Here is a 58,570-nt window from a genome sequence, read left to right as displayed (position 1 = left end):
TTACATGTGAGGTAGGATTTTCTTTGTCGCAGTAACCAGTGGAGGTAGTTCCTAGGCAAGAAGGAGGAAGAGGAGGCGGTTTCTTAAAAAAATGAAAAAACAGGCACACAGTTATGAAACATTGAGGTTAAACCAGCTTTAAAGTAATTTACTACCAATCAAGTGAGGTGAGTGTAGGTAAAGAGAATATTTTGGGGAAAGACTCAAAATGTGTAGCTGTAGAGTCTTTAATTTTTATCATAGGTACTTTTTTGTTCAACAAAACAAAATAAAATGCAATAAAATGCAAATTATTTACTTGAAAGTATATCAAATACTTATTCTCCCCACTGTAATTAAGCCTTTTTCCAAACCTCCCAAATACATGTTCAGTACTTTTAAGGGAAACAAAACATATGTTGCTGTAAAACACACCTTAACACTTGTATTTGAATTCTGTGTACCGCCTGCTGCTGTTGAATTTACGCCCTTGGTCTCTGTCGGCATAGGTGGAAGGAGAGATTGGCGAGCAGGGCGAAGTGTCATGTAGTCGGTTGAGTTCTTCCTACTTTGGTAAATCTGTTCGCGAAATGACATGCGAAGTACTTATTTGCTTCTGCAAAACCAAGACACACATCAAAAAGAGTCAAACAGACTAAACTTACTGTGCCATTCTTTGTATTGCCTGTTCTGTTTGGAGAGTTAGCTTTGTTGGTCTTGCAAGTTCTGTTGGCATTGTAGGTTGAGTTGACTGTGCTAGCATTGGCTGTGGTGGTCATTGCAGTCTTGCAGCTTGTGCTGGGCTTGTAAGTTGCGTTGGTGCTGTAGGTTGTGCTGCTGGTATTGGTGGTTTTGGCTGTATTGGTTGTCTGTGTTGTAATGGCATTGTCAGTTGTGTTTGTCGTGTTCCTGTTGTAGGTTGCACTGGTTGCACTATTGGTGTGTCCTGAGCTGGTCATGCTGACGTAGTTTGCTTCGATTGTGTTGTTGGTTTCATAGAGTTTGGGATTTAGTTTGGCTTTAGTCCTTGGCCGAGGTATAGGCTTGGGTTTAGCCTCTGACTGACTCACATCTGGAATCGAATTCTACAAAATATAGCACACTAGGTTAATAGCAACGTCACAAAAGTGTTTACTATTCTTATCATTGTAAAAATGTTAAAGAATGATGTTCCATCAAAATAAAAACATAAAAACATTTTTTTACCAATAATGCATCTGGGTCTTCATAGATATTCTCATCGCTTTCATCTGAGATGCTCACAGATGGCTTTGTCATATTTTTCCTTGGGGGTTTTATTGGCTTCAAAGTGTAAATAATAAAAAAGGTTAAAGAAAATAAAGATCAATAAATTCAATGTTGTCAGGTGGTTGTCATCAGTTTTACCTTATCATAAACTCACAGGGTCACAGAAAAACATGTGACTAGAAATGTACAGTAGCTTTGTCATACCAAAAAAGCTTTTTTTCTTGTAGCTAACTGTCTGGTTCCTGCAACTCATTTATCTCCAAACATTAATGCAAGTATTTTAATCTCTCAGCTCTGTATGCTTTAGGCACAGGAATTCAGAATCATCATATTTACACATCCCACACCAAATTCAAATGATGGTAATTCTGTCCTAATATAAAGTTGGCAGGAGTTATGAAATTTAGAAGCATAAGAATGCAGCAACTACATGTTAACACAAATAGTACAGTATACATCCAAGAAATATGACTAAAACATGAAAAACTCTACATTTGATTGATGTTTTGCCTTGGTGAAACATGTCACACAGTCTTAATTTTAATTATTTGAAAATTGCTGTTCGAGTTGATTCGAAATTTTATTTTAATTTTTAAATTTGGTTTTAGGTTTGTGTTATAGATAAATAAACCTACAATAAATTTCTCATAATCTGAGTTTGCCACAGAAATACATGTTTTAATCACAACTTGTCAGATTGAAGCAGCATGGCAATGGACTATTTAAGTCTATTATATTATTAATATAAAACTTGTTTAGTTTACCATTATTTATATTTTGAGTTATAAGTTCTAAATAAAGAAACACATCTGTGGAGCTAGACAAATCAAACTGCACCTCTTTTTGTAGTTTTATGCCTTTTCAAGAGTGGTCATCAGCTTTGCAGGAGGAGGTCTTACCTGTAAGCTAGGGATCTCTGAGGTGCTGCGGTTAATTTGAGGTGGCAGTGCAGGTGGGACTGGAGAACTGTTTGTACTGCCTGTGGCCTAAAATGAATTAAGACGCTGTTACTATATCACCGCATTGTATAAAAGTCTATTCAGTCCACAGGTATCTCTTAGATCCATATCCCACCAAATGCTTATGGTTTCAGATGTGTCCAGAGACGTTAATCTCACTGCAATCCTTGGAATTCTTTGTTTAAAACGTTTTAACAAAATATTTTAAATCATCTCTCATGAAGTCTTCGGTCCTCTGATGGCACCATATCATTTCTGTGTTTGCACAATCTGGGAATTGTTTTTTTTATTGCTTATCATAAAAGGCAAGTTAAGTTTATTTCTACAACAACCATTCATGCCATTCAAAGTGCTTTGCAGGAAAATAAAGGCCCAAGTTAAAAGAAAATTATTTCTAAAACAATAAATATATTAATGTCAGCAACAAATAAAAGGATAAAACAAATAAAAAGTATTTGATGGTCATGGCAAATTTGCAGTAATATGTAAAGGAGCCAACAGTTTCTTCATATCTCAGGTTTTCAGAGATGATGAGCATGTAAATTACATGGCTCCTCTTCTTTTTCCGCACTATCCTGGGACAACTGATTGAAAGGTCTGATGACTCGAGACTTACATGGCTCATGTCTGACAAGAAACTTCAAAATGTAATTCGGTCTATGACCCTTTAGTGCCTTGTAGACTAATAACAAAATCTTATAAAATCTTACAAACAGGAAGCCAGAACAGCAATTTAAGGACTAGCCATGCAGTCTACTTTCCTGCTTGTAGTCAGAATTCAAGCAGCTGCATTTAGGATGAGTTGCAGCTCAATAATTAATTTATTTTTACAGACACCAGCAAAAACACAATTATAATAATCTAACCAACCGTAAATAGAAGCTTTCAACAGTTTTCCTACTCCTGTTTTGATAAGAACCCCTATATTCCATCAATATTTCATGGGTGGTAATATGAGTTATTTGTTTAGATTTTGACATTTCCATCTGAGTCCATCAGAACACCTCAGTTTTTGTGTATGCTCTGTAGTTTGTTAGCTTATTCTGTCTGGTTGAGTCCTGCTCCCTAATCCTACATTTTTGGGAATAAGAAACAATGACTTCTGTCTTTTCTCAATTAAACTTGAGGAAACTCTGACCCATCCATGGATATTTTGGACACACTGACTCAGTGACTGTAGTGGACCGGGGTTATGTGGTGACACAGAAACAAAAAGTTGTACGTCCTCACCTGCACAGATATGGTAAGCCAGGTTGTAGATCTGATTTAGAGGGAGCATGTAGATATGAAATTAAAGAGGTCTGAGAATGCACCCCACACGGGGTAATTTCTTCCTCAGATTCATAATTACCAAATGACACAAAGCAGTTTCAGTCTACAAAGTAAGATCAGAACCAGTTCAGCAGAGTACAAGAAATATCACCCTTTTCCTTGTCTATCAATTAAGACATTATGATGTAATGTTAAACGCAGCACTAAGGTTGAGTAATACCAAGATGTTTTTTTTTTTTACTTTTGGGACATATGTCATTTAAAATGTTTTAATAACACAGTGTTATGCCTGTGGTGTGGTCTTTTCAAAGAATGCTAGGTTAGACATAAAATTTATTATCATTCAGGCATCTTTATAAGAGTTTTAATCAGTTATAAAACCTCTTTTTAAAAACCTAACAGAAAGCATGTTATAGCCTGCTTTACAGGACACCTTGAAGGAAAAATGCAACACTTACATAATTCACTGTAGTAATTACATAATTGCATAGTGTTGACACACATGATCAACTTGACACAAATTGACTTTAGGAATAATTGCTGCCTTGGCTTGTTCATTCGTTGCTGTGATAAAGTCAATTATTTTATTTCACATCTTATATTGGACAGATGTTTAAAGATAGATACCATATCATCCCTAATGATTCTCAAACTTGCTTTACCAAAGGACTTGCTATTCTAAGTATACAAGGTTTATAATCTTAAACTTACTGAGCAGCCTGCATGGTTTCAGATGTCTATCCCAACTTCTCCAACACCATTACTGGGTTTTGACAAAGGTATATCCTATTGAACTTAAGGTATAACACATGCATGTGTATGAAAAACAAACTGAGACTGTTGACAAATAAAAATTTACATTTTGTCTTTGTATTTCTCTCAGTTTCAGGTACAAATATAAAGACAGATTAGGTTTTTTTGTTACCGCCATGTTCCAGTTGTGAAGTCTCTGCTGTCCTGTGTTGGTTAGTGAGCATAATCCAGTACAAGTGATGGATTGTCCCAGTATATTCACATTTCTGTACTCCAGCCAAAAATACCAAGTCTCCTCCTCTTTCCATTAACACTCTTGATCCGCAGTCCAAGACTACCTGAAAGGTGTATTTTGTATCTGCAGTGATAGAAAGCACCGAGAAAGATAGTGAAAAGATGTGGGAGGATCATCTTTTGGTCAAACTGCCAGACAGACTTACAGTACACTGAAACTGTCTCTCAGAAATCTACAGCAGCTCCTATTGTTCCAAAATCTCCTATTGTTCCAGATCCAAAATCTGATCGACAGATTGGCTAATAGTGTGTGGTTGTGTTTGTATGTCAGTCATCCTTTTGTTCGAACGTCATTTTCTGTATCTCAGGACTGTGGCTTTGTTAACAGGAAACGTTATCTTAAACTGGCTCAGCAGGCCTGACTGGTGCTCTTTCTGGAATCACTGTGATGCTTAAGCACAAAGTCTTTATTGTGAAAATATTTTCAGTGCCCATAAATGGTGAGCTAAAAAATGGTTTTCGGGTAATTAGTGTTTTCTACACCATAGTTACTTGTATGTAGCTAAGGTTATTGTCAGGTTATCTATTTTCAGAAAAAAATGCTAGTTCCCCAAAACCAGTGATAGGAACTGTCCTCTTTGATATACATCATCAACAAGGTCAAGATGTTTCAAAGTTACATCTTCATCTAGTAGACTTATTTTTCCAGAGCAGACGTTCTATTGGATCTGGGTGCTGAGGACAGCCAAACACTTCTGAACAAAGACCATCTTGTCTTCATCAAACCATAGCATCTAAGGTCTTTAACAGTGCCTTATTGGCAGTATCAACGTGGCAACTTTATGACTGCCAGTAGTAGATGTTGGCCAGTTACCAGGATGAAGGTATACCAAGAAGTACCAAAAAGTTATGGTCTCAAAGCCTTTTAAAAAGATTTTGTACTACAATTCCTAGATTTTAAAAGTGAGATAGCAGAGCAAGTGCCAAAGTAGCTGGAGCCATGATTTGCAAAGCAAAGATCTTCCACCCATCATCATGATTGCTATGGCTGATAAGCAGCCGACTGCAGGCTAGCTACCCGAGCAATTAGTCCTAACCATTGACCAGCTAATTTTTGTTTATTGCACTTCTGGTGCTCCTTTTTAAAGAACAGAATGGCAATAAGGGGTAATAGAAGCACGAGCATTGCAAAATGCCTTTGACTGATTACTCTAGCTATAGAGTAATCAGTGAGTGAGTTAGATTCTAGATCATTGTTTCTGTTTCGGTTGAGAATTTTGGGGTCTATCTTGTTTTTGTTTATTTATTTAGTAAAATTTTTATTTAATTTAGATTTCAAAATCTGTAGGCATCTGCATCTGAAAATAAAATTTTAATAAAACCAAAATAAAAAATTAATTAAAGCATGCAACCTTAGTAATAGCCCATTATTAAAGAACTCGAGCCATTTTTGCAAAGTTTTAATTTTTTTCTTGTTTCTAGTATTTCCAGTAGCATCCAATTGGCATTTTTATGTCTATAAAGATTTTACATTTTTTGTGACATGACAGTTTTTTCATTGCTTCACTGTAACTGCAAAAGACTCAATTTGTTTGTTTTTATTTTATTTTTTTTCCTATGTGTGTATTTCCAAGCTGAATTTCTATCTATATTGTCATCTAAAAACAAGTGGTCACTACATTTTCTTTTAAGAATATGCCAAAAATCTAACAGTAAAAATTAAATTATTGTAATACAGGGCTGTCCAAGGTGAGCAAGTTGAGGTCTGAGGAGTCTACATGTTTATTTTGTGGAATAGAGATGGCCGAGACTCTTTTAATACTCATACATTGTCCTTGAATTTGGCAGATAAGTTAAAAGGTACCTATTCCCATTTGGTGGACATGGAAAAAAATACTCCATAGAAAACTTGAGATGTGGGGCAGTGGATAGGCCAGGTACCGTAGGTATGGAGGTTAACATTCCTTGACCCAGCTGTTCTAGGTTAGATTTACTGCATGTTTCCCCTTTCTCTCTTTGTCTCTTTTCCTGTCTGCTAAACTGTCATGCAAAGGCCACTAGTGTCACAAAATCAGAAGGAAAACATGTTCTGGACACAGCTTACAAAGTTTTTTAATGTTTTTGCCTAGTGGCACCCCACCCGCTCATTCCACCCTGGGCAGAAAGCCTTATTACCCCTAAAACTCCCAATGGACACCAGTGCTATCATCTGTCCACAAAATGAATTAGAACTTTGTTTCTGATTTAATTCAGAATTGAATTAAGTTTATTTAGACCTAAATAATATTATTTATAAGAGTATTTATTTATCCCCTCCCTGGGCTGCCACCTTAAAGTGGCGGAAGGGTTTGAGTGTCCCAATGATCCTAGGAGCTATGTTGTCAGGGGCTTTATGCCCCTGGTAGGGTCACCCAAGGCAAACAGGTCCTAGGTGAGGGATCAGACAAAGCGCAGCCCACAGACCCCTTGTGATGATTGCCACAAATGGACACAGTGTTCCCTCGCCCGGACACGGGTCACCGGGGCCCCCCTCTGGAGCCAGGCCTGGAGGAGGGGCTCGCAGGCGAGCGCCTGGTGGCCAGGCCTTTACCCACGGGGCCTGGCCGGGCACAGCCCGCAGAGGAAACGTGGGTTCCCCTTCCGATGGGCTCACCACCTGTGGGAGGGGCCAAAGGGGTCAGGTGCAATGTGTCATGGGTCGATCCTCAGCTGTAGAAGCTGGCTCTTGGGACGTGGAATGTCACATGAGTGTCTGGGCTCTCCCTTAGAGAAAGGGTGAGAAGCTCGGTCATCCGGGAGGGACTCAGAGTAGAGCCACTGCTTCTCCATGTTGAGAGGAGCCAGTTGAGGTGGCTCGGGCATCTGGTTATGATGCCTCCTGGACGCCTCCCTGGTGAGGTGGTCCGGGCACGTCCCACCGGGAGGAGGCCCAGAGGAAGACCCAGGACACGGTGGAGGGACTATGTTTCTGGGCTTGCCTGGGAACGCCTGGGATTCCCCCGGATGAGCTGGCCCAAGTGGCTGGGGAGAGGGACGTCTGGGTCTCTCTGCTTAGGCTGCTGCCCCCGCGACCCCGGATAAGCGGAAGACAATGGTTGGATGATGGATGGATGGAGTATTTATTTATGAAACAGCTTTTAGAAAAATGTCTAACCGTTTTTTAAGTTAGACCTGCTAATAATTAACCAAATGCATCACAATGTTCTCTATCATTCCTGTTGTATTCACATAACAACTCGTGACCGATCTCTATATTGACATCACGCTCACCCTCTTCGACCAATCAGAGCATCCCGCTGCTTATTTTTATCCAATGACAGAGCTGCGTGACGGGAAGAGCCGATTGGGCATTTCCGAAGCAGATTTTAGCTAAGTGCGTCAGTTTAAAAAGAGGGCTGTGGCTGCGGACCCGCTTGTTTCTGAAGAATCGCTGAAGTGGGAAGTTGGTTTGTTTCTCATGAGGAGCACAGACATGAAACGAGTGGGCATCCTTTATGTTATCTTGGCGCTGGTTATTACTCAATGCGCCGCCATCATAAGGTAAATACTGTCTATCATCTGGTTATCTCACAACTCCGCAGGCTGAGGAATGCGCGTGCGTCTTTTAAAGTTGTTTAAGCGCAAAATTAGACGCACGTGTCTTCAATCCACAACCTTAATGATTTAGCTTAAGAAAGGGAAAACGGCAACTGTAATTTGTCATTTAAAAGTTTGCATAAGAGGTGTGAAGGAGGGAGAACAAGGAAGCGCGTTTTACTCCCGTGATGCTCACACGTTGCTGCGCTTTAATCCAATAAACATGTCGTTCCAGAGTGCCGCTGTACAAAACCAGAAGTGCACGCCGTCTCATGAGCGACAATGGGAAGACTGTTGAAGAACTTCGGGCTCTGGCCCAAAGTGCTGGAGCTCCGGACAGCGCTCTCTCCCCCAACTTACCCGTGGAGAGACTGACCAACTTCATGGATGTAGGTGCACCTGCAGAACGCCTCCATTCAAGTTTAAACAGAGGCTAAATTAAACATATTTCATCACATTATGTTGACAGAAACTCTCTAATATCGACACAATCTATCATTTGGCTACGGTTTTATCAGAGCATGAATACCTTCTACGTTTGTCACATTTTCTAAAATAAATTGGGTCACTCCTGATAGAAATACATTATATAAGCAAATGTTTGACTGTAAAATCTCATACTAAGTTTAAAGGTAACTTGCAGTGAAACAGGAAGTCTGCATTATCCTGCAAGTGTTCCTCTAAGTTTAGTTTTTGCAAAACCAGTAAGTCATTATACCCAAAAATCCATCCTATGGTTATGCTCTTAAAAAAAAAAAGTTCCAGGCTGTCCATATCACAACTACATGCGATCAATTCACTTTAACCTTTTCACATGTTCTTTATGTTACAACCACAAACTTCAGTGTGCTTTACTGGGATTTAATTTGATTGATCTGTGGTGTCCCAATTCAATACCTCAAGAGCCAATCTCCTGCATATTTTAGATGTTTTCCAACCGGTGGCAGTTCTTGCTTGAATAGTGTCCTGGGTAAGTCCCTGTTTCTGGTGCCCCAACACACATTTTGTCTGTTTCTATGATACAAACAACAAAAACAGTTGCAGGTGTAAAGACTTCTTCAAACTTGACCGATGAGCCGCAGCTCAAGGTAGTACCACTCCAAGGGCAAGGAGAAGAGTGGGGGAAACTCTATTGACTGCACAGTCAGTGATAATATGACCTCCCCCCTTTCTAATTCCACCATTTAGCCATGACACCAGTTTCCATGTGTAGTCCCAGGCAGCTCAATTGGACATTCAAAATAAGAAGATAAATTATAAAATACCACAACAGGTGGAGATTTAGACCAATGGCATCTGATTGAGCCAAACAACACAATGATCCAAAACCCAAAGATCTAAACAAAAGAGCTCAGACCAAAACTGAAATTAAGTGCTCAGATCTGGTCTTGCTTCAGGTGGGAGGAGCCTTAAAAATGCAGCAATGAGATTAATCTCATTTAGGGTATCAAAGTAGAGAAGGCTGAATTCAGATGCAATCAGATTTTCATTCGTGAAATGGATCCTGCCATTTTACAGTTATGCACTACTATAAACCCGATGGAACAAACTGAATTTTGTGATCTGTACTGTGAAAAATGTGGAAAGACCGTTCAATGAGAACTTAACAAAACCCTTTATTGGCTAACTTTGTGTTTTGATGGGAAATCTTTGTTCTCTTTGTTGCATAATTGATTTGCCACAGAATCTGCAAACTGCCATGACCTCTGCTGGTGTTTTCTCAGGCCCAATATTATGGTGTTATCACCATTGGGACCCCTCCGCAGAACTTCACTGTCCTGTTTGACACCGGCTCCTCCAACCTCTGGGTCCCGTCCATCCACTGCTCTTTCTTTGATCTGGCCTGTTGTGAGTTCACTTTGCATTATTTGTAGAGATTTTAAATTAAAAATCATTGAAACACTTGTTACTCACGTAAAAACTGTAGTCTTTTGCACCATAACCAATTTCTTTTTTTAAAGTAGCAATAGTCACTTGCATAATAAAGTAATCTCTTTCTTTTCTGTTTAGGGGTTCATCATCGGTACAACTCAAAAAAGTCCAGCACATATGTTAAGAACGGCACAGAGTTTGCCATCCGATACGGCAGAGGCAGCTTGTCTGGCTTCATCAGTGAGGACACCGTCTCAGTGAGTTTAGGAAACCATCACAGAGCCTTTTCTTCAATGATCACTTTCTTTGTTTCAGAATGCACTGATCTTCAACTATGGCTTTCTTTGCTTGCAGGTTGCAGGTCTAGCTGTGCCTGGTCAGCAGTTTGGGGAAGCAGTGAAGCAGCCTGGCATCACCTTTGTTGTTGCGCGGTTCGATGGGGTCTTGGGGATGGGGTATCCCTCAATATCAGTAGCTAATGTCACCCCTGTGTTCGACACAGCCATGGCTGCCAAGCTGCTGCCCCAGAACATTTTCTCTGTCTATATCAGCAGGTGGGTTTAAGACAAATAGGTTTTGGGATTATTGAGCTTGGTCTACACTTTCACTGCAAGGAGGAAACCACTGCAAGGTGTCGGTTTGTTGCATAATTGATTGTAAAACCCTTTGACTTACGAAAATGTTTCTGCTGAAATGGTTGTACTCTCAGGGACCCGAAAGCAGCAGTGGGAGGAGAGTTGGTGCTGGGTGGGACTGACCCACAGTACTACACTGGAGACCTACACTATGTCAACGTGACAAGGAAGGCCTACTGGCAGATCGGTATGAACAGGTGAGGTTTTCTGCTTTGAGGAACTGGAATAAATTGGTGAAAGTGACAACACTTTCAGTTCTTGAAACTTACTTTAGATATACCTACTTTTTTACAGTTGTTAGTATTGTCGTCTCTTTGAATGCATTAAAGTGACAATTTTTGGTGGCGTTTAACAGTAAATGGTACAGTAATTTTTTTTTAAACAGTCCTTTCATTGTACAGTAGCTGACATCAACTAATACTTGATCTGCGGTTCTTCTCATCTTCCAGTGTTGATGTGGGAAACCAATTGACTCTCTGCAAAGCCAGTTGCCAGGCAATTGTCGACACGGGGACGTCTCTAATTGTTGGTCCAGCAGCAGAAATCCGAGCGCTGAACAAAGCTATCGGAGCTTTGCCTCTGCTGATGGGAGAGGTAGGAGTCGCAAATCTTCTTAGTCTTCCATCTTTTGTTCTTGTGTTAAATTGAGCATGCTTATTTTTCCTCTCTAGTACTTGATTGACTGCAAGAAGATTCCAACTCTTCCTGTTGTCTCACTCAACATCGGAGGGAAGACGTTTAACTTGACTGGAGAGGATTATGTCATGAAGGTATGTATTTAGAGAAGGTTTCGCGGTTTGCAAAAAGCAGCAAAATTTCCACAGAAATACAGGATAGGGCTGTTTTTTTTTTTTCCTCAATTTTATCAACCTTAAGTTATTTCTATCTTCTTTGTTAGAGAATCTTTTTCAAAAATCTCAGTTAAAGCACCTAAATGAAGCACAGCCATTTTCTTAAACCTCAGATTTTTGGGTTGCTGTAGAGTGTTTTTCCTAGTAGTTGTTTTGCAAATAAGAAAATCATGTTAGTCATATTTTCAAAGCTCCATCCAGTTGCTGTCCGCATGGGACTTCAGAGCATTGTAGCGTTAGCCGTAATGCTCCACTTGTAAAAATTAATCTGTTGGTCTTCTTCTTTGCACTCAGACATTATCTCTGCCAGAGTAAATGTTATTTATAGAGTGCCTTCAACAAATCGAAATCCCAAAAGGCTTCAAAAATATAGAACCTGTAAATGAAAAACCCAATTGAAAAGACAAAAATCCAGTGAATCTACACTAATCATAAAAAGGCCGTATATTAAAAAATCTGAATCTGAAAAGTAAATTATTCAACTTAATCAATGACCTGTAAGTGCATTCTGTATAGAAAGAACTGAGATTTGTATATTATAAAACATATTCTGAGAATCGCGATCATGACACCTTAAATCAAAGTGAACTGATTACTGGAACTAATCTATAATAAAGTTTTAAATGTTACTATTTGCACTATGGTGTGTTAAAGAACTGAATAAAGGAACAACACAAACTAATTAACGGCAACTTTTTTCAAAATAATCAATTTCCTGTTATCGGAAACTTAGATGTAAGGTTCTGGGCTGAATTTGGAGTTCTGAATACTGGTCTTAAAATTGAAGGAGGACATAACAAGTAGACTTTAAAAAGGAGGAAGGCATTTGAAAGTTATCGGTTCTATGCAGAACTGCCATGATTATAGAACCAGACAAGACCGTAACTATGGGTGGGGTCAGACAGTTGTTTACTGTTATGGAGCCCCTTTGTGTTTCTATTCTGGGTTCTATCAGCTGTTAGTTCTTTACCTGAACAGCATTTCTGTTTGCCTGCACAGAGTGAAAGAGGGATACAATATTATTGTGAATAAAAAAAAAAACGATTTCAAACAACTAGTTTGTTGATCACTGGAACAGTTTGTCATAACTGCTGCATATTCCTAAAACATTGCAGGAGCCACAGTCTGTTGATTAGTGAAGTGTACATTTATGTCCATCTGTGTACGCATAAACTGGTTTTCTTCCTGCTACAAATTTCATGATTGGTAAAAAATATTCCAACTTCATGGGAACAATTTGTATTGATCATTAAATGATGGACATTAAAACAAAAAATGATTTTGCTGTCATTACATGTTTTGACTCTTCCCTTTGCTGCAGGAGTCTCAGTTGGGAATATCCATCTGTCTGTCTGGTTTCATGGGCATGGATATCCCACCACCTGCCGGGCCCCTCTGGATCCTGGGAGATGTATTCATAGGGAAGTACTACACTGTGTTTGACAGAAGTGCAGACCGAGTCGGGTTTGCAGCCGCCAAGTAGAAAACATGAGACGTGTTAGGTTTCAGACTTAAATGTGATTTAAAAGAAACAATAATATCAGAGTGAGAAATGCTAGAATTGAAGTTTATTCCACACGCGAACCCTTTTCTAAAGACGCCGCATCAATGGCAAAGCAGTGTTGATGTGCATTGCTTCCTGTCTTGGGGATGATTTGTTTTTGTCCTATTTGTTGGCACCTCCATGTGAAACTGCTTTATATTGTTTATCTTAAACATTTCATATTTGTCCTGGCAGATTTCTCCCTACGGATTTTATTTGCACTGCTTGAAACCAAAGTTGTTAAATTTTCAGCTTTATCTTATAGTCAATTCGTTATTATTTTTTTCATAAGAGCTCCTAATCAATGGGGCTGGTTTTGTACTCTGGTTAAAGGAAGTTCTGTTCTCCTGTGGGAGCTTGGCAAAGCTGATTGAATAAAAACATAAAATTTGATGGTTTGTGTTGTTTATAAAATTATTAATTTTATCGTTACAAAAACACAAAGACCATGCATGATGTCATTTCAATGTTTATTGAAGTATTCAAAGTGGTCTAATGTTTAACTCCTAAACTCCATTTAAAAAAAAAAAAAGTCACAGGTTTTGGGGTACATGCATCACAGCATATGGCTAGTTTACTGTTCACACAGAAGAAGTGTCCTGTTTTGGGTTTTGTTTTAGGTCATTACAGACACCTCATGTTAGCACAGTAGTAATGTATAGCATAAATTGGTATGCAAAGGAAGACTCATACACAGAAAACTCTACAATCAGACCAAAGCACTTAATAATGCACAAATATGTAACTTTTAAAATTAATCTGCAACTGTGAAAATAAATATTCAGGTCTTTTTGTTTACCAATGTATAATAAATACAAAAATATTCACTTGGTTTCTCTTATGATTAAATTCCTCCATAATGTACACTTTATAAACACTATAGGTGGAGAATGATGGGATGTTTGAACTTTTTGATTCGAAGGCTAAGAGTGAAAATATCTGAAATTATTTAGGTGAATGACTAGAAATGTAAGTAACCTATGGATTCTGTATTTGATTGGGAACTAATCAAGCTCACTGATCTCGGAGTTATACAATCTTTGGCTGAAAAAGCTTCCTTGCAAAAGTATTAATGTTTGTTTTTCTTCTTCTTCAACATGTCCTGTGCACAGCATTTCAGGCATGCCATATAGAGAAACTGGTTGCCGACATGTGCCAGGGCAGATTTGCTCTACAAATAGGATATCTCCAGGAAGAATCCTTATTGCATGACTGGCATTAAATCAAGACTGGATCCAGCATCAAAGTAAGCAGATGTAATAGTGGCCTGTGCTTGTCTGACCTTCAACCATTTGGATTGCGTGTTGGTGAGTGTGTGAGCGTTTGTGTAGAAATAAGTGTATTTGTGTTGAGTGGGTGTATGTGAGGGATTTTTTCATCCGGAAGTGCCCAGTTAGTGGTGAGAATGGTAGAATATTTATGGGTAAGAATGCCCCAGTCAAAGTCCAGACCTAAATCTAGCCGAGTATCTGTGGCAAGCTGATGTTCACAGATGTTCTCCATCCAACCAGACATACCCTAAAAGACTTCCTGCTAGGTTGACTCAGCAGTGCAGAATTAAAATATATGCCAAAATTTTATAGCCTGGAAGTCTGGAAATTAATTTCAATTTTTTCAGTCTAGATAAGTATAGAAAAGAAGAAAATTAGCTATAGAAAAAAGATTTGATTTTCTTGATTCATTGTCTAAAAGATAGCAAATTTTATTTCTGAGGAAGTGGAGCTATAATTGATTTATATCTAGTGGACTTTTATTTGTAACATCAAAACTGAACTCTGTCAATGTCATTGACCAGTAAACAATGATCAGAAACCCTCCTAGAAACTGGTTTCTAAACTTTGTCCAGTTTAGATGCCAAAGAGAGCTCCAACACTCCCTATTTTTTTTTAGAATTCTCACTAATAAAAGGTATAAAAGATCACAAGCTACATGTTATACTATGACTTTGTTATAGTAGTCTGGAAAGTCAAAGGTCCATATTTGATGTAGGACAAGCCAATCCAGATTTTGCAAATCTACATTATTTTGAGCTATTGTAGATTTTGAAACAACTGATGGAAGTTTGACCAGATGCTAAAAAGAAGTCAAATAGCTCTTTAAAACATTCTTGAATCGTGAACAAACTTCATTATTGTGTTGTTTCGAATTTGGGGAGAAATTAAACATGAACTAAGTTGACGTTTTTGTACTCAAATGTTGAGAATGGTATAAAAAATGTAGGAACAATTAGAAATTAAAGTTGTGAAAAGCATGAAATTCTTAAGAGAAAATTTGCAGGAACCCTGTAAAAACCATGCATAGCGTTTCCTTCCAGCTTCCATTTCTGCAGCAGTATTGCAACATTTATTGGAGAAGTGCAAGAAGTAGGAATCCTTTTGCAGGACACTGTAACTGCTGACCTGTGTTAAGATCCTGATCATGACCTAAGATTAGGACCTGGAACCTGTTGATCAGACAGGCAGGAGGAGCTTACAAGTCGTGAGCTCGACTCCAGGTTAATAATGGATCTCTTCTACATCAGACGATCCTGGTCCTTGCAGCCTTGGTGACATGGACTCGCACGTTAATCTAGTCTTTGTCTGGCTACTTAACACGACACTGTCTGGATCCTTTACTTAATCTGCATTTACAAGTAGACCTAAAGGCGTGAGAACATACTGTTTTAACAGCATCCAAGAACTTTACTAAAAACTGAACCTGGAGGATCTTCTGCAGTCTAGCATTTGGATCAATGAGATGCAATAGTTTAAAATGTTAAAATTCTAATTAAAAAAAGAGCATTTGCTACAAAGATTCAGGCCTGCACTGGGGAATGCACAGAATATTCTGTAAACCAAGCAGGAAAGTAAAGCACAAACCCAAGAGCTTACAGTCCTTTCAAAGCATCCTGACCCACCTAGGTTCTACATCTGAAAGAACCAGAAACAGTCTTAAAATATGTTCTAAATGATCTGTGATAATGTGTGTACACATTACTGATGGGTTCATCAATGTTGTCAGACCTGCACATCCAAGCAATGACTTTAAAGAATAGAACTCCTTTTTTATACCAGCAAACAAAGAGCAGCTCTGTATTTAATCAACACATGGACATATTTTCTCCTAACAGCTCAATGATGCGACAACCAGCAATAAACCAGGGATTTCCTGCTTGTCATGTTTCACTTCCTATCAGAATCTTAACTGATTGTTTTGCGGACAGAAATAAACACAAACGCATCTAAACCTTTCCACCTTTCGATCACACAGGTAACCCATGCAGGCTGCAGCCATTCAAAACACCGTTGGCATGCAGTGCCGTGCAAAAATATCCACTGATATCACTAAAACCTTTCCAGATTTTGTCACGTTACAGCAGCAAATGCGGGAATGTGAGATTTTTACATTGTTTTAAAAATGTTTGAACCAATAAAAATCGAAACAACTTGGCAAGAATTTGTGTTCCTCCATTGTTTTGATGCTCCTATATACATAATATCAAATGGACTTATCAGATTAAAGTACAGACAGGTGGAGTCCATTTTACTTATTAGTGCTGAAGGCAATCGATTGCACTGGATTTTATTTAGGGGTTTGAGAGTGAAAAGGACTGAAAACAAATGCATGCCACACTTTCAGATTATGGACTACTTTGCGTTTGTCTAACAAATCTCTATAAAATATTTTGAAGTTTATGGTTGGTTTTGATTGTGACCAATTGTGAAAAAAACCTCATGGGGTATGAATACTTTTGGAAGGTACTGTGAAATATGCAAAGCATCAGCCACTGTATTAATGAAATACAGGTCCTTCTCAAAATATTAGCATATTGTGATGAAGTTCATTATTTTCTATAATGTCATGATGAAAATGTTACATTCATATATTTTAGATTCATTGCACACTAACTGAAATATTTCAGGTCTTTTATTGTCTTAATACGGATGATTTTGGCATACAGCTCATGAAAACCCAAAATTCCTATCTCACAAAATTAGCATATCATTAAAAGGGTCTCTAAACGAGCTATGAACCTAATCATCTGAATCAACGAGTTAACTCTAAACACCTGCAAAAGATTCCTGGGGCCTTTAAAACTCCCAGCCTGGTTCATCACTCAAAACCCCAATCATGGGTAAGACTGCCGACCTGACTGCTGTCCAGAAGGCCACTATTGACACCCTCAAGCAAGAGGGTAAGACACAGAAATAAATTTCTGTACGAATAGGCTGTTCCCAGAGTGCTGTATCAAGGCACCTCAGTGGGAAGTCTGTGGGAAGGAAAAAGTGTGGCAGAAAACGCTGCACAACGAGAAGAGGTGACCGGACCCTGAGGAAGATTGTGGAGAAGGGCCGATTCCAGACCTTGGGGGACCTGCGGAAGCAGTGGACTGAGTCTGGAGTAGAAACATCCAGAGCCACCGTGCACAGGTGTGTGCAGAAAATGGGCTACAGGTGCCGCATTCCCCAGACCTGGGCTACAGAGAAGCAGCACTGGACTGTTGCTCAGTGGTCCAAAGTACTTTTTTCGGATGAAAGCAAATTCTGCATGTCATTCAGAAATCAAGGTGCCAGAGTCTGGAGGAAGACTGGGAAGAAGGAAATGCCAAAATGCCAGAAGTCCAGTGTCAAGTACCCACAGTCAGTGATGGTCTGGGGTACCGTGTCAGCTGCTGGTGTTGGTCCACTGTGTTTTATCAAGGGCAGGGTCAATGCAGCTAGCTATCAGGAGATTTTGGAGCACTTCATGCTTCCGTCTGCTGAAAAGCTTTATGGAGATGAAGATTTCATTTTTCAGCACGACCTGGCACCTGCTCACAGTGCCAAAACCACTGGTAAATGGTTTACTGACCATGGTATCACTGTGCTCAATTGGCCTGCCAACTCTCCTGACCTGAACCCCATAGAGAATCTGTGGGATATTGTGAAGATAACGTTGAGAGACTCAAGAACCAACACTCTGGATGAGCTAAAGGCCGCTATCGAAGCATCCTGGGCCTCCATAAGACCTCAGCAGTGCCACAGGCTGATTGCCTCCATGCCACGCCGCATTGAAGCAGTCATTTCTGCAAAAGGATTCCCGACCAAGTATTGAGTGCATAACTGTACATGATTATTTGAAGGTTGACGTTTTTTGTATTAAAAACACTTTTCTTTTATTGGTCGGATGAAATATGCTAATTTTGTGAGATAGGAATTTTGGGTTTTCATGAGCTGTATGCCAAAATCATCTGTATTAAGACAATAAAAGACCTGAAATATTTCAGTTAGTGTGCAATGAATCTAAAATATATGAATGTTAAATTTTCATCATGACATTATGGAAAATAATGAACTTTATCATAATATGCTAATATTTTGAGAAGGACCTGTATATGACTTTGATTCTTACATCGAGTTAATTTTTTGGACTCATTTTATTAAACAGGTCCAAAAAAAACCAACCCAAAAACACTTATTTTAAGTTGAGAATGCAGAGTCCTTAAGGCTGATCAGGATTTTATTACATTTTGGATTGGCATACATACAATTTAATATTACATTCAGTCCTTTGAAACTAGATTAAAAACACACTGAGCACAGTAGGCGTAGTAACTCTGAACTGCATTAAATACATCTCTATCTCAATGTGGAGGTAAAATCTAGCTGACTTCGTGCCTTCCTCTTTATAATGAAATGATGGTAAAGACGTCAGAGGTCCATCCACCATGATACACTCTAAACTTCATTAATACGATGACTTTAAGGAGACTCGCTCCACTGAGCTGAGAATATTTGGACAACAGAAGACACAGCTATCATATCAACAGCCCTAACACTGGAACTGCTACTGTGTCATGGTTTCTCACTGGTGATTTTAGAGGTAATAAGAACAAAAAGAGGTGATTATTCCATGCAGGATTTTTTGCGACTGAAAAATATTTGACCCAAAAACAAAAATTGAGGTTGGCATTTTATTTGTTGCTTGTTTGGGATGTTTACAGCTGCTCCACTTCAGTTCTCAGCAGCCCCTCAGGATCCGAAAGGGCGCAGTAGAGAGTATACCCCAGCTCATCTACTTCCTGTTCAGTCAGCTCGCAGAATAAGTTAACTTTAGGACTGAGGGCGCACGACAGCCTCCCGGCCTCTAGGTGTCCCACCAGCGATCGCAGCAGCTGGAGGAAGCGATCGGCCAGAGCTTCTTGTGTCCAGTCGCCTTCCTTCTCACTCAGCAGCAGGATGGTGTTGGTGAGCTGGCTGGAGTTAAGCCGGTGGAGGGCGGGGCTGAGCTTGCACACAGCCTTCGCCACCTTAAGGCAGGTGCACCGGCAGCCCCCGTCCTCCTGATCCAGCGCCCTGAGCCGCGCCGTTTCGGCTACACGGAAGCTCTGCCGCCACAGGTTCTCGTTGCGCTCGGCAGAGAGCCGGTGCGGTTTGGCAATCAGTGAGGTTCCGTCCTCCATCACCAACAGTGGCAAGAAGTCCACGTATAGCTTCCGGTCCGTCTCGTACTGGACCTCAAGGGTCAGCGTCTCAGAGGGAACCACAGGATGGATGACGTAGTCGAGCACGCTCCCTATAGCTGGCCAGTTAATGGAACCGGCCACAAGCTTTTCAAAGACCTCAAGGACCGATTTGGGGGAGAGGTAGCCGCCGACCATGCAGCGGTCCCAGTAGCTGCTGCTTCGTGGGAAGTACTCCAAGTTCTCCCTGCGGACAAGCCAGAAACCTGGGACGTTCATGATAGTGTCCTCCCCTGGGATGGATGACCACAGATTCTTTTCCAAGATGAGAGGCACCATCAACTGGGCATGGTCAGCAGTCACCACCTAGAAAATGAAAAAGAGAAAAAAAAAATTTTATTATTGAAAATCCCAGATCAGTAAAAGAAAAAATAAATAAATGAATGTAAATGCTCACCTGAAGGTCATCATACAAACTGCCGCTGAGGTACATCTCTCTGAGCGGCATGTCAGGCAGCTTGGCATGAAGAAAGACTCGGAGCTCTGCACAGATGTCCAGCGCCGCCCTTCGGGCCATGGCCTGCTCCTCAGCAGGGATGTTGACCCTGGTTTGGTAGAACTCCCACAGACGTTCCTGCAGGGAGAGACGCATCCTGGCCCGCATCAGGCTGGACTGGGTGGCACCACATGCAGAGCGACCTGCAGCTCTTCGCAGGCAGTCTGAGGAGATGATGGAGATGCTTTTGTTACAATTGCAGCAGAATTATTTGAGGATTACTTCCTACGTTGACTGGAAGAGGAAAAACTTTAAAAAGCTGAGGGATTATTACAGTGCCTTGCAAAATTAATGAAATGCCTTGAACTTTTTCACAGTTTTTGTTTTAACTTTACAACCACAAATGTCACTGAAAGGTTTTAATAAATAATCTGAAAAATACAGCATGCATTAACTGTCAGGCACCTTTACTCTGACACCCTTAGATAAAATCCACTGCCTTCAAATGTAAACTAGTGAGTAGAGCCCACCTGTGTTCAACTGAATCTCATTATGAATACAACTACTCATACTAATAACAGAGGGCTGTTGGAGAACATTGGTGAACAAACTGCAGTCCAACTAAAATGACCGGCAAAGCAAGGACAGCGTTAATCATACAAGAATTCAAGTGGCCAACTATTAAGTCCTCTGGAGGAGCAACTGTTGACAACTATTAGTTGTGCACTGCTCAAATCTGACTTTTGTGGAAAAGTAGCAAGATAGAAGCTGTTGTTGACATAAAGCCACCCTGTCTGCATCTTGGCACAAGCCATGTCGAAGACAAAGCAAAAATCTGGAACAAAGGTGCTCTAAAGTTGAAAATTTGGGCCTTTGTGCAAAATACTACAAGCCAACACATCACATTAAAACACGGTGGTGGAAGTGTCATGCTTTAGTGCTTTAATTGCTTTCTTATAGGAGGAACTGGGAAGCTAGGTAAAGTTGATGGAAACGGTACTGGAAGATAATCTGCTGGAAGCTGCAAAAGACTTGAGACTGGGGTGGAGGTTCACCCTCCAGCTGGAGAACGACCAGTCAGAGTTCAGACCTAAATCCAACTGAGAAACTGTAAACTTGAAATGTATTATTTTACTTCCATTTCATGGTTATGTGCAAATTTATGTCGGTCTATCACATAAAATCAGTAATGCCTGTTGTAAGGTAAAAGAATGCGAAAAAGTTCAAGGGTTATGAATCGTTTTGCAAAGCTCTATAAAACGGCAATACTAAATCTAAAAGTATAGCTATTCTATAGGTGATCTTGTTACAATAAACCTAAAAACGTCTGAAAATTACTGCTACAGGGAGACAGAAGATCCAAACCCACTGTAAAGAAAGAGTATCAATCCTCCCAGTAAGCTGTCTGTCAACAGATAAAAAAAATAAATTTAAAAAAAGACACTCGCTTGAAAGTCTTATTCACCAACCTAACACTGCATAACAAGGAAAACAAAACAAACATCTGAAAATAGAAAAATGTCATCAGCATAACAGAAGAATGTCTCCCACACCTGGTTCAAAAGAACGTGAGGACGTGGGCAGCGACTGGAGGGACCTGCTAACTGTGGACTTCATGTCATGGTTGAGTACTCGTGGTGACGAGCCCATCCACGCAGGCTCTTCCCAGCTTCTCTTTCCAGTCTGCTGCATCTTGGTGGGGCTGGTAGGGGCACTTATGGTCCGATCATACATCTGCACAAACAATACGAAGTAGGTCGTGCTTCAAGAAGGAAGGTTTTCTGCAACATCATACGTGGGTGAGATGCACAGAACAATGACAGACCGAGATCATCTCACTTACTCTTTTGACAGCTAGTGTTGCAATGCCAAGCATGGCTGCCCCGCCCACCCCCAGCACGAGCTTGGCATTGGAAAGCATGAAATCTATAGCAGTTCCGATCCCGTTGTCATCCTTTTTCCCTTTTCGGTCCCCATTCATCCCAGCCATCCTGCCTCTGAAAACAGACAAAGCCTGATAAAAACAAAAGAACAAAAGGCAGAAGAATAAGCTAGTTATTGTTCTGTTGACAAGAGGTTACATCAAACAATAGCTTTGGATAATCCCATTCCAACATAAAAACAACCATGCTTTGTAGACACTACCTGAGAGTTGCAGCTCCCGATGACCTCTATAACCCACCTCCAGAAGTTCCCTTACCCGACCCTACATGAGCCCACCTAGCCTGCTGCTGAGAAAGAACTGGCCCCTCTTCAGCGCTTCCTCCTTATCTTCAGGTACAGTCAGGGCCTGGCAGCGCCGAAACTCACGAGCCACAGCCCGGCGATAGTAGTTCCGGTCGCTGTACTGAAGATGACGCCCTGCACGGAGCAGCGCCCTGTAGAGCTCCAGCACGGCACCGCGGGACCAGCTGCCCATCAGGGATTACAACATGGATAGGGTGATGACCCTAGATGCTGGGTGAAAGGACAGTAAAAGTTAGATGATGATCAGACTGATGCAAAGTTTATCCTATTTTTAAAGATGGCCACATAGGCTGTGCTTTTAAAAGGACGATATGGAGTTTTCAGGAGTAGATGACCTAAGCCCTAAGAGGTTCTTGCAAACAAGAGATTCATCGGGGAGGCCAGCTAAGCTCTGGTCCTCAACCTAGTAAGGACAGATACAGCTTTATTGTGGGACATGAGACCTGAACGGTGTCTCTCACTCTATGACTGATCAGATGTCAGTTGCAACCCAAAAAAATCCACACAAACAAAAGACATCATACCAAATTAGTCCATACATTAAGTTTTGTGTAATAAAAATTATTTAGAAAGCAATCCTGCTTCCTACCAGTGCAAATTAATACCAGCCACTTCAGTCCTAAACCAAAAACTTCTGAATGTTCCAGGAAGCTTTGTTAAGACTTTATTCAGAAGGGGAAAAAAAATATTTCACCATAAACCAGAGACGACCAGGAGCTCCTTGCAAGATTTCTCAGAAAAAAAATTATCAGAAGAGCTGTTCATGAATCAAGGAACACTCAAAAAGAGCATTAGTAGGATGTGGAATAAGTAGCTAGAGTTTTTCCAATGAAAACCAATCAAATGTTCTTAACCACAGTGGCCCCCCATGCACACTCACTGCGCAAGACTCACCTGCTGAAGAAAAACATGTTAAAGCTTGTTTAAGGTTTGATGAGTCCAAATTTGAACGCTGAATGTTTGGAGAAGCAATGGAATGGCATAACCCCCAAAAAACAACCATACCAACAGAGAAGGTTGGAGGTGGAAATTAGAGCTGCACAATATATCGCAAAATATAGTGTCATCGTCACAATATCAGTGTGTGCAAGGACAATTTGTTGTCCAGTAATTGTTGGCTGATATATCCCAGGGGTATGAACTTGTCATTTACTTGCTAATGTAATATTTAGCCAGTCTCACAGCAGCAGATTCTCACACTAGACACAAATGAGACAGATGAGAAAGAGAGGAGTGAAGAAAATAGGCATATATCACTACTGATATCCACATCTCAACTTTTACAGTTATTATCACCATTGCAACATTTTCTAATACCATCAGCCCTAGTGGGAATTGCAGTACTGGCAGACTTCTTATAACTGCAGTGAACTGAAAAATGTACAGATACATTCCTGATGTGAATCGGAGGATGAAACGGGTGGATTTTTCAACTAGACCCTGAACACACAGACAACAAAACAAACCTGTTGGAATGACCCACTTAGTCGCCTAATTTTAATCCAATTGAAAATCAGTTTAAGAACTACAGATCAGAGTGCAGAGAAAAGAATTTCAGAACCTTCAACTTTTGAAGCTAGGTTGGGTGTATGAATGGGTCAAAAATAACACCAGAGCCATACGTTTGGCTAGTTTCTCTACACAGGAGATGTCTTTAACCTGTCATCACCAAAACAGGAGACATGGTAATAGCTACATAAGAAATATATTTAGTGGGAAAAATATTAACATGCTCAATAAACACTAATAAAATATTATATTCAGCTACATACCTCATAAAACTCAGACAAATGTGGTCATACTGAACCAATGTATGTATGAACTTCCCTGAATATATAGATTAAAGGTAATCGATTCAACCTGCCTTTTTGTAAGTTAGCATTTACGGATATCTTTATTTAAAAACTTCATTAAATTAAAAGTTATGAAGCTGTCTCTTCCCCATAGAGGCAGACCCACACGCTCCTTCATGGTTGTAAATCTTTAACTAGTTGCAAAACACGCATGCAACTCAGACCATTGGCAACCATCTCATCACAACCCGCTTTTGCTCTTCGTTCCCCCCAGCATGTTTTCAGACCATCTTTTCAGCTGAAATATATATATTCGCCCAGTAAATCTCCCTGAGGTATTAGGAGAGTAGAAAATGGCTGGTCCATCAGAAAGTCACACATCTCCTCACTAGCTTATTAGCTTACCGCGTAAGTAGCCGTGTTGCGCTGACCTTAGTTTAAATCCGGTTTACAGACGAGTCGCCTTCAGTAACGGCATGAAACGACGAGTAACAGCAGCGGAATCGAAATAAACAAATAAAAAGTCAACTTACGTTTCAGAAATTATGAGTCAGGACGCTGTCTTCAGAAGAAGGCTGGTGTCTCTTGTAGCCGGGGGTCACATTCGGCGGTGACAACAGGAAACGCGTCTGTACATAAATACTACATCCGGTTTACATTTGGCTTTTTTTGGTTTACAAAATGCTTATTTGTTTTTGCTGGTTTTATCGTATTTTGATAGCCTTTTGCATGCAAACCTTGAAGTTTAATTTTAATCTCATCTGACTAGACCACATCATCCACATGTTAGCAGTGTCCTCCATATGGTATGTTGCAAGCTGTTTGTAGGAATTCTTTGGGCTTTCTTACAAGAATGGCTTTTTTCTCAACATGCTTCAATGGAGTGTAGCCAGATTAGTAGAGAGTGTGACTATAAGTTATCCTGTTAACATGTTCTCCTACCTCAGGAAGGAGTCTGTGCCGGCTCCTCTTGAGTTACTATAAACCTTTTGGCTGTTTCTCCAATTTATGCTCTCTTGCCAGGTCTGTCAGTTTAGATCAATGGTCCTATTTGGGTCGGTCTGTAGTTGTACTCATTCGGATTTCAAATAATGGATTGAACGGGGCTCTGTGTGATGTCCAATTAGTGCGAATTGGTACATTATTTTATAACCCAACTCTGCTTTTAAACATCCTTGACCTCTGCTGTGTTTCTTGGTCTCCATGATGCTGTTTGTTCACTAATGTTCTCTAACTAATCTCTGAGGCCTTCATAGAGCAGCTGGATTTATGTTGAGATTCTATTACACACATATGGACTATATTTGCCTACCAATGAAGTTACATTTGAAGTCAATTTGTTGCACTGGATTTTATTTCAGGGTATAATATGAAAATGGGCTAAATACAAACTCACATCACATTTTATTTAATTTTTAACTTTTTAAAAAACTACTTTGTTGGTCTGTATCGTGAAAATCCATACATATACGGTTTAATAAACCAATGTTTTAAATTCTATGTTGTCAAATTACTGTGGTGTATGAGCAATTACATCATTTTGTCCCAGTCATTATGACTTGACTTTCAAAAGCTTTAAACAGCCTGCAAAGCAGTTATACAGATCTCACAGCTGACGTGGACAAAAACTGCCTAATTAAAAAAGTATAAAAACTTAAGACTGATTACTATAGAAGGGTTAACTGCAGTAAGCGGTAGTGTTTCAATTTTAGTGATCAGATGAACTGCTCTTAATCACTGAGAAAAAAAGATTATCCACCACAACCAGTTTTTTTACTGTGAGGAAAATTGTAAAATTCATCGTTAGATGTGTGTTTGTATATAAACTGTATGCGTATATTTAATTAACTACAGAATTACTCAATCACTGGTAACATTACAATAGCATTAGCATAAAACATCAAAATGCTCACAATTTTGGTTCACCCAAAACCTTTTTTAAATTAATGTTAAACGACTTTAAAAATTGTGTTAGCTGTTAACATGGGTAATTCAAACTGGCTTTGCAAATCGTTGTTCAGAAAACTGTAGCAAAGGCAGAGAAATATTCCAGCAATAAACAACTTTACTTTACACTGGTAAAAGCTAGTATAAGAGACATTTCAAAACGGAATACAGAGAAAAACTAGATGAAATACAATCATTTCATCTATTTTTTATGGAAAATGTCAAAAAATATCTCTAAGGCCATTTAGATCTTTGGTAAATATTTATTTGCTACAATGATTAATTATTCAGTTGACTTTAAAAGCAATAATTTGTTTGAAAATCAACAAGTAGCATAGGACAAAAACAGGAATATGAAATCCTGCTTACATGAATGATTCCAATGATTTTTAAAAACAGTCGTAAATAAAACTAAAATGTGTTGTTTGTCTTTGATTTGAAAAACATAATTTTGTTTTGTGTGATTTGTCCTAACACAAAGCAATAAAAAGCAGGTTATAAAATAAACTTGTGTTATATTTAACTGACACTTTAACAAAGAAAATGACCACCTAATATAGTATAGTTTTAATATATGTACTTTATAAAAGTGGTATCCAGTGTAATATTCAGTTCTAACTAAATTTTAGGGCTTCAATATTCAGGACAAAAGGCTACAGGACATTGTTAGAAGCTGAGAAACAGAAGGAAAAATAGAAATTTGGATCCAAGTTATAAATTACGTGTCCCTGATGTATTTGTGAGCTCAGAATCCACACTGTATAATCTAGTATGACCCAGTTACCACAAATATATTACATTTATTGGCCTAATTGTCTGCTGTGGTCTTATGATCAGGGCATGTACTTTATTCCTTTCATTCTTGGTATGATATGCAGATCTCTAACGTCATCATGCTGAAGCAGCCAACACAAGTAACGCTCCGTCCCCATGCCCCATCCACTAGTGAGGAGTGGCTTCACTGTGCGCATGCTAATGTACCACTTGTAGGAATCTTCTGGTACTGCATGGTGCCTCAGGGCTTCTTGGACCATCTCAGGGGTAGAGTGGCGTTCACCAAGACCAACGGTCTCACCCAGCCCCAGCAAGAGGTCAGCTGCTTTGGCTTTGCACCGACCTGTGCCCTGCACGTACGCCTGGTAGAAGGGAACTGCCAGGTGGTCCATCTCAGTTAGCCAAAGAGCACCACCAAATTTCTCTATTAAAACGCACTCCCCTTTGCGGGTTAGCTTCCTACCAAAGTGGGGTTGGCCGTCTTGCACCCACTCTAAGCAGTCAGCAGAGGGCATCATGGAAATGGCTTGATCTAGGGGGATTCTTGGCAGAGAAGTTTTTCCTTCCATTTTGCTCAGGATTTCTGTCACGTGAGTTAGGGATCCAGCAGAGTTCTGGATTATGTCAGAGTGATTTTTCAACATAGACTTGGTGAGATGAACCAAGTATCCCTCTGCAATGGAAATGGCATCGTCCATGTCCCCCAAGAGTTCACACTCGACATGGTAGAACTGATTCAAGTGTGTGGCATCTGGATCTTCCCCTCTAAAGCTAGGAGATATGTAGTAGGTTCCGGGGAGGTTCTCCTGAAAGCGAAGGAAGTATTCAAGGACAAATTGCATTGAGTCAGCCAGGTAGACATCTTGCCCAAGCAGACTTACAGACACTGGCTCTGAGTCAGACCCCAGACCCATTGGTGAAGATATGGTGTCTGTGGTGAGAGGGGTCAGAGCATAGGAGTACTGGCAAGAACTGTGGAAATACTCCACTGTGCTGTGGAATAAAGTGTTTTGAATTTGGAACAGGTTGCGATACCACTGGCTTTTCATGGCCAGTGTGGAGTGAACCTGAGGATCTTTCCATGAACAAGGAGGCCTGCACTGGGTGATTTTTAAGTGGATGTTTTTGAGCGATTCAGCATCGGCAGGTGGGCCATCCAAGGATGACACAAATCCAGGGTAGGTTGGAAAGAATTCTGGTTGTAGCTTGACAGCTTTTGCCCCATCTGGTGAAGGTAACAGAGGGAACAGTTTGGCATGGGCATGGTCGATCTCAAACCCCTCAAAGATCAGTGCAACACTTGGAGCCTTGATTCCTTCCTGTAGCAGTTGGGCAACTTTATATGTGGCTAAGATCAGAGCTTTGTAGTCAGGATCATTGAGCCTGAAGATGTCACTGGACAGGGGCCTGCGGGGCACCACAACAGTTAGACCAGGTCTATTTGGGTATGGTGTCAGGAAGGCAACATGCTGACTGTCTTCCCACACTCTCCACTGTTGCTGCTCTCCTTGTACAATCTGGCTAAACAGGTTATCATTGGAAGGGTCACCAAAGTAGTCAAAGCAAGATGGGGCATTTGGTGTAGGCAGTGCATTTCTTATCTTGGCTTGAATTTGGGTCAGTGCCTTGTCATCCCAGCGTGGGCCACTTTTTGAGTTACAGAAGCCTGTGTCATAACTGTGGAACTCCTTTTCTTCTGCCAGATGGGGCTGCCACTTTGGTTCTAATCCACAGAGTGGGAGTAGTCTGATTTGTGCTGGTTTATCAGGGATTGGATTAAAAATCAAAGCACAGCGTTGTACTCCCAGTCGCTCACATAACAGGTTTGATACTGTTTTTGCACCTTGTAGCATAGCAACAAAATCAGGTGTTGGCAACTGAAAGATGCTGTTAGCCCCACTCAGAGTCTTTCTAGTCAGAATTGTTGACCCAGGGGTCCAGGGGTTAGGGTTCAGGTAGGCGACCAGGTCCTCTGTTTCCCAGATCACATTGGTAAAACTCTTCATAGGTTTGAGAACCTCTACCCTTGATATACCACATGTCATTGAGGCCACAAACATCACACCAGCATTTGTTTCAATGACAGCATCACCCTTTTTATCCACGGCTATGATGCCAGCGCACACATTTTTCAAATTTTTGGCCATCACTTCCTTGCAGGCCTGTCTGAGGCTATAGCCTTTGTTGTGGTAAAGACTGGCTATTTTTTCTGCCACACTGCTCCTTAAAAACACATCTCCATCTCCAGAGCAGGTAATTGCTACCTTGTCATCTGCATATATTCCTGCACCTGCTACTGCAGTATCCCCTACTCGTCCTTTCAATTTTCCCACCAACCCACCTGTGGAGGTTGCAGCTGCCAATGTGTTCCGACGATCCAAGGCCACAGCTCCAACTGTCTGAGGGTGGTTGTTTTTTGAGGTATTTCCACCACTGAGTTTTGCAATTAACTCTTTGTGACGTATATCAGTGTAAAAATACTGTGGCCCAACTGGCTGTTCTTTGTCATTCAACCCCTGCAGAAACTCTTCAGCTCCCTCTCCAACAATAAGTGAATGTGAGCTCCTCTCCATCACGCATCTGGCTGCTTTGATGGGATTCTTTACACTTTTCACACAAGCAACAGATCCTGATCTCATTCCATTTCCATCTATAATGGTTGCTTCCATTTCATTTTTGCCATCTTTGTTAAACACTGAACCTCTACCTGCATTAAATAGAAAGCAGTCTTCCAAGGCTTCCACAGATCTCTGAACAGCATCCAGACTACTGCCGCCTTGTTCAAGAATCTGGGCACCAATGGTTAAGGCTGTTTGCAGTGCAAACTCAATCATCTCTGTCACTTTACTGTTCAGCATCATATCCTCTCCAGCACCTCCATGAATCACAAGAATGTAATCAGAGCACATGCCAGATGCAGCGTTAACAGTGCCTTTGTCCTTGTCAAGATTATCTTGGCAATGAAGCATCTGCTCCGTTTGATGCTGTTTTAACAGAGAGTCAAGTGCTCCCATTTGGCTTGCGATGGCATACCTAACAGCTAAAAGCATCAACAACTTCAAATTCATCTCAAGGTTTTCTTGAAGCTTCTTCAGAACAACAGCAAATGTCCCCTTTCCATTGAGCACCAGTTGCACCTTGTCTTTCTTCCCAAGGTAGGTTACAGCAAGTTGGTCTTGGGCATAAACATTTCCTACCCCACACTCTACACCTTCCATCGTATCAGAACCTGTGAGATATACAGATGGACATCCAAAGGGATTCAGGAATTTCCTTAATGGATTGTCAGATGGTAAAGACTGCCGTAGAGCGGCCAGGTGAGGACCAACACCTTGACCGGTTTTGGTGTTTTTGATGAGCCTTTTGTGCTCCAAAAAAGAAACATGGAACAGCTGCAGTAAGTCATTAGTGTACTGCATGGTGTTATCAGGACAAATGCGAGATGCCAAGGTATTAACTAACTTGCGGGAATGCATTGTGAGTGAGTACGTGGGATCACAACGGCCATGTTTGTAGTGCCGCATATGTGTAGGGGTGACAAGCATGTGTTTAGCAGCAGACTCTCCAAGAGTTTGCCAAAGGGAGAGCTGCAAGGAGAAGTTGATCCAAGCATCATACAGGCCCCTCTGCTCTCTGAGCGTTGAAAATACATCAGGATAGGAGGGGAGATCAAAAGTAAGAACTACATTGTCTACTGTCAATACAGGTTGCTGTTGGAGGCTACTTATCCCTTGAAAGGGGAACGTTAGGACTTTTGGACTTGCAGAATGAACAGTGTTTATTGTGTCAGACTTCATTGCTCCTAAGTCATTATTGACAAGGTTTAAGTCAACAGTCTCGGACAGATGGTATACATGTTCTGTCACAAGAGAAGCTACCATTCCATCCACAGCGCTGTGCTCGAACACCATCCCAGCTGTGCTGTCTTTAAACACAACTAGATTCAGCACCTGCAAGAAAAAAAAGAAATAGAAAATATGGTATCAGCTTCTTTTTGAAAATTCAGCTACCACTGAAAATATGAAAACTTTTAAACTTGTAAGTACAAAATTCTGTTTGTAACTTAAAATCTTTGCATAAATTTAGAGATTTCTTCAAAGTATCCATCTCCTAATGACAAAAAGTCTTTTGGTGTTGCTTTGTCCTTTAATGATCCTACTGGTTGGTTTGAAGACTCTTTACTCTTTTCAATTAACCAGGCCAGAGTCAGTTCTTGAACAGTGAGGTCTTACAGAAATTGTAAATTTTAAGATCTAAACATTTTTGCATTAAATTAATATGTTGTTCATCATCTAGTAGATCATAATGTTTGCTTAAACTTTCAAATAAAATTAGCTAATTTGTATATTTAGTTTGATTGTAGGGATTCTCTGCAGATGTGCAACCTGTTTTATGCACATTGAGACTATGGAAATCCTTAATTATATTTCCTAATATTAAATTTATCTTTAGTTTTATAATAGATCATTTAAAAAACATCTTAGATATACCTTGTCATAATATCGCAGACATGGAGTGTCTCCTCCTCCTCCCAGTCTCACTGCATTGAGGATATCAGGCATTTCACAGGGTGCTTCACTGTCTTCCAGACACAGTGTAAGGATGGCACTCTCCATGAGCTCAAGTGATTTTTGCGGATCGCCTCCTTGCTTGAGGATCTCTTCTCTGAGAGCTCCCCAGGTCTTCCGCTCCAAAGTTGAGAGGCTGCAAATGACAGAGGGATCGTTCTGTTTCCCAGCTTTGGGCAGATCCATCACCTGGGCCAGTTGCTTGTAGATGTCCATAAAGGACCGCACAGAAACTGGTCCACCGGTGCTGGGACGACAAAGTATGTCAATGGGGAATGCTCCACCAGCACAGGTGATGATTGCGTGGAGGCTGTCTGGATAGACCTGATGAACAGAGGAGTTTGACAGTATAGTATGTGAACAGGAAACAAATTCATCCTTATCATTTCACACAGACTGTTTTTCAGACAGGTCAAGTATTCGAACCCTTACTACATTAATCTCACCTTAATTTCGTCTTGGCTCTTGCCAGGAATACGGCTGGCACCAAACACTTCAGACTGCTGAGTGTGCTCCATAGGAACATCGCCCTTCAACAAGAGGGGTTCACTGTACAACTTTGCTGCTGCCCAGAGCAGAGCAGCTGCCCTCCCCAGCTGAGAGCATCCCTTTGCTTTTGATGGGAGAAGAACAACCGGCAGAGCTGTTGAAGTAGGCAGGGGGTCAGCACAAGAAAGCAAACCCCTCTTGAACTGGTCAGTCACCCAGTTCTCTTGGCCCGCTGCAATGGCCTCTAATTTCCTCTGGGCTTCTTCAAGGGCATTTCTCTGCTGTTCCAGGGTGCTTTTGAACTCAAGGTAAATATCTGGGCATAGTGTGAGCTGCAGAACACGGCTCACTTCTTGCAGTGTAGCGTCCAAATCTGGAACTGGGTAGTTGAGTAGTGTCATCCTGTTAAAAGTGAGGGGGCTTGACAGATAAAGAAAAAAGTGATACCATTAGTGGAAGAAACATTACTGCTAAGCTAACAATCATTCCAAAACATCTGACTCCAATAACTGCTGGTAATTTTAGGAGAATATATTTTGCCTTCCAAAATTATCGATGTACCAAAACGTTTAAGCATTATAGGTACAGTATTTTATCAGGGTATTATGGAGCAACAAAGAAGTACATAACTTATTATAAAATTGTCTTTTATCATAAAGTTTCCTTTTATTTGTAAGTTGAAACAACATGGCAGGAACTTGATACATGCAAATTAGAATCTGAAAAGTGTGTTGTATATTTGTGTTGTATATTTGTACTCAGAGCCCCCTCACACACACACACACCTAATGCTTAGCATTATTGTCCTGCTGGAAGGTGAACCTTTGCCTCAGTCTCATTTTTTTTATAGTCGCCGATAGGTTTTCATAAAAATTTGCCGTGTATTTAACTTTCATTTTCCATGAGCTCTGATCAGCATCCCTGTCCCTAAAGAAATGCATCCCCACAGCACGATGCTGCCACTACCATGTTTCACCATCTGGACACACAGAGCTTGCTCAACCTCTTTCTCCCTGGTCTATCACCTTAAATCCCAATAGAATATATTGAAGTTTGTGATTAAATGGTTCAAACAGAAAATAAGTCTTTTTCACTAATAAAACAGCCACAAAAATAACATTACAAAGATTTTTAATAACGTTTTACAAAGCAGTTTTAATTGTTAAACTTAAACAGCACATTTCTAGTCACTTCTGCTGAAAAATACCAATGCTTGGTTAAGCATGGACTTAGTGCTATAGAGATGAAGCTATGAAACAAGACACTACAAAGACTGATTATCAGATATCGTCCTTCTTTATAAGGAAAATATCGTAGACTTTCAATATGTCCTTTTAAAGCAGCAGGGCACCTATAGAGTCATGAGAAAAGCACTAGCTTGTTGTGTTGTTTCCCAAAAACAGTTAGCTTTCACTTATAAGCTATTCCTCAGATCTCAGCAACATGTGATAGCACTCATGTTCACGCGCACACATTTTCACGGTGAAAGTACATTACACACAGTGTGACATGTTTCCTTCACATGACGTCCAACCGTTCTCACATTAGTGGAGCCCGTAAGTCGGTTAAGTTGTTAACGCTTAATAAAAGGAAAACACAGATCTCATTGTGTGTGAAATTGGTGGACATGAATGGAATGCATCCAGATTTTTTGTCTGTCTGAGGCAAATCCCCCCCCATTACTGAAGTGAACTGAACATGTCCCTACGTAATGTCCAGTAACACAGCCTGTCTGCTCACACGTGAAAGCAGTTACTCCCTTTCGAAAACTAAAGCTTGCTGGTCGCCAAGGAAACAAGATGGAAATTTGATTTAACTTGATTTGTTCAAATCATCCACACAATGCTGTCTGTCTGTGGTTTGTCCGACTTCAGCAGTCTATCTGAAGGACTCAGGCTTTAGAAGGAAGCTGATTTTTTGATTGCCACTCCTATATATATTGGTTATGTGAATTTTACTACACTGGTGAAACAAACCATTGGAAGCTTTAACAAAGAAAATACAGTAAACCAATAAAACAATCACAGTTTAATTCATTCATTCCACATAAATCATTAATGGAGAACGTTTTTTTAACATGTGTCAACATATTTTAAGACCAGTAAAAAATGTGCATCCTAAAAAGAACCCTTTTTATATTTAGCTTTAGCTGGCTGTCATTTAGTTTCCTCAAAATGTGCTAGCATAATCAGTATCCAATAAAATGCCATAAATGAAACAGAAATATGTAATCATAAGAAATATATATCAGACTAGAGTAGTCCAAATGATTGAGATGTATAAACATTGTGGTGAGTTAATTTATAATTAGCCTTGTCTCTTTTTTTTATTCTTGAATAAAATGATCTTACCTCTCTAAAGGAATTTCTCCAAGATGTGGCCAGCTGCTCCAGTGGGACACCACTCAGTGGGTGAAAAACTTGGTTGGACTGCAAAAACAAGGGATTTTTTTACTATAATGAAGAAACTGTGACTCCAATTAAGAAGCCTCTCTCCACCTCTCACAGCCTCTCTTTTTGAATAAACTTCTACATTTCTCTTTTTAAAGCAAAACTGACTACTGATGTTATAAGTGTGCCTTCCTTAATCAAATCCTTTGATTTTGAGTGTTATAAAACTGAGCCTCAATAATAGTTTTACTTAAAAATGTAAACATTACTATATGAACTGGATTTGCTTAAATACAACCGGTGGGGGGTGGGTATATTTGTCTCACAAATGTCTCTAAAATTAAATAATTTTACCAAAGGGACCAATGGAATATTATCCGGCATCAAAAGCACCTACCTAATAAATCTAAGCTATAAAGCATACCTGGGCATAAAATAATTGTTTTTAACAACATCACTGGTGGCACAATTAATGGCACCCCCAAACAGATTTCGAAACAATTTACTCAAGACTTTTTTTAAATCATCCTTTGGTTGTTTTTCTAATAAGGAACTTCTAATTATTAGTAATTCATGGCTTTCTGTTTTATGGGAATAATTATGATGTGACACAGAGACCTATTCTTTTAGTCGCTGACCACTAGACTGGTCAAGGGCCAATTTTTATCTTGTTACCACAAACAATGAGGAGGACGATAAGGTAAAAACTGCAGAATAGAGTCTCCATGACAGCCAACTGATTGCTTGTGTGTGATGAAAAAGAAAAGCCTAAACATCTTGAGTTTGCTAAAATCTACTGGGATTTTAACTGGACACTTGTTAGGATGCATGGCTTTATAAACTATTTGAACTATCTTTTTTGTCCGGTGGCCTATACCAGAGAAATAAAAATGGGCTGTCATTGGGTCTTTCAGCAAAATAATGATACAAAACAAATGACCAGATCAAGACATAAAGGGTTCACCAGACTCAGAATCAATCTCCCTGGATCATCTCAGTCCTAAATTGTTTAAAAACATGTGGAATGACGTAAAGCTAAGAAAGCAAAAAAGTGGCTCTAGGACTAGTATCTGGAGATAAAAAGAGGAATGGTCAAATATCCCTCTCTCTGTACTTTACGCTCCAACCTTGTGATATGTTTTAGAAGAAAGCTAAGTTCTGGGGATGCCGGTAATTGTGACACCAGCAATTTTGTTAAAACAATTATTTTTCAAGATTTTTTTTCCCCCACTGAATTAAAGTTCTCAAAATAAAAGCTAGATCTTTCTTAATTTTCAGTGAGAGGTCATGCTAATAAAATAAAAGCTTAAAAAAATGTGATTTTTTTAACACATCTTTACGTGAAGTGCCACTGTATGTACCGGGGTGCACTTTCAACTTTCTCTCTGGGAACTTTGTTTTACTAATTTACAGCATACATGCCATAGGTTGGAAAATCAGTAGAACTGAGACAAAACATTATAGCAGACTCTTAAATCTTTGACGTCATCACATTTTGTCATTTGTTTTAGGAAGGGTTAAACATACATGTAGTCTTTGGTTAAAAAATCTGATCTCTCACGTAAAGTGGCAAAATGAGCTTTGCATGAATAAAGAACACATTTGTTTGCTTTCCTGAATTTATGCTGGAGCATTGATCAATTTTCAAAAATTGATAATCATCACTCACTGTTAATCTTTCTTCACTTTCAATGCAGTGCTGGTTATCATTTTTTGGATGTTCTCCTAACCGGTGTCAATTTAGCTTGGACGTTTGCGTTGTGCCATTCTCTTGATCAATGTTCACACAAGAGGATTTGTAATTTTTCATGGTGTTGGACATAAATAAAATTAGTCTCAAGGTAAATCTCTCAAATCTTATTTTAAAAATGTGTCTAGTTTAAAGTAGTAAACAATAACCCAGCTTATAAACGGAGCTGAGTGCAAACTTTGGTCCGGGTTGATCAGATATTTAATCCCACTATGAGAAAGTAATTTTGCTTTGAAACTTGAAAAAATTAAATAAAAAAACTAAAATATATAATAAAATAAAACAATAAAAAATACAATAGTGGTGATAGTTTTTGCTTACATACTGTAGCCGTCAATTTCTAATCTATGATACTACTTTAGATGCTTTCATGTTTCTTTTTATTTTTATTTTACATTGTGTCAGGCACTCTGTGCTCTAAAACAATACATTCTAACCCTTGTACTTGTTTTTTTATTTTTTCTAATTTAGGAACTGGTTGGAAAATGTTTCTAAATGTCACTCCCTATTTCTCCACGTAGCCACCATAGAATAGAAATTTACTGTGAAAAGTAAAATAATGTAATGTCAAATTAAAAGTCTATAATTTTCCTCCCTTCAATCCTTTCTGAAATCTTAAGTTTTTTGCAACTGATCAAGCCATTCATTTAACTTTGAACAGTAAAATTTACATGTTGAAGATATTTGAAAGCATGCATGTAAAATGATGTGACAGAACCTCCGTGTGTCTGCCCACACAGATGATCTGACCCCGCTGTCCAGCCAAGCTTCAGATCCCACACCGCCTCTTCAGGGATGCACTCCAGGTTCTGAACATCAAATCTGTTGAAAAAGTCTCAGGCTTTAATAAATACTTGTAACCCCTCTTTGTGATTTCAGATGATCAGCTTACTCACCTGAGAGTAATTAGCTTGTGCAAGCAGGGCAATCAAGTAAAGGAGAAGTTGTATGATTCAATAAATTCTCACTGAAATGACAATCATTGAGAGGAGATGCTCTAATGAAAGCAGAGAACATCAGCAGTGGAGATTCCTAAATTAGCCAGATTTATACTCACTGGTGCACTTATTTAAGCCATATAAGGTTTGCAGGAACAAATCTTTTGCAAGCTTCCTGGGAAGAAAACAAAAGGTCATGATGTTCTTGTGAATCATATACATTGACATTTTCCAAGAAAACTGAAAACAAGACTTCCCCTTATTGATGTGGTAAGCCCTGAATTTAATTAAGTCCATATGTGATTAGAGATAAATGACAGATGAGCATCCTTATTGTGTAAAAAAGAAACTTTTTTCCAGCATATACTTCCCTTTTGATGAGATTAACACCCAGCATTTGATGTAAATGACTGTGTTTCAGGGTAATCTCAGACTAGACAAGTGAAGAAAATGTGTTTCTTACAGTCCTGGAGATCAGTTTGGCTCACAGAGCCTGACTTACTAAATTGTTGTATTTGTAGTCAGTTTGGGTGTCATTTTCAGCTTTGGCATGTTCTTAATCTTACGGTCCCTTCCAAAAGAATTAAAATCACTTCAACCTTTTCTCCTTTTGCAATGTTAGAACCACAAGGCTCAGTGTGTTTTATTGGGATGGTATGTGATAGCCCAAAAAAATGAACAAATCCAAAAAGTGCGGTTTGCATTTGTACTCAGCCCCCTTTAATCTAACAAAGAATTGTCCCCAGAAGTCCCCTAATTAGGATATAGGGTTTGGTTTTGTGTAATATGATCATAGTTTTTTCTTGGTTTTCAAGAACCATGGTCATTGACTGTGTTTCAATGTGTTTGGTGCCACAGTGTGCTGACGGCTGCCCAGAGGGTTGGGGGATCTGGGGGGCGGAGTATCCCCTACCTGGTTCTAGGCGATCTTTTTCCCGGGGGTTGTTGGGGGCCCAAGCTGCTGGGGGAACTGGGTTCCTGGCTCGCTGGCTTGGCCTGCGTGGTTGGTGGCAGCAGTGGCTGGTGGCCCCGCGCCTCACTCTTTGCCTCTTTGGCCTGGGAGCAGCCGTTCTAATGCTTCTCAGATGTCTACCTTTGTGTGGGATGTATGGATGGCCTGTGTTTGTCTTGCTGGGACTGCTGCGGCAGTCTGGAGCCTAGTCCACCTGTCTTTGCTGCTCTTGGGTACTGAGTGTTGCAGGCCTTCTATCGTTCTTCTCTCGCGTAACCCTAACCCTTACAAAACGCACTTATTTCTACACATGCTCACCACCCACATGCACACCGACACACAGATAATCCAAGTGGCTGATGTTCATACAAACATAGGTCACTACTACATCAATGTGGCCTGCCTACTTTGATGCTGGATCCTACCTTGGCCTTATAAAGTTAATCGTGCAGTTAGGATTCCATTTTGAGACATTTCTGCAGAGGAAATCTGCCCCAATTCATGTAGGCATCCAGCTATTCCACATGGCATGATTGTGCCAAGAAAGGACACAAAATTAAACAAATAAAATCTTTATCTCTAAAATCTTTTGTCAACAATGGTCACCTCCATCTCCAGAATAGCAGAAGGCGAAGTGTTTCTGCACGCACAGTAAAGTGGTGACATTTCCACACTGGCCTGGTCTCAAGAAGGCACATTTTTGCGTTTCTCAAACTTGTTGGCCAAAACTGTACAATAGATTGCCAGGGATGCAATGCTGTCCTCTCATATTGGAATTGTGTATAAGTTGAAGCATTTTTGCAAATTTAAGAATGCTAGTTTTTTACTCTCTGTGTGTTAATCCTTGATGGGTTAGCTGCCTGTTTGCCTTAAGCTGGAACAGATTGTAGAAAACATTAAAAAAAACTTTAGCAGGAATAAATAATGGACAGATTATCTTTTTTTATGCATATGTTGTGGAATTTTCTTATCAAAGTGGAGAGAAGTTGACTCACAACAAGAGAAAATCCGGACTTTGTCTTCATAAGTTTTATTCAAAGGCATTAAGCGTTTGAAGACCCTGACACTGAGTTTAGTCAGTGAAGCAGAGCCCCGATCAACATTTACACACAGTATTTATACCAAACATGACAGTGTTATCTCAACACTTCAAAGAGTCTGTGTTTTATGGCCCTAGACCCTTCTCGGGTTCAGAGGTGACAAAGTTACCTAGGAACAGACCCATCTGCTCTTCCTGAGGCATCACCTTAAATGATGGGTTTTAACCATTAAATTCTGATAATGGCTTTTACAGCTTCCTCCTCTAACACAGATGTTCTGAGGAGTGAGGTAACCTAAAGGTCACACACTTTGGAACACTTAATAAAAGAATTTCCATTACACATATAAAAAATTAATTATTGTTATAATGCTTAATGATATAATAGAGTTCTATTCACTCATTTATTTTATAAATCATAAAGCCTGTTTATGAAAACCAAGTTTGTACCAAACACAAATCTAAGAGATTAGAACTTAACATATTTTTGTCTTTGTTTAAAAACAGCATATCTTTGTTATTTTCTGTTCTTAATAACATGCACAGCTGAGTAAGAATGAAACACAAAAAGAGAAGTGAAGAAATTTCCAGGAAATTTCCAACTTTTGGAAATTGGTCAATAGGAGGTAATAATAATTGTTGGAATAATTTAATATAGATTTATCTTATATTTTCTCCTATCCTTAACTTGACTATTTGATTTTTATAACCTTTCATGATGTTTGTGTGAGTAAAGGATGTGAGTTGTCTGCAGGCAAAGGTCATAAATGGAGCTGAGAAGGAAGCAGTCCGCAGTTGAGGAGGTCATAAAAGATGAAGGCTGATTGCGCTGAACAGATGACGCACTGATCTTAAAAAGATGGAGACTGTGGAAGTGTGTTGTTAAAAGATAATGGTGTTTATGACCTGTTTATGATGCAGCTGTTGTTTCCCATCCTTAGAGAATGACGTTCTTTGTAACTAGGGACCCCCGAAAAGATAATAAAAAGAGAGGGTCGGACAGATGGTTTTCAGAGCGGTAGGAGATTTGTAACTGAAAGCACATCTCTGTCCGTTCTCCTCGCAGCGAGTAAATAACTAATTCTTTTGTAAAACATGTTTAACATGTGCAAAACATAATCCACAAGGGAATTTAAGACCACGAAGGAGACAATTTCCAAAACTAAAATACCCTTTTCAAACAATTCATATGGATTTTATCGAGCTAAACCACAGTGAAGGGAAAAAGTTCTGTTTAGTCATTATAGATGCATTTTCTAAATGGATAGAACTATTTCCAACTAAACATTACAAGCACCTCAGGGCTAACACCCTATGAAACGTTATTTGGAAGACCATACAGATTACCAAAATTCAAAAACAAGTGGGAGTTAGATGAAGAAGCTAACTTAGCTGATTATATGAGGAGTATGTTAGAAGAGCAACAGAAACAAAATCAAACTAATGAGAAATGTTCTATTTCCCAGCAGGAAAACCAACTAGTGGAACCAGGAGACTGGGTGTTAATAAGGAGTGTAAAAAAGAAACATTGGTATTTCACCTAAGTGGGAGGACCCATATTAGGTATTATTAACCACTGCCATGGCAGTAAAATAGCTGAGAGATCAACTTGGATTTAATTTATTTGTATTTGTAAAGCTTTCAACAACTTAAACACTAACATATTAACTTTAGGAACAAAGTTTAAATCAGTTTATTTGCAGGGCATAATAATAATTATTATCATTATTATAATAAATAAACCAAACATTAATATTAGATTTCATCTGACTGAATTATATCTGTTTAACTTCCACCCATTGGGGAAACCCAGCGGGATTTTGAAGACAATGTGCCGGGAGTCAGCTGTTCTCTCGGGGTTTAGCGCACTTCAACCACCCGGTCAGCTGACAGCTGGTGAGGCGAGCGGCTGCTGGGGCAGCGGACAAACACATCGGCGCATTTGTGTAATTAAGCGATATCTTGATAAACTGATCAGATATTTTAGGTTTACACAACTACATTCTCGTCTAAAAACATTGTAAAAGTTCAGCTGTTTCACAGAAATGCAATATATCCAATTTTATTAACAAATGTTCTCTCTCCTCCGGCCTTTGCTACTTCCGTTTGAACAATCTACTTCGACCCGCAATGAATCATGGGATAGGGTGGGACTCGGAGGATACACTGGACGCATCCTTCAAATCTGGGGAAAAGAAGGACGCATTTGTTGGAACCTTGGAGATTGGACAGCATTCGTCGCCTCATCCAGAACGTTATCGGCCTACAAATGCGTCCTTCAAAGGATGCAGTCCTAAATTTGGACACAGCAACAGTGAATGACATCCGTGTATCCGTAAATCTGTGTTTGATTAATCTGGGGCTTCAAGAACCCGGATGTAGGACACAAAAAACTGAATTTTGGAGCTGAAAGTGAAAGTAATCAAACTGAATTTTCAATATAAAGCAAAGCAATTTTCAAAGCAAACAAGTTCAGTTTTAAATCATTATATCCAGTTTCAGGTTAGTGAAATTCATTTTCAAACCAATGCATTTAATTTCTAATTACACAAATACAGATTCAGTCGGAGGAATTCAAATTCAGTTTCTGATGGCACAAGTTTCTTCCCATACTTTTGCAGAAGGGTTTTGTTCTTGGGTTGCCCTGTATTTGGGTCCATCTTTTCATCAACTCTGACCAGCTTCCCTGTCCCTACTGAAAAAGCATAATTAAAGCATAATACCTTTGTGTATCTCCGTTGGGATGTTGTGTGCGGGATGATGTCCATTGTTTTCCTGCACACACTACAAAATGCAATGTGTGAAGGAAATTATGCATTATGCGCCAAATACTTTAACCCCCCATGCAGCTACTATTATCACATTTCTAGGACCTAACTGACCCATCATAAGTTTTACATAACTAACTTTGAAGGCTTGCAACTGTCTTGTTTCCTGTAGTTCAATACCAGTACTAGCAAAGTATTTAGTGCTAGTGAATGGTACACAACAATATGCATGCATTATGCAATTCACTATTAGATGTAAGATTAAAAGCAGACATATAAAATGTGCCAAAGGCCATCTTTGCTATTCTTTATGTATTTTTTATTGTGAAAATTCAAAATGAAAAATTCTCTTAACATTCTTGAAAGACTGGAAAAAAACTCCAAATAAAATTCAATATAAATTTTTAACTGTACAACTTTTATAAATTTATAATTTCTCAAATAAGCCACATGACAGCAATCACTGCGCTTGCTCAGCCTGACTCACCAAGAGCCCAGCGCTGAGCCTTCATGCGAGCAAATTCATTTATCAAGTTGCAAAGTCTAGCATTGTCAGTTGGTCACTGTAGATTCAGGCAGTTTTTTCGTTAGAAACAAAAAACAAACTGCCTGAATGTACACTGACCGTTGTCTTTCACTTTTTCATCTTTCCCTTTTAAAAAAACAATTTTATTATTTTTCTATGCAGTATGGTCATCACTTTAGTTCTTAACTAGCTTTCTCCCTGATCTACATGTGTTCCTTAGTCATCATGATGCTGTTTTTTCACAAACCTCAGGCCTTCACAGAGCATCTGGATTTATATTGAGGTCTCTATTTATTAAATCTGTGACTACAGAAGGCAAATGGTTGCGATGGATTTTATTTATGGATTGTTGTTTTAGATCCGGAGTCTCTGTCATGGTGGTCTGTACTTTTCTCCTCATCTCAGGTTAGTGGCCGTCATAAAACCAGGCTACCAGTTTGATCTTTTTTTTTTGTTTTTAAATAAAGGCTTGTATTTTAAAAATAATAGTAATAAAACAGTCATACTTTGTCAGGTCAATAGTTTTGTGTTTAAAGAATTACACCTTGCAAAGTTAGGATGAGAACCAAAACTCAGAGGACAAAGGGTGTTTTTCAAACAATTCTGACTCTCAATTAATTTAAGAAGCTTCTTTTTTTTTCTAATTTAGAGAGACCAATTAACCTAAAAGGCATGTCTTTGGACTGTGGGAGGAAGTTGGGGTACCTGGTGAGAACTCTCGCATGCACGGGGAGAACATGCAAACTCAATGCAGAAAGACCCCTGGCCAGGAATCAAACCCAGGACCTTCTTGCTGCAAGGCAACAGTGCTACCAAGTGCACCACCATGCAGCCCACATCAGATAGTATGGGTCAGATTTTGAATTGGTCTTAACTGTTAACTCTGACAACCTCTTTGCTTGTTAGGACTTAAAAGTAAGCCACAGTTGCTGCTGAGAGTCCCTTTAACTCATATTAACTAATAATTTTATGTTTCGTGCAACAGTTTATGTTTCAAAATGTTTCAAATACTAATGGATTTCAAGAATTTACTCTTTCCTATCCTCAGCCTCTTCAAAAATCTTCTCATTATAGGATTATACAGTAAATCATTACATAGAAGCAGGATTATTATAAAATTTGATTATTTATAAGAATATTGTTATACAAAGTTCTTTAGAAAGCCTTTCTTCTTTCCTTTTCCTAAAATTCAGTTTGTATTTTTCCAAGTTTCCAAATATACTGTGCTTGTATATAAAAATACTGTATATGTATCAAACACTGCCATCAACTGGCCGACAACAGATCACTCAAAACTCATCATGACTCAAAAAAATCAGGCGTTACATCTAATAATTTAGGTAGATCATTTGTGTTTGCCGAGAACCATTCATTGAGGATGATGAGAATTATCCGTATGTGTGGTAGCATTTTAGGCGTATAAAGTTGACATGTGTTCCAAAAGGCTCTTTTTATTGCGCACATTGGAAGTGTAAGCGCCAGAAATGGAAAAAGAAGCATAAATGACAAGATGACAGCCTGAGTAACAACTGGCCCCACTACCTGCAATGTGTGACACATAATAAACATTTTGAATGTAAATTTAAGCAAGGGCTGTTTATTAACATTGCATGCTTGCACATAAGTTCACATAAGCAGTATTTGGATGTGCTAAATAACAGCAGCAACTCTGAATGTAACTTAGTTTACTTTATTCCAAGCAGATGTGGTGCATCACGAAGAAATGTCTACATGTTTACTTGCACATCTACGTTTTGTAGTTACGTTTCATACTTTGTTCACATGCAAATGGTATTTAATTTTCTTTGAGTGAGATTGACAGCATTTCATGTTTGTTCTGACTTACAAATTAATTATACTGAACCCATTTAAAGGCTTTTTACTGAACTACATCAAGTTATATCCTCATCGCTTGATCCTGCTTTATTTAAGTATTATTCAGATAAAACACAGCAGAATGTAACAAATGTAAGTCTTTATTTTCTAATCCCCAACAGTTTGACAAGCTATATTAAATGTACATATTAGTTGTAGACTGATATGACACAAATTGGCATGTACAACAGCATTGTTAGTAACTTTGTGGTATTGCTCCTAATAAACAGTTGCATGGTGGGTCAAGCACAATATATCATCAGTTGAATTCAATAAAATGTAAGAAAAAGATGGATCAAGACACAGGTACTGCACTACTGAAAACATACAGTGTGCTGAATTGTTTCTATTTACTATTTGATGTGATGTGTTTCGTGCACTTTTCCTATTTTTACACTTGAATTAGTACAAATAATTACACACTGTATATGTAGCAGCCACGTTAGTATCAAACACTGCCATCAACTGGCTAAAACGTGTAAGTGCACAACAGATCGCTTAAAACTCATCATGACTCAACAAAAAGTTACATCTAATAATTTAGGTAGGTTTAAAATCATTGATATTATTGTGGGAATCATGTCCCATCTGTCATTTGAAGGACATCAGTTTATATATTTCACATATATTGCAGCAAAAGCTCAAGCTACTGTCGATGTTTGTTTGGATCTATTTGTAAAAAATGTGATGTGTTAAACTGCATACAATAGAAATCTGTATGAACTGCAAATCCCAGTTGTATATAAGATATTATGCTGAAAAAGTATTTATATTTAACATTTATATAAAATATGTATATTTAAAGTATTTAGATTTCTTCTATTTTTGATTTTTGGTCACACATCTGGCAACAAGCATTTGCCAAAACTGGCACTGAGTTGTGGAGTAATTTTGGCCCTTTTTTCTTTGCATAATTGTTGTAATTCAGTGACATTGGAGGGTTTTTGATTGAAGTAATTTATTCATTATACAGCTCTGGCAGTAATCAGTGAGGTTTGGAAACCTGTCTTCAGTTTTCCAAAAATTGAGTCTTATCATAGTCATTACATCATTACATAAGGGTGGCGATTACTTTTGAACAGTCAAAAGTAATCGCCAGTGCCACTAATGAGTCACTCATATTCGTAAGTGAGCACGACACAATGGCAATCTTATCAATAACAGGGACACCATCATCATTTGTGAGGAAGTTCACAGGCAATTTGCCTGTCAAAATTGTGTACTTATTCCGCACCAAACCTACAATCAATTCTCTTAACGCGTGTTCATTCATGGGAAATGTTTAGTTTTGTCTCTACGTCAACGGCAGACAGCTGGGCTTTTCCATTTGTGAATGAAGCTGTGTTAACCTGGGTACAACACATACCAACACTCAACAATATTAAAACCTCTATCTGCCAAAACCAGATCTCCAGGCATCAACTCTTCTAGTATGCCACAATTTTCTGCTATGTTTGTCATTAGCTCTTCCATCCCATGCTTCTGAAAGATATGAAATTGACCCCTGTGGCATAATACCGATCAGAAATTTGACAATGTTACCATGTTTGTAGGAAGACCCGGTCTGGGTTCTAGCCAGAAGATTATTTGGTCTTTGGATGAACACTTCAAAGCAATCAATAATCACAGTCGTTTTCAAAGCAAAGTTTCCTGAACTCCAAAGGCATAGTCTTTTGTAATTCATCCCTTTCTGGCCAGTACAACAGATGCTTCAGTTTCATGTACAAAACATGAGTAACCACCAAAAATGTTCTTGACACAGTCCAAGATGATGTGCGAAATCTGCATGCAAGGTCCTGTACAGGGAGATTCAGTTTCAGTCGCATTAAGGTCATGAGCAAAGGTTCAAATTGGCCCAAGTCAGAAAAACTAGACCGGCACAATATCTCACTTTCTCATCATTGTTTTGAAATGACTGTTCGTTTAGCTTAAGAGCTCTGACTTTACACAAACATCATCAGAAGCTTTGACTTGCTCATGCAGCATGACTGCACAAGCTGTATCAAACTGTAAAACTGAAGGACTGCGAAGTTCTGAACTTGGACCAGGAAGAGGTGTTGCAATGCTTTCTGGTCCATGCATATCGTTAACAAGGCTCTGGCTGTGTTGTACTCTGTGATGCCGGTACTTTACTCTTTCATATCGGTTGTAATAAGAAGGGACAGTGCATAGTGCTATTATCAGTAGAGAAACAGGAATTATTCAGATATTAAAGCACAATAACAATAAATGGATGAAATATGTCAAATAATGCATTACACCATCATGACTCTGATCAGCGTTTATTTTTTTGTATTTTAATAATTATAATACAATATAGCTTATTAATTCAGTATCAATCATAATTATCCATACAATTACATTTTGCAATATATTGTTCCATCAAATTACCGTTACTACATAATCTGTACCTTTTCAAATTAGTTTCAGAGAGTCTCCTTTTGCGGTCAGTTTCTGAGGGAGTTGCTGTGTCGGTCAGCCTCAAGGTAGGGGCCCAATCTGGGTTGGTTCTGTCATACAAGTCTGCAGGTTTGCCTACAACCAAGGGTGTAGGAATGAACTAAACATGGGGGGGGAGATTTGTCTTACATTTGTTGAGGCTTTTCTTATAAAGATTTTTAACAACTGATTTGGTTTTTAAATATAAATGTGAACTAACAACAAGACGTTATAAGCCAGCCATATTCATGACAACATTCCCTACAGACAGTTTTAGCTCATCCAGAGGTCTGATCAGACTGCAGGTGATGACGTAGCCTCCCCCGTCCGTCCCGCTCAGAGCAGCTGAGGGAGGGGCGAGGCAGTGACATCACGCTGCGTTGCGCTTTCACAATAAAAGCACAGGAGCTAAAGATTTCAAAATCAAGTATTTTTCTCCTCCGTGGTATAATTTTTGGGGGAGACAAATGCAAAGTTTGTTCATCTTCACTTCTTCCGATTCTCAGTATGCAATGAAAGTCTTTAGAAAAAACGTTTCGTGTCAAATGATTTAATAGAAGATAAACCTTCTTTGTTCATTGTTGCATTAAAATGTTGTTATTTCAATGCTTTTTACCCTTCCTGGCAACTTAAGTACATCTTCATCACGTCTCTGAAGGAGGTTTGTCAATAACTTGATGAAAGGTGCCCAATTCATCGGTTAGTATTATCTGTCAAAACTTTAACAATCAAATAATTAATAACATCTCATAACAGTTCATGGGAACTAACAAATGTTTCACAGTTTTTAATAATGAAAGAGTTAACTGAGCTCTCTGTCTAGATACAGATCAAGGCGGGGCAACAACAAGCTAAATGCCAACAGTTTTTTCCGGTCTCAAGGTTGTTTGCTCCCCGATCTTCTCCCCCTCCTTCCCCGTCATGGCTGCTCCGTTTCGCGCTGTGGTCTCCGCTCAGTGGCTGTCAGAAGCGGTCAAAACCAAACTCGTAGGTCCAAAACTCCGTATTCTGGACGGGTCCTGGTACCTGCCGAAAAGCAAGCGGAACACCAGAGAGGAGTTCGCTCAGAAGCACATACCGGGAGCCTCGTTTTTCGACATAGATGAATGCTGCGATAAGAGCTCCCATTATGACCACATGCTGCCGACTTCCAGCGACTTCTCCCGGTACGTTGGAGACCTCGGCATCGGGAACGACACCCACGTCGTCGTCTACGACACCAGCGACTTCGGCTCGTTCAGCGCGCCTAGAGTGTGGTGGATGTTCCGGGTGTTCGGACACAGTTTGGTGTCGGTTCTGGACGGAGGCTCCAAGAACTGGCTGGCTGACGGTCACCCGGTGACCTCCGACTACAGCAAGCCGGAGCGGAGAGACTTCCAGGCGAGCCTGAACCAGTCCTGGGTGAAGAGCTTTGAAAATGTGCTGGAGAACATCAAGACCAAGCAGGTCCAGGTGGTGGACGCCAGGTCTGCTGGCAGGTTTCGGGGTACTGACCCAGAACCCAGAGAAGGTTGGCAAAATAACAAAACTTTAAATAAACACCAGTGAACAGGGTCGACATGTAAGACATGAAGCTGACCTCCTTTACAGTTTAGACAGAGAAAAAGATAATTATACATATAAAATAGTGTTTAAAACACAATCCATAAGATGAAATTACTTAAACCAAGAAACCATTAGTAGATATTTGATTGCTGTAAGTATACTGTTGATGGGATTATTGCTGCACAATATGGAAAATAATGCACATAATGTAGTATTACCATGGTTAATGTGATTATAAATCACTTGCATAAACAAATATATTTAACACCGCAAACATGGGCCCCAGATCGTGATAATACATCCACTTACTGGAGCAAAAATATATTAATTGGTTTTATTCAGAAAGTTGCATCTGGCTTGCAGGGTGCTTATATAATTGGCAAATATTTATTATATTGTAAGCAGATGTGGTATATTGACACTATGTTCATATACATTACAATAACGATACATTACGCAGCCCAAGCTGGAACGGTAAGTTATTTTCAGTAGCAGTTACCTTACCTGTAGTAGAATGTTGTCATACCACGGTGAGTTTGTACAGGTGACTAACTCTTGTGGTGGAAGGCTTGCTAGATTTAACACCTTTTTAAAACAACTCAAACGTTTAACGCAACACTACAGGTCCTTCTCAAAATATTAGCATATTGTGATGAAGTTAATTATTTTCCATAATGTAATGATGAAAATGTAACATTCATATATTTTAGATTCATTGCACACTAACTGAAATATTTCAGGTCTTTTATTGTCTTAATACGGATGATTGTGGCATACAGCTCATGAAAACCCAAAATTCCTATCTCACAAAATTAGCATATTTCATCCAACCAATAAAAGAAAAGTGTTTTTAATACAAAAAACGTCAACCTTCAAATAATTATGTACAGTTATGCACTCAATACTTGGTCGGGAATCCTTTGGCAGAAATGACTGCTTCAATGCGGCGTGGCATGGAGGCAATCAGCCTGTGGCACTGCTGAGGTCTTATGGAGGCCCAGGATGCTTCGATAGCGGCCTTTAGCTCATCCAGAGTGTTGGGTCTTGAGTCTCTCAACGTTCTCTTCACAATATCCCACAGATTCTCTATGGGGTTCAGGTCAGGAGAGTTGGCAGGCCAATTGAGCACAGTGATACCATGGTCAGTAAACCATTTACCAGTGGTTTTGGCACTGTGAGCAGGTGCCAGGTCGTGCTGAAAAATGAAATCTTCATCTCCATAAAGCTTTTCAGCAGATGGAAGCATGAAGTGCTCCAAAATCTCCTGATAGCTAGCTGCATTGACCCTGCCCTTGATAAAACACAGTGGACCAACACCAGCAGCTGACACGGCACCCCAGACTATCACTGACTGTGGGTACTTGACACTGGACTTCTGGCATTTTGGCATTTCCTTCTCCCCAGTCTTCCTCCAGACTCTGGCACATTGATTTCCGAATGACATGCAGAATTTGCTTTCATCCGAAAAAAGTACTTTGGACCACTGAGCAACAGTCCAGTGCTGCTTCTCTGTAGCCCAGGTCAGGCGCTTCTGCCGCTGTTTCTGGTTCAAAAGTGGCTTGACCTGGGGAATGCGGCACCTGTAGCCCATTTCCTGCACACGCCTGTGCACGGTGGCTCTGGATGTTTCTACTCCAGACTCAGTCCACTGCTTCCGCAGGTCCCCCAAGGTCTGGAATCGGCCCTTCTCCACAATCTTCCTCAGGGTCCGGTCACCTCTTCTCGTTGTGCAGCGTTTTCTGCCACACTTTTTCCTTCCCACTGAGGTGCCTTGATACAGCACTCTGGGAACAGCCTATTCGTTCAGAAATGTATTTCTGTGTCTTACCCTCTTGCTTGAGGGTGTCAATAGTGGCCTTCTGGACAGCAGTCAGGTCGGCAGTCTTACCCATGATTGGGGTTTTGAGTGATGAACCAGGCTGGGAGTTTTAAAGGCCTCAGGAATCTTTTGCAGGTGTTTAGAGTTAACTCGTTGATTCAGATGATTAGGTTCATAGCTCGTTTAGAGACCCTTTTAATGATATGCTAATTTTGTGAGATAGGAATTTTGGGTTTTCATGAGCTGTATGCCAAAATCATCCGTATTAAGACAATAAAAGACCTGAAATATTTCAGTTAGTGTGCAATGAATCTAAAATATATGAATGTTAAATTTTCATCATAACATTATGGAAAATAATGAACTTTATCACAATATGCTAATATTTTGAGAAGGACTTGTATATGATTAAATATCTATGCTGTCCTTAGAGACCATAGTTATGTTTGTCTGGTTTTAGCAAGCTGGTATTCCCAAAAATCTGCTAAAGGAGTGAGATAAAAGTTCCCGTTTGTTAAATCATGACATCTTTCATCAAATATCAGGCTGAGGCCACTGATCCATTTACTGGTCTAGTCTATGGTCTAGTGTTGCTGGAGGTCACTTTTGACTGACGCATTTTACTCCACACATTTAAGCTCTCAGCCCAAAACATGTTGCACACCTAAATAAATATACACATCATACTCTCATAGTATTAAAACAAATGTTTCAAACATATAAGTAGATATGTATTTTTATTAGATTTGGGAGATTCCCTAAAGTTTGCCGCGACAGACTGAGCACCTTGTCGCACTTTAGGGATATTTTAGTGATGAAAAGGAGAAAATACATAATAAATGTTTGTGTGAAATCAAGATTTTTCAAGAATCTGCCTCGCTCTGTACTAGCGCTTAGCAAGGACTGCAGGAGGGTTAAATCTAAGTCTGCCAGGGGTATGTGTATTTTTGGGATTTACTTGGGGCCGGTGCTTTATACATCAGTAGCCAGAACTCTGATTCCTTCAGCATTTCCTCTTGCATTTCTTTAAAAAAAACGTTAACCCGTGGGAATGATATAAAGGATGATTTTAACGCTTGAAACCGTGTTGTACCTTGATCTCGGTAGCTGGCTCATCCATAGATGCTTATGTAACTTATGTAACTTAGTAACTTAGACCAATAGTTTCTAAAGTTTTGGTCTCGACCCCATTGGGGGTTCATGAATAAAAAAGTCTGGTGTCTTGAGATACTCTTCAGAAAGTACCAAAAATAATAATGCTAATAGCATACAGTTAAAAAAAGCAGTACTTTAGACAGGTTAAAACCAAAATATTTGTGGTTTTGTGGTAGTACCCTTGCTTGATTACCATAATTGTAAAGCTTGTCTCATCTGCTTTTGTAAGGCTGTAAAGCTGTAAGCTTTTACACTCAAACAATTAACACAATGACAGTTAAAGGTTTTATGCAAGAACTTGTTAAGTTAGCTCATGTTTACATGTGAAAAAAATCAATACATTTTTCTCAATTCTGTTTTCCCTTCACAGATATTCTCCCAGGACATTTCCCTGGAACCATAAACATGCCCTTCACATCTTTCCTAGATTCCTCTGGAAAGCATCTCGGCACCGAGACCCTGTCCAAACTCTTCAAGGAGGCTGGAGTGAACCTGGAGAAGCCTCTCTGGGCTTCCTGTGGTTCTGGAGTCACAGCTTGTCATGTTATTCTGGCAGCTTACCGACTTGGGTACTCTGGGCTTGGTCTTTATGATGGATCCTGGGGAGAATTTTTCAAAAGAGCCCCTCCAGAGTACATCATTGCAGAGGAGCAGGGAAAGATGGAGTGATAGCCAGCTGCTATCAGGGTTAGGTCACTTTTGAGGATGCACCATGGTTTTTGCTTGCAAAAGATAGTTTAAAATCATATTGTGTGCCTCATATTGTGGTGATATTGCTAAGATTGATGTGACCACTGTGAAAGGCTTTAAACATGAAACTACAAGGAATTATAAAATGCGATGAGTACCTAAACAAGAAAAGACACAAATTTGAAGAGCTGTATAAGAAATAAGTTCAGAGAACTTGATGCTGTCCCATGCAAATATAAGTTTAAACTTAAACTGTGGATCTAATCTACTTTTCATTTTGCAATCTAATATGGAATAAAGCAAATTGATTCATATTACATATAAATATATATACAAAATGAAATTAACATGTACATGAATACTAAAGAAAAAACTTCATAGAGTAGGTCCAATTCAATATTCCAGGCTTCCAGAACGTATAATGCATCATTGCTTAATAATGTAAAAAAGAACCGAACTGCCTTAAATATGTATTATTTGACAATTGTTTGTTAAATGTAATGTTACAATGTGAACTTATTACTTGTAAACAATGTTTATGGTCTCTGCTGCACAAATTTTCATAGGCCAAAGCATCAAAGCTGTTAAAACTCTATTTTCTTATGTAATTGTTATTAATAATAAAATGCAATGCAAGAGTTCAGTTGCAGAACTGCTTTTATGCACTTAGATCATAGCATTAAAGCAATTATAATTTTTTACTCTATGTAATTTTCTTAAATTATTATGCATTTTAAAAAATATACACATTTTAAGACATAAAACTCAAACATGACTGCACAGTGAAAGTTGCACATTCAACAGCCATATCAGCACCAATTAGAATGGAGAGAAACATGAACAAAGAGAGGTAGCTGATTATGAGGAGTTGGCTTTATGCCGTCAACACAAATCTCACAGCGTCATGTGATTTTTGCTGTCCAAATTATACCAGTAAAATTATGCTCACTCCCAAGATCAGCTACGTTTAGAACCGTCACATTCAAACACGGTTTCCTGCCACATTATGTTCCTCTGGGGAGCAGCAGAGTAATTTTTCCCAGAAATAATTATTTTGTACTGACAGAGCAATATATTTAGTTTATCTTATACTTATTAGATTTCTCTAGCAATGGCCGAACTGCTAAAAATGGTTCCGTTGCAAATGTACTTAGCATTTCTTGAGTTTTCAAAACTGTTGCCAGTCTAGTTTAAAAAGTAACATCCAATTTCTTGGGGTGTTCTTTATCTCCAAATATTAGTGGGCTTTCATTTGCTGTATTTACTGTCTTAGGGACTTAACAGAATCACAGATTGATCACTACTTTATATTACTGCTGACCTTTTTTTCCTGACGTTATACCAATATCTTCTGTTGTGAAGATGTTACAATAAGAAACTTCAATGTGTTTTATTTGGATTTTATGTAATACACCCCCACAAAGTATTATTGTGAAATGGAAAGAAAATAATGCCATTCAAATTTTACTTACAAATAAAAATATGAGAAGTGACCTGTGCATCTGTATTCAGCCCCCTTTACTGTGATACTTGTATAGGGTTGTCAGATATCATCTTTCTTGTTGTGTCTGAAAACATTGGCAGCCAGTGCAGCCAGCAGAAATCTGCTTATTATTTGTAAAACGTCAAAGCAAAAGAAGAAAGTCCTAAAACTACAAGTGTTGTACAAAAGAGAAGTGCTGGAAAGGAGGGTTGCTGGAGAGAAAAGAGGAGGGATTTCAGGTTTTTCTTTGGGGGAAAATCTTGAGTTGAAGAAAGTTATTAGAGGACATGTTGCAGGCATACAGGAGAGAAAGTGAACGGTACATCTGTTTTACTAGAATTCAAAGTTAGAATCCTTCCTGATAAAGTTATAATAGGATGTATGAGTTTTGATGTAAGAGTATATGTTCCACCCCCAGATGCTATGTCAAAGGTTTGGACATGTTGCTAACGTTTGCAAAGGCAAACAGAGGTGTGGTAGATGTGGAGGTGAATATCCCTATGGTGAATGTGGGAGGAACTCTATAAGATGTAACTGTGGAGGAAGCCATACTGCAGCATATGGAGGGTGCATAATGAGGAAACAGACAGCTGAAATTCACAAAATCAGAACAGACAAGAGTTACATATGCAGAAGCAGTAAAGATGGTAAACAGTAAAGAAACCATACCAAGTACAAATCATGCAGGCCATAGAGTTACAGATATAGGCCAATCTGCTTTTACTTTGGACAAATTGATTCAATTTCTGCCATACATCAACTGTTCAGAACAAGTAAAGACTAAAACTGAGAAAATAAAGATCACAGTAAAAGCAGCTACACAGATTTTTATTGTGAAACATTTATCTTGGGGGGAAAAAATCCATGATTCTCAAAACAGTAAGTAATGTTAATATTAACATGGGATACCCGCACTCTGGTTGCAAACAGACAGGAATTTAAAGGCTTCATTTCCACAATGAATACAAAACAAGATGTAATATGCATTCAAGAAACATGGCTCAAACTATCATTGTTGGATTTTATCATTCACGGGTACTCTGTTTTACATAAAGATAGGGTGAATGAGAATGAAGGAGGATGTGTCATCTTCATAAAATAAAACTTTAATTATATACCACTGAATACAACACAGGATTTAGGAGCGATTGCTGTAGAAATATGGGCCAATGAGGGAGGTATTAAAATAAACAAATATAATCTGTGTAAACCCCTCCTTGAACCGTCACCTTAACGTGGTGGAGGGGTTTGAGTGCTCAAATGATCCTAGAGGCTATGTTGTCTGGGGCCTAAATGCCCCTGGTAGGGTCTCCCATGGCAAACAGGTTCTAGGTGATGGGTCAGACAAAGAATGGTTCAAGAACCCCTCATGAAGAACACAATATCGAGGCACGTGACGTCGCCCGGTACAGCGGAGCCGGGGTCCCACCCTGGAGCCAGGCCTGGGGTCGGGACTCGTCGGAGAGCGCCTGGTGGCCGGGTTGCTCCTCGCGGGACCCGGCCGGGCCAAGCCCGAACGAGAGACGCGAGGCCATCCCCCAGTGGGCCCACCACCTGCAGGGGGAACCGTGAGGGACCGGTGCAAAGAGGATTGGGTGGCGGACGAAGGTGGAGACCTCAACGGCCCGATCCCCGGATGCTTAGGCTGGCTCTAGGGACGTGGAATGTCACCTCGCTGGGGGGGAAGGAGCCTGAGCTGGTGCGGGAGGTCGAGAGATATCGACTAGAAATAGTCGGGCTCGCCTCCACGCACAGCGTGGGCTCTGGAACCCATCTCCTTGAGAGGGGTTGGACTCTCTTCTACTCTGGAGTGGCCCACGGGGAGAGGCGGCGGGCTGGTGTGGGTTTGCTTGTTGCCCCCCAGCTCAGCCGTCTCGTGTTGGGGTTTACCCCAGTGGATGAGAGGGTTGTATCCCTACGCCTTCGGGTTGGGGAGAGGTCTCTGACTATCATTTCAGCCTACGGGCCGAGTGGTAGTGCAGAGTACCCTGCCTTCTTTGCGTCCCTGTCGGGGGTGCTGGATAGTGCCCCTCCCGGGGACTCCATTATTCTGCTGGGGGACTTCAACGCCCACGTGGGGAACGACAGTGACACCTGGAGAGGCGTGATCGGGAGGAATGGCCTCCCCGATCTGAATCCGAGTGGTGTTTTGTTATTGGACTTCTGTGCTAGTCACGGATTGTCCATAACGAACACCATGTTCAAACATAAGGGTGTCCATCAGTGCACTTTGCACCAGGACACCCTAGGCAGGAGGTCGATGATCGACTTTGTTGTCGTATCATCAGACCTTCGGCCGCATGTTTTGGACACTCGGGTGAAGAGAGGGGCTGAGCTGTCCACTGATCATCACCTGGTGGTGAGTTGGATCCGCTGGAGGAGGAGAAAGCCGGACAGACTCGGCAGGCCCAAGCGCATAGTGAGGGTCTGCTGGGAATGCCTGGCGGAGCCCTCGGCCAGGGATGTATTCAACTCCCACCTCCGGGAGAGCTTCGACCAGATCCCGGGGGATGTTGGAGACATAGAGTCCGAGTGGACCATGTTCTCTGCATCTATTGTCGATGCTGCTGCCCATAGCTGCGGCCGTAAGGTCTGCGGTGCCTGTCGTGGCGGCAATCCCAGAACCCGGTGGTGGACACCGGCAGTAAGGGATGCTGTTAAGTTGAAGAAGGAGTCCTATCGGCTGTGGTTGGCTTGTGGGACTCCTGAGGCGGCTGACGGGTACCGTGAGGCCAAGCGTGCTGCGGCCCGGGCTGTGGCAGAGGCAAAAACTCGGGCCTGGGAAGAGTTCGGTGAGGCCATGGAGAAGAACTACCGGTTGGCCTCGAAGCGATTCTGGCAAACCATCCGGCGCCTCAGGAGGGGGAAGCAGTGCTTTGCCAACACTGTTTATAGTGGGGGCGGGAGACTGCTGACCTCGACTGAGGACATTATCGGGCGGTGGAAGGAGTACTTCGAGGATCTCCTCAATCCTGCCATCACGCATTCCGTGGTGGAAACAGAGGCTGGGGACTCGGGGTTGGATTCTTTCATCACCCAGGCTGAAGTCACCGAGGTGGTTAAAAAGCTCCGCGGTGGCAAGGCTTCGGGGGTGGATGAGATCCGCCCTGAGTACCTCAAGTGTCTGGATGTTGTAGGGCTGTCATGGTTGACACGCCTCTTCAACATTGCGTGGCGGTCGGGGACAGTGCCTCTGGACTGGCAGACTGGGGTGGTGGTCCCCCTTTATAAGAAGGGGGACCGGAGGGTGTGTTCCAACTACAGGGGGATCACACTCCTCAGCCTCCCTGGTAAGGCCTACGCCAGGGTATTGGAGAGGAGAGTCCGACCGATAGTCGAACCTCGGCTTCAGGAGGAACAGTGTGGTTTTCGTCCCAGCCGTGGAACACTGGACCAGCTCTATACCCTCTACAGGGTGCTCGAGGGTTCATGGGAGTTGGCCCAACCGGTTCACATGTGTTTTGTGGACCTGGAGAAGGCATTCGACTGTGTCCCTCATGATGCCCTGTGGGGGGTGCTCCAGGAGTATGGAATCGGGGGCCCTTTATTAGGGGCCATCCGGTCCCTGTACGAGCGGAGCAGGAGTTTGGTCCGCATTGCCGGCACTAAGTCGGACCTGTTCCCAGTGCATGTTGGACTCCGGCAGGGCTGCCCTTTGTCGCCGGTCCTGTTCATAACTTTTATGGACAGGATTTCTAGACGCAGCCAAGGGCCGGAGGGGGTCTGGTTTGGGGACCAGTGGATTTCGTCTCTTCTTTTTGCGGATGACGTGGTCCTGCTGGCCCCCTCTAGCCAAGACCTACAGCATGCGCTGTGGCGGTTCGCAGCCGAGTGTGAAGCGGCTGGGATGAGGATCAGCTCCTCCAAGTCCGAGGCCATGGTACTCGACCGGAAAAGGGTGGCTTGTCCTCTTCAGGTTGGAGGGGAGTTCCTGCCTCAAGTGGAGGAGTTTAAGTATCTCGGGGTCTTGTTCACGAGTGAGGGAAGAATGGAGCGGGAGATCGACAGACGGATCGGTGCAGCTGCCACAGTAATGGGGGCGCTGTGCCGGTCCATTGTGGTGAAGAGAGAGCTGAGCCGAAAAGCAAAGCTCTCAATTTACTGGTCGGTCTACGTTCCTACCCTCACCTATGGCCATGAACTTTGGGTCATGACCGAAAGAACGAGATCACGGATACAAGCGGCTGAAATGAGCTTCCTCCGTAGGGTGGCCGGGCACTCCCTTAGAGATAGGGTGAGGAGCTCGGCCATCCGGGAGGAGCTCGGAGTAGAGCCGCTGCTCCTCCACATTGAGAGGAGCCAGTTGAGGTGGCTCGGGCATCTATACCGGATGCCTCCTGGACGCCTTCCTCGGGAGGTGTTCCAGGCACGTCCCACCGGGAGGAGGCCCAGGGGACGGCCCAGGACACGCTGGAGGGACTATGTCTCTCGGCTGGCCTGGGAACGCCTTGGGCTCCCCCTGGAGGAGCTGGAGGAGGTGTCTGGAGAGAGGGACGTCTGGGCGTCTCTGCTGAGTCTGCTGCCCCCGCGACCCGGTCCTGGATAAGCGGAAGACGACGAACGAACGAATCTGTGTAAAAGGTTAAGAGGTTAAATGTGTTGAAAAATAAAAGAATAACATAAATTTACACGAAAATACAGGAAAACTAATTCTGATGGTGTTAGACTGAGTAGAGGAACTTAGAGTGAAGAAAGTTTTTGTTTGTTCAGACTCAAGTAGCTCATTAATAAGTATTCAATATATGCATTCAGAGTAGAAATAATTAATTCAGTTTGAGCATTAAAAATAGCACAGAGATCAAGTTAGTGTGGTTTTTTGTTCATACTGGCATTCAGGGTAACAAGTTGGCTGAGAAATCTGCTAAAAGTGCAGGAAAGAAAAATGTAGATTTATGAGCAAAAATTAGGTTAATAGTATAGTTAAATTATATGTGAAGATGAAATGGCAAGACCAGTGGGATAGAGAAGTCAAGGCTAGATGTTATAATATTCAAAAGAAAGTGGGTGAATTTAGAAAGCTTTACACAAATAAGAAAGGAGAGGATGTTATATCAAGAATGAGATTTGTTAATACAGGATTAAATAGCACAATAATTAAATTAAATTAAATAATTAACAGAAATGCTACATGATTGTGTGATTATTGTAGACAAATGGAAACAGCTGAACATATATTCTTAGAGAGTAATAAATATTCAAATGATAGAGAAGTATTAGTCTGAAATCTTCATAAGAACAAAAAAATTAAGCATAAGGGAATTACTTCAACAAACATCAGGAGATGTAGTTTTTGTTGATATTTAAAATCTTCTGAAAGAAACATGGATTTTTTTAAAGAATATAATGATACTATTAGTTTCTGATCCATAGACCTATCTATAAGCTGGCAGAAGAAAAAGAACAAGAAGAAGAAGAACACAAACAAGAAGAAATGAGAACTGGAAGAATGATCAGAAAGGAGGAAAGACTGAGCTTTGGACACGCAGGACGTAATTATACACTTTTTTAAAACTGCAACAGTATAATTCAGGGAAATGTGACCAC

General features: G+C 40.3%; 4 protein-coding genes across 9 annotated transcripts; 2 read left to right on the top strand and 2 right to left on the bottom strand.

The window, feature by feature from the left end:
• Positions 1-7,791: 7,791 nt before the first annotated feature.
• LOC124863828 (cathepsin D-like) lies at positions 7,792-13,315 on the top strand. The gene is made up of 9 exons (XM_047358336.1): positions 7,792-7,985; positions 8,257-8,410; positions 9,746-9,869; positions 10,032-10,150; positions 10,248-10,447; positions 10,603-10,725; positions 10,978-11,122; positions 11,200-11,298; positions 12,701-13,315. Exons 1-9 carry the CDS (start codon positions 7,903-7,905, stop codon positions 12,860-12,862), a joined length of 1,209 nt encoding a protein of 402 aa, XP_047214292.1. The 5' UTR covers positions 7,792-7,902; the 3' UTR covers positions 12,863-13,315.
• A 5,149-nt stretch (positions 13,316-18,464) lies between these two features.
• LOC124863827 (mitochondrial dynamics protein MID51) lies at positions 18,465-24,547 on the bottom strand. 5 transcript variants are annotated; one of them, XM_047358332.1, is made up of 6 exons: positions 24,413-24,547; positions 21,985-22,296; positions 21,683-21,836; positions 21,393-21,573; positions 19,801-20,063; positions 18,465-19,709 (listed from the first exon to the last, which is right to left on the bottom strand). In XM_047358332.1, exons 3-6 carry the CDS (start codon positions 21,827-21,829, stop codon positions 18,879-18,881), a joined length of 1,422 nt encoding a protein of 473 aa, XP_047214288.1. In that variant the 5' UTR covers positions 21,830-21,836; positions 21,985-22,296; positions 24,413-24,547; the 3' UTR covers positions 18,465-18,878. The 5 variants fall into 5 exon arrangements, with proteins under 5 accessions (XP_047214288.1, XP_047214290.1, XP_047214291.1 ...); XM_047358334.1 differs by having other exon boundaries at positions 21,683-21,853; positions 22,060-22,296; XM_047358335.1 differs by having other exon boundaries at positions 22,060-22,296.
• Positions 24,548-25,211: 664 nt separating this feature from the next.
• Positions 25,212-38,746, bottom strand: LOC124863825. 2 transcript variants are annotated; one of them, XM_047358329.1, is made up of 7 exons: positions 36,855-38,746; positions 36,694-36,764; positions 36,516-36,619; positions 34,009-34,086; positions 31,615-32,077; positions 31,091-31,492; positions 25,212-30,550 (listed from the first exon to the last, which is right to left on the bottom strand). In XM_047358329.1, exons 5-7 carry the CDS (start codon positions 32,056-32,058, stop codon positions 26,660-26,662), a joined length of 4,737 nt encoding a protein of 1,578 aa, XP_047214285.1. In that variant the 5' UTR covers positions 32,059-32,077; positions 34,009-34,086; positions 36,516-36,619; positions 36,694-36,764; positions 36,855-38,746; the 3' UTR covers positions 25,212-26,659. The 2 variants fall into 2 exon arrangements, with proteins under 2 accessions (XP_047214285.1, XP_047214284.1); XM_047358328.1 differs by having other exon boundaries at positions 36,694-38,746.
• A 7,444-nt stretch (positions 38,747-46,190) lies between these two features.
• On the top strand, positions 46,191-52,181 carry LOC124863718 (3-mercaptopyruvate sulfurtransferase-like). Its single transcript, XM_047358168.1, has 2 exons — positions 46,191-47,844; positions 51,224-52,181. Exons 1-2 carry the CDS (start codon positions 47,190-47,192, stop codon positions 51,520-51,522), a joined length of 954 nt encoding a protein of 317 aa, XP_047214124.1. The 5' UTR covers positions 46,191-47,189; the 3' UTR covers positions 51,523-52,181.
• Positions 52,182-58,570: the final 6,389 nt, after the last annotated feature.

The sequence above is a fragment of the Girardinichthys multiradiatus genome, chromosome Y (assembly GCF_021462225.1).
Source record: "Girardinichthys multiradiatus isolate DD_20200921_A chromosome Y, DD_fGirMul_XY1, whole genome shotgun sequence".
Lineage (NCBI taxonomy): Eukaryota > Metazoa > Chordata > Actinopteri > Cyprinodontiformes > Goodeidae > Girardinichthys > Girardinichthys multiradiatus.
This window is presented reverse-complemented; position numbering and strand designations above follow the sequence as displayed.

Bases quoted from the DNA above. Each gene is read 5' to 3' on its own strand.
- LOC124863828 (XM_047358336.1), top strand. From the start codon at position 7,903: ATGAGGAGCACAGACATGAAACGAGTGGGCATCCTTTATGTTATCTTG. The intron at 10,151-10,247 runs GTGAGTTTAGGA...CTTTGCTTGCAG, and splicing joins TCAGTGAGGACACCGTCTCA to GTTGCAGGTCTAGCTGTGCC. The intron at 11,123-11,199 runs GTAGGAGTCGCA...TTTCCTCTCTAG, and splicing joins TGCCTCTGCTGATGGGAGAG to TACTTGATTGACTGCAAGAA.
- LOC124863827 (XM_047358332.1), bottom strand. From the start codon at position 21,829: ATGGCTGGGATGAATGGGGACCGAAAAGGGAAAAAGGATGACAACGGG. The intron at 20,064-21,392 runs GTGTGGGAGACA...TCATCTCCTCAG, and splicing joins CTCACGTTCTTTTGAACCAG to ACTGCCTGCGAAGAGCTGCA. The intron at 19,710-19,800 runs GTGAGCATTTAC...TTCATTTTCTAG, and splicing joins GTTTGTATGATGACCTTCAG to GTGGTGACTGCTGACCATGC.
- LOC124863825 (XM_047358328.1), bottom strand. From the start codon at position 32,058: ATGACACTACTCAACTACCCAGTTCCAGATTTGGACGCTACACTGCAA. The intron at 31,493-31,614 runs GTGAGATTAATG...TCTGTTCATCAG, and splicing joins AGAGCCAAGACGAAATTAAG to GTCTATCCAGACAGCCTCCA. The intron at 30,551-31,090 runs GTATATCTAAGA...TTTTTCTTGCAG, and splicing joins GTCTGCGATATTATGACAAG to GTGCTGAATCTAGTTGTGTT.
- LOC124863718 (XM_047358168.1), top strand. From the start codon at position 47,190: ATGCCAACAGTTTTTTCCGGTCTCAAGGTTGTTTGCTCCCCGATCTTC. The intron at 47,845-51,223 runs GTTGGCAAAATA...TTCCCTTCACAG, and splicing joins TGACCCAGAACCCAGAGAAG to ATATTCTCCCAGGACATTTC.